A 72,089-nucleotide genomic window follows, 5' to 3' on the forward strand; every position below is an offset into this window, starting at 1 on the left:
GATATTTCCCAATCTCTGCAGCTGTGCATCGGGACAATGTCTCTCAGCCTGTGATTAGCACAGCGCAGTGCCGACTTCCTGGCGGGCTTTGCGAACACGCCAGAGCTCATCCTTATTCCTGGCCGTCTCTTGGGGGTGTGCCCTGCCGCCCCTGGCCTTCCCATGCGAAGCGTCTGGGTCATCTCTTGTGTATCAGGACATCTGCTTGTAGTACCCACATTTTAAGGGGGACCAGCCTGCTGTGTAAAAGGAACTGCTTATGTATTCAATTGACATCAAACATGCAGTTGAAAGAGAAGCTGTACCCGGAAGGATCAACGGGTTGAAAGAATGAATACGATTTGATAAAGAAAAGCTAACTTGCAACAAGTGCATGATAAGGAAACTTGCATATTTTTAGATACACTTTACTTCTGAAGCATCCATTGTGATATGCATGCAGGGGCCAGCTTTCATGGTTGCCACTTCTGATTTGTATATCAGTGATGTGTAAGTACCTGGTGGTGCCTTATTTACAATGAAATGGCAGTTTTTAGTACATGTGGTAGCACACAGGTCCACTTCCATTAATTATTGATAATTGTGATATGTGATGTCTACATACATGAAACGGTTTTGCTTTAAAATGAGTCCCATGACCAATGGAATATCGACCCCTAAATTATATTTCTCTTCCCAGATCAAAGTTTACGCTGTGCAAAATCAACCTATTCAGCTCTTCCCGATGACTACAACTGGTATGTAATTTAATTGTACAGGCTGCCTAACTATCCTTTGACTGTATGTAAGCCCTAAGGCTGCATTCACATTGTAACGCCGCGCACGCGGCGTATTTTGTCGCAAATTGTTTACTTTTTTTTTCTTTTTTTTTTTTTTTTTTTTTTTTTTTAAAACAAATCATTTCCATTGATGTCTATGCCCGAACGCCAATGCCGCCTGGGGAAAATAAGGGTCCGGGACTTGTTTTTCAGGCGGCAGGCGTTCGGCGTGAGATGTGAACCATCTCATAGACATGGAAATTCGCCCCTCCAGCGGCACGAGCATCGCGCTTCAGGCGTTTTGTCGCCTAGGTGTGAATGCAGCCTAAGGGCACTTTCACACAGGGGCTTCGGCGTTGAAGCATTTTAGCGGCGCTTTACAGTTGTTTTAGCGGCGCTTTTCTGCTGCTAGCAAAGTGCTTTAAACCCCCCGCTAGTGGCCAAATAAAGGTTTAAAAGTGTCGCTGCCTATTTGATTTTAATGGGCAGAGGCGCTTTAGGAGTGGTGTTTACACCACTCCTAAAGCGCCTCAAAGATGCTGCTTGCAGGACTCCTCCAGTGTGAACACCCTTGGGTGTTCACACTGGAATGACAGGAGAGGCGCTATTTTTAGCGTTATATCGCCTGTAAAGCACCTCAATGTGAAAGTAGCCTTACAGTAAACTTTTGGTTTGCTAAATGTACTATGTATTGTAAATGTGTTTTTAAAATTGTTTTGTTATATCCGTTTGAAAAAACAAACAAAAAACATATCGGTTGAAAAACAAACAAACAAAATATACCGGTAAGGGTCCTTACACACTAGCGGACCGTTCGTCCGTTCATTACAAGTCCGTTTACGGACTTGTAATGAATCCCTATGGGAGCGCGTCCGTTAGCGGATGGAGCATCCGCTAATGTCCGCGTCCGTCGGGATCCGTTTTTGCAAATGGAAGAAACCCTATTTTTTCTTTCGTTCGGCGGAACGGATCGGATGCAGACGGACAGACTGAATTCCTGTTGGAGAGTAGCCACCCTCTTTCTTGCTCCTGAGATGGACTAGGGACTATGGTATTTGTAGTGTGCACAGCTTGTTCCAGACAAATGGTAAGTAAGAGGAAAGAAGAGATTCAGGAGCTCACAAACGATGTTACAGTGAGGCAGAAAAACACATTAAGAAACAATTTCATGAAATTTTCATGAAAAATAGGATACAGGGCAATTAAAGTTGGCTTTACAACCACACAACTTGCACCTACAGGTAAGCCTAGATTAAGGCTTACCTGTAGGCGCAAGAAATATCTCCTAAACCTACACGGGTAAGGAGATATTTTCACAAAAACGGGCACTGATGTCTAAGGCGCATGCGAGCCATAGACAGGCACACTGAGTGTGCTGTTTTTGTGAATAGTAAATTTGGGGGTTAATGCCGAATTTTCGTGCAGTGATCAACCGGTTCCGTGCACATGCGTGGGAGTGACTTCATCGCCACTATGGCAAATCACAGCGCCAGAGCGGGGGGGGGGGGGCGGGGGGCACAGAGAAGAACTACGGAGGCTTCGATCTCAGGTAAGTCGATCATAATGAGCTAGTATGCTATAAATACTAGCTCATTATGACTTTTTCTCTTGCAGGGTTTTAAAAAATAAAAAATTTAAGGGTTTACTTCCTCTTTAAGTGGGGGATGGAGAATAAGGATATTTTTTAGTGTCACTTTAAACATGAACTGAAAGTACTATATGTCCTTGTTTTGTGATTTAACATTTCCATATGTATTTTTTTTTGTTTTTTTCTATTAGTAAAGTGGAATTGGCCATGACTTCTGATGGGAAAACAATTGTCTGCTACCATCCTTCGGTGGATATTCCATATGAACATACCAGAGTAAGACATGACACTGCTGACATACATCATGACCGTTTTAATCTTTTTGTTCTTTTAATGTATACAACGCCTAATTTGTATTGATAATGAACCTCCAGCCTCCCTTATGTGGTAAAAACACGTTTTATACACTTTATCCATCTTTTGCAAACTTATGGTGCAGTTTTTCACACCAGTTATGACCGGGTGAGGGAAAGGTAATGATCATTCATGGGAAGGGGCAGAGCGCCACCTCATTAGGATGTGACATAGAAATGAAGTGTCATTTGGCATTTCTATTTTGCTTAGGAGAGCAGTTCATCTGTAGCGGTCATGTGCCTTTGTCTGCAGTAGTCTGCTCTATTTAACGTCCAGATCCTAAGGCCTCACACGATCATAGGGTACTGCACATAGGGTTAGTTGATGATTTTTTTTTTTTTTTTCCTTGAAATAAAACATAGCTTTGCTCTCACATTGTGCGTTTTAGCAGAGATTTGGTTATTAACCACTTGCCGCCCGCCAATGACAGATTGATGGCGGCAAAGAGGTTGTAGAATCCTGACTGGACGTCATATGACGTCCTCAGGATTCTGAGCCGCTGCGCGCCCCCGGGGGCGCGCATCGCGGCGATCGTTGTTGCAGGGTGTCAGTCTGACACCCCGCAACACCGATCTCGGTAAAGAGTCTCTCACGGAGACTCTTTACCACGTGATCAGCCGTGTCCAACCACGGCTGATCACGATGTAAACGGGAAGAGCCGTTGATGGCTCTTCCTCACTCGCGTCTGACAGACGCGAGGAGAGCCGATCGGCGTATGGAAGTGCCCTGTATGGAAGTGGTTAAGTACTAAACAATATATAGTTAGAAGTCAAAACCCATATGACTTTAATAGTGACTTTCACACCCTGTGATATACAGTATATCATTGTCCATAGTAATTCTCTAACTAGTTTGTGCTGCTGCAGTTACTAGGGCTCTCTGCAAGATTTTTCTTCTTACATTTAGGCTGGGTTCAGAGCGGCTTGCAGCAGGGGACTGGTGCATCCCCATTCACCGTATTGGGTCCTGAAATGGAGCGAAAGACACACAGGACCCTTCTGCCGTGTGCTCCACGGCCTCCCTGGAGATGTGTGAACCGGCTCCATTGAGAGACGGTCACAATCTCCTGTCATGCAAATTGGATGTAGAAAAACCACATCCAATTTCCATTAATGTGAACCCAGCCTCAGACACATTTAGTCTAGATAAGCCATAAACCAGGGTAAGCTGTCTGTGTAAGGAGGTAATTCTGACCACCATGATGGCAGGAAGGGGGACATTCTTCTACAGACCACCAACATTAGAGACATTTTTTTTCTTCATTGACCACCAATGAATTTGTTTTAACAGGGGCTCCCAGGGTCTTATTTTATTGGTTCCTCTGAAGTAAGAAGGTTGAGAGTCTAAACTAGTAAAAAGTATAATTCCTCTGCTACCTCATTTGGTAAATTATTTCCTTAAAGCAACATTTTATTATGTTGCAGCTTACCAGTTCTTAGTTGTGATGGCTGCATTTTGTTTTCTTTTTAGGCTTGCTTTCTTCTATTTTCATCTGGTGATCTAGCCAGTAAGTCTGTTTTTCAAAAGAAGCTGTCTTGCTATGTAGCTGTTACAGAGATGAGACAACCCATGGAACACTGATAGGGGTGCTGTTTTATTAATTTATGAATAACCTTTAAAAAATCTGTTTGCCTTAACTCCCTACAAAGTGTTGGCGTTTTGGCTTCAGTTTGTTTAGTGTATCCAATTCACGCTCGTTCATCCAGACCGGAAGCTTTTTAATACAAGTATGTTACTGGGCAGATCACTAGGTGAAAACGTATGGGAGAAAAGCCTAAAAAAAATAAATCTAATGTAGCCACCACATCTAATGATTGGTAAATTACAATACTTTTTTTGGGGTTAAATACTACAAGTGCTGCTTGTGAAGGCATAAAGTGTGTGTGTGTTTTTTTTTTTTTTTTTTACCTTAATGCATTCTCTGCATTGAGGTAAAAAGAGGAAAAAAAAAAAACTTCCATAATCAGCTCCCCCAAAAATATACTTGAGTCCTGTCATGATCCAGGGCTGTGTCCAAGAGCAGCAGTCTCTCCCTCTAGCTGTGTCTATAGACACACACAGCCCAGCTTGGAATCAAGCACGTAAATGACTTTCTATGGGGGCACTTGGAAGGGAGGAGGAGCCAATTGCGCTGATGGGGAACCCAGAAAATGAGGCAAGGGAACACTCTGTGTAATACCATTGCACAGAGCAGGTAAGTATAACATATTTATTTTAGGGGGGGGAAAAAACGAAGCTTTACAATCGCTGTAAGTTTCAGACAATGTTGTACTAGGATCTCATGCAGACTGAAAAGCTTAGGTAGTAGCTGTTGAAAGTACTTATGAATTGAACTACCCCACTAGCAATTTTTATGTGGAAGCTAAATGTTCTGCCAGTTGGAGGAGAAGATGTTTAACAAATGATTTGCCTTCTGCTTTTGTATCAGACCATTGCTAGAGCTGCAATAGAGTGGTTTTATCTAAGGTAATAAAGCATTCACTATAGAACTGCAAGTATAGTTGCTCCTCGTTTGGCGGAATCAAGCCTTATGACCCGTACACACGATTAGAAAATTGCACGAAAAATACAGATTTTTGAACAGATTGTACGCTAATCTGATCGTTTGTACACAGCTTTTGAAAGCCAATCACAACAGTTATTTGATTATCCGATGAAACAAGCCTGGAATTTTTTTTTTCTCATACAATTTTCTTGTGATCAGAACAGTTGTCCGAAAATACAATACATTACATTACTTCCAATTTTTTTTATTCTTTGTTCACTTTAGTAAACTCTTCATTTTTTATATGAGACTAGAATGCAAAAAACAGAAGATCGTTTGTCCGATAATCTGATTGCGTGTACCAGGCACAAGTCTCTAGTTGCTGACATAAGTACAGAAATGATCATACCAGCATGGAGGTGTTTTTTTGTTTTTTTTCTTAGAATGTTTAATACATAATATACATATTGTTTGTCCAAAATGCCCTTTCTGATGACATTCACAAACATAAAGTAAAGGCTTTCAGTAGCATGGTCGTAATTTTTCTTCTTTAACCACTTCCCGACCGCCGCATGTATATGTACGTCCACAGAATGGCACGTACAGGCAAATGGGCGTACAGGTACGTCCTTGCCTTTCCGCGGGAGGACGCCAATTTTTGTTTGGGAGCCACGTCGCACGAGCGCGCAATTGTCTGTTAAAGCGACGCAGTGCCGAATTGTAAAAACGCCTTTGGGCATTTAGTAGCATATTGGTCCGGGGCTTAAGTGGTTTAAGTAGAACCGTGGCCTCCCATTTAAAAAAACAAAATGGCTTGCAGTTTTCTAGTAATTCCACAAATATCTGTTGATTACCTGTAAAGTCCACTGTTAATAATGCAGATTTTGATGGTGTAGCACTGATGCTGCACAGTTCCTGAGTTCAGAGCAGAGTTGTCCTGCATATAGAAAAGGTTGCAGGAGGGATGGCTATTAGCATTGTTACTTGTACTCACTAGCATTTATCTTGCCATTCAGTACCTGGTCATACCTTGTCTTCCCATTGCCTTCTAGCACAGCCTCTGTTGCTGAATGTCCTTGCCATTGCCTTCTAGCACAGCCTATGTTGCTGAAACTCCTTGCCATTGCCTTCTAGCACAGCCTCTGTTGCTGAATGTCCTTGCCATTGCCTTCTAGCACAGCCTCTGTTGCTGAAACTCCTTGCCATTGCCTTCTAGCACAGCCTCTGTTGCTGAATGTCCTTGCCATTGCCTTCTAGCACAGCCTCTGTTGCTGAAACTCCTCGCCATTGCCTTCTAGCACAGCCTCTGTTGCTGAAACTCCTCGCCATTGCCTTCTAGCACAGCCTCTGTTGCTGAAACTCCTTGCCATTGCCTTCTAACACACTTTCCTTCGCTGAAACTCTCCCGCAATGAGCTGTAGATTATTGGAAGCCGTATGTGAGACACAGATAAAATGTGAAGCACAATTTGGCCCGTTCAGCAGGGACTGCCCGTATTTCAGTCAGTTCAGTATGGGCATATGCTGTACAAAAGTTAATCTACCCTTCGATGCTGATCAGTATATTCTGATAGCAAGAAAGTCTCCCTGCGGTTTAAAATAAAATCGTTTACCGCAGAGGATCTCGCACTTAAATTTTCTTTTCTTTCAACCTGCCTTATTTAGAAAAGGTAAAGGGTGTGTTTTTTTTGTTTGTTTACTTGGAGGCTTGTGTATTAGTAACTGGATTTGGGGCTTGTTTAGACTGCATTTTTAGAAACTCTGATGTCACTGAATTTGTAACTGTTTTGTCCAGCCTCTTCCTAGACGAGACACAATAGAGAACCATGAGGATAATCACGATCAGGTCCTAAAAGCCAGACTGATTGATATAAGTTCCAAGCGGGAACCAACTATCGAAGAACTCAGTAAAATGTTCTATACCACCAAGCACCGATGGTACCCTGTAGGACAGTAAGTTTAAAACCATGGCATTTTCTACTTTTCTGATTTATATGACCAAAAACAAAATATATATACTACTTTTTATAATAATAATATTATTATTATTATTATTATTATTATTATTATTATTATACATGATTTATATAGCGCCAACAGTTTACGCAGCGCTTTAAAATGTAGAGGGAGCGACAGCACAATCACAGTACAGTTCAATACAGAAGGTACAGGAGGGCCCTGCTCATAGAGCTTACATTCTAAAGGGAGGGGGTGGTGGTAGTACAAAAGGTAATGGCTGCAGAGAATGGTTTGATAAGGGTTGGTTCGGTGACAGTTGTTAGGTGGGTGTGGGATAGGCTTCCCTGAAAAAATGAGTTTTCAGGGATCTCCTAAAGGTGGAGAGGTTAGGGGCTGATCGGACATACCAGGGCAGGGAGTTCCAGGGGGATGGGAGAGGCTCTGGAGAAGTCCTAAAGGCGAGAATGGGAGGAGGTAACAAGGGCTTCCAACTTCTCACAAATATCTAATCTAGTATTTTGATGATCACATGAGCTCTTTAACTGGGATTTTGACTTTCACATTGCTCATGGGAAACGCAGGCATTCTTCCCTACAATGTTCTGTCTTTTAGTTAACACATCCACGATTCCCAAATTGTTTGATAATTAGTATATGAGTAATATTCAATTTTTTTTTTTTTTTTTCTTCCCTGCTTTTTGTTTATATGTACGCACATGTGCATACATAATTATTTTTTTTTGCACAGTAGTGTAGCCAATTTTCTTTTGACTTTCTGTTTTTTTTTTTTTTTTTTTAAGACGTAAATAGGACCAAATTTAAATTACTGTAGGTTGGAGTCATATAATTAAAACACTGATCTAAATATTTATTTTGGCACTAGTGCAACCATTTAAAAATGTTATTGTCTGCCTTTTGAAAGGGGTGACCATATTTAGATTCTATATAGTACAATAATGACAGAATCAAAACACTTGTAGTAGCCTTTTAAAACTGGAAACCAAGGAACAAGCAGATTTTTAAAGACATGTCTATAAACACTAAACAATTTAAAAGCACATTTTAGATTAGACTATCCTAACACATATTATATTGTAGCATCCTTACATTTACTTGGTAATTTGTAAAAAAACAAAACAGAAAATGGTTATATTGAATTTCATATTTGATCGTGCCTGTAGAAATGGGACTTTTGTTCACGTCAGGACTATTTATCGCTCTATACAATTTGCAGCTTGAAGGACATCAAATGCACCCATCACTGAGCTGTGAATTATTTCATAAGTATCGCAAGCGGATCTCAAATGCAAATAAAATGCATCTGAAAACAAGCTGCATTTTCACATTACAAAGGCCTATGAGCTGGTTACTCCTCAATATCAAAAATATTTTGTCATTTATTAAAACATTTAACCATTAAAGGGTAAGTTTACCTTTTGTACCTGGGGGGGGGGGGGGGGGGGGGGGGGGGGGGGGGGGGGGGGGGGGGGGGGGGGGGGGGAAGAAAAAGTTAATTTCTTCCTCCCATCCCTACTGCACTTATTTGTATTTGCTTTCAATCATCTGCTGCCACACGGCTACCGCTATACAGATCCATGCACATTTGGAAATGCCATACACTGCCCCAGAAGCTGTGCAGAAGTTTAATCCATGCAGTGTGCAGTCACGTGTTGGCTAATAAGGGTCTTTAACTTTGTCCTGGAAGGAAGAAGATACTCTCCTTGGTCAGTGCTGTCACATGAGTGCGCTTTCCAAAGACCAGGATCCATTGCACAGCTCCTGGGGCTGTGTACAGAGTTTTTAGGGGTACAGACCTGTACGCCAGCACCTGTGGTCAGCAGATGGTTGAAAGCAAATACAGATAAGTGAGACTGTTGGGAAGAAACTATTCCCCCCCCCCCAGTACACAGGGGGAGATGCCCTTTAAAGCAAACATAATAAACAAATCAGTTTAAAGTATTCATTGTGTCATCTTTGCATTCTCTAAAAACATTTTACGATCTACCTTTCAGATATCATAGAAGACGAATGAAGAAGGAACATCCAAAGGACCGATAAGTTTTTGCCTTAAGTTTGTTCAGTCTATGTAATATATTATATATATGGCAAGTCACAATGATTAGTAAAGTAATAAAGTTTGACAATTTTCTTAGGCCTTGTGTATCCAAAACGGTGTTTTACTATTGTTTGTGCATTATTGTCCTACCCAATATTATTGATCTGCATAATGCATTACAACTTGAAAAAGATGCTGAAGCAGAAAAGGCATTTTTAATACTTGTTTGCTTAGTAACTGGATGGATTTCCAAGATTTTTGTCGTATATGATAGAAATCAACTTCCCTGTCTAGTATTTTGGTTTTGTCATGAGTATTGAGATGCTAAACTTTACCAAATAAGAATCCCCTAAGGCAGGGCTCCTCAACCCCCAGGCCATGGAGAGGTGCCCGTCCATGGCCTGTTGGGGCCAGGCCGTGTGGCTGGGGGGTGAGTGGCAGGCGAACTAGCCAGCACAACCTGCACTGCCACCACCATAGAATAAAGAAAAAACAAGCTGCGCTAAATTGAAAAAATTGTTAGTAAAAACTAATAAACATGAATACCCTGTGGGGTACAAATCTGTGAATAAACAAATAAGTAACATAACATTGATCCAAAGAAAGAATGGACACAAATGGAGCATATATGGTGATGCTGTACAGTCTATGATACTCCAACTAGAAGTCCATATGTATGGTGCCAAACAAGTAGTAAACAGCAGTGTCCAGAAAGAAAAATAACCAGGAAGTAGGGTTTCCAAGCTTCAAGTGGTGAAGAAGTATATAACAACCCGGAAAGTGATAACAGGATAAACACCTCCACCTCAAAAAATGCTGGCGTTGACCCCTTGTTACAGGAGGTCAAATAAAGCGTGTATGTTGGTAAAGTGTTGGCTGGCTCCTCAATTTGCCTGCCCGTGTCTTCTGGGTTAGCTGAGCGCGGTGACGTCAGAACGTTGCTTATTATTATTTCACAGGATATGCGCAGTATTTATTTTTACATACACCACCATAGAGCGCCGTCTCTTATTCTAGCACAACTACCCTCTTCCCTCTCCATGGTGACCTTGCCTATGGAGAGGAAGGGGGAGGAGAGCCGGGCTGGCCCAGACGTGACAGGCCACACACACACACCCCCTCTGGAAGTGACAAATTGCACCAACACAGGCCCCCACCTACCAGGTGACAGGCGGTGCTCACACATGTGAGTTAACAGGCTGCACACACCACCCTCTTTAGCCCCCCCCCCCCCCCCCCCCCAGGTTAAAGGCAGAACCAACCCTCCACAGGTCAGTGGAAGGAGTTGTCGTTGCTGAGGCTAGTTCTGGTGCTGGGGACCGCTCCTCAAAGGGGCTGCTTTTTGATTTTCACAAACCTGTTTAAACCTTTGTGGGCCAAATATTAAGTTTGTGTTCTTAAAGAGACCATGTCCCCATTCTATTAATATCAACAATCTTCCCAAAAGGTTTTATGCAGAACTATTTTGTTTGTGCTATTAATCTTGCACAGCAGAGTACTGAATAATGGCAGCAGTGACACCTCCACTCTGCACATCATTTTGATTTGTCTGCCTCCTTTTTATTCCTTTATTTTTTTTTTTTTTTTAGTAAATTTGCATTGTTTTACTATTACACTAGTACAGTTATCCACATCATACAGAACAGTAACACCACCAACGTATATTTGTAACCGCAACATATGGGAGCAGAATTCACACGTTTAGGTGAAGAGATTAGGAACTGTAAACATATAATAAATAGAACTTTATATGACTGAAACAAGAAGGTAAGAATAGTGTGGTCAATGCAATTAGGTTGTAGAATATGTGAAAGAGCACTTGCAAGCATTGAAACATGATACAGAGTCCCATAAATCATGTTAAATGTGGCAGGGGGGCTACCTCTGGCCTCTTATGTTATTCCATAGAGAGGAAGGACTGTGGTCCCTCCCCCCCCCCCCCCCCTCCCATCCATGTATAGATATCCAAGGTCTCCATGGCAATACAGTGTTATATTACATTCTTCCTAGGATAAAATTAAAAGTAGTTTGAGCACTTCAATACCACCCCAATAGGCACCACTTTGAGTTACAAATACTCAAAATTTTGTGGGGGAAAAAAATAAATTATAATTCTGAGATCATAACCATTGGGCAGTTGCTATCATATCTCTTAACGCTTGTCACCTTTCCCCATTTTGTACAGTTCTGCTGGTGTAAAGTGGACCCTAGTCTGTCTCTAGTAACGATCTTTGTGCTAAAACAGAAAGCACAAACCTCATCCCAATCCTGTTCATACATATTTGGGAATGTCTATCCCATTGTTCCTGAAGAAAGGGAGACGTTTTGCCGCTCCAGGTGGGATGTGTCCTTGTAATGATCCTCCTCACAGAAGCCGCAGGTGCAGGCAATGCATATAGCAAGGTAGGAAAAATAAATATTTTTCTGGACAGCCGCACTCCGAACAATCGTTGCCTTTATTGGTAAGATCAAAAACAGCACTACAAGCCACAGGAAACTGGACATCTGATGCGTTTCACACTATTCATAGTGTTTAATCATAGCTTGATTAAACACTAGAAATGGTGTGAAACGCGTCAGCAACGATTGTTCGGAGTGCGGCTGTCCAGAAAAATATTTTTTTTCTACCCATTGTGTCTGGACTCGGAAGTCTAGAGAGCTTTCCCTACAGTAAAGTTCTGTACAATCTTAAAATTCGGCTCCTTTTTTTTTTTTTTTTACTTATGTGCACTAATGACTGCTTAAATTGGCACATCCGATAATAAATGGGGGATCTTGGCTAAAAGCCTAAGTCAGGGGTCTTCAAACTACGGCCCTCCAGTTGTTCAGGAACTACAATTCCCATCATGCCTAGTCATGTCTTTGAATGTCAGTGTGTTACAATGCCTCATGGGATGTGTAGTTCTACAATAGCTGGAGGGCCGTAGTTTGAGGATCCCTAGCCTAAGTTTTACTTACAAGTAGCTGTGCAGGCTTCCTACATAGCAGCAGTGTGAGGAGGCATGAGGCAGCAGCCAGATCCTGCACAGATGGGAATGAACTTTTCCTGGAAGATTTCTACTAAAGGTACATGGGGGGGGGGGGGGAATTATTATGGTTTAAAAAAAAAAAAAAAATCTGTGGGGAAACATGCAAGTGTTTCTTATCCTGTACTGTTGTAAAGTTTTAATTAAAGCCCAACTCCAGAAAAAGTTTTACGTTTGCCAAGATGAAATGCCTTTAGGCCAATTCTTACTAAATTGTTTTTCAGCTTGTTTCCCTGACTAGGCTAAACAAGCAGAATCCTACCCTTTCTAAGTCTTTGTTCACTGTTGTATGCTCAGTCGCGCTACATGAGATAATTATTGCCAGCTTTGCATAGGTTGCAATATGGTTAAAGTAGTATTCAGCGATCAGGAGCTTTATTCAAGTATATACAGTGGAACCTCAGATTGCGAGTATTTATTTAAAGGTACTTATATTACGCAGCACTTTACATATACATTGTACATTCACATCAGTCCCTACCCTCAAGGAGCTTAAAATCTAAGGTAAGTAACGCGGTTAACGAGCGTTTCGCACTACACGCACTGTATTTTGAAAAATCCTGACTCGGTTTGCGAGTGTTGTCTCGCAAAACGAGCAGGATTCAAGCCAAAGCGTTGTGCAGTACCGCGTTTGGCCTGAGGTGGAGGGGCATTGGTGCAGTTTGGAAAACCTCAGAAAAACTCTGTTCTCTAGGTTTTCCAAGTTCAGCCGAGCTGTCCTCTGGCCTTTTCAGGTGTTTCTGAGTCTCTCCGGTGCCCCCCCCCCATCTCTGGCCACATGTGGTATTGCATGCCATTGAAGTCAATGCAAAACTAATTATTTTAGTTTCCATTGACTTCTATGGGGAAACGTACTTTGCATAACGAGCATTCTCCTGGAACCGATTATGCTCGTAATCTGAGGTTCCACTGTAGATGCATACAAAGAGTGCCAGAATATAGAAACGCCATTGGGTGCAAAAGCGCCATGTTCTAGCCTATGCACAGGCAACTCTGGGTTAATTGGTACACCTGCCCTCAAGTGATTTCCTTTTGTATTTAATACTGATTTGCCTTTTTAAAATTTGCAGATTAAAAAAAAAAAAACATATTTGCAACAATGAGTAATAGCTGTTTACATTACCCCATAGTAAGCTGTGTGTAAGGTTGGGCAAAGGCATATTAATCACTTGCCTACTGGGCACTTTTACCCCCTTCCTCCCCAGGCCAATTTTCAGCATTGCACTATGAATAACAATTACACGGTCATTCTACACTACACCATATGAAATGTATCTTCTTCTTTTTTTTTTTTTTTTTTTTACACACACCACTAGAGCTTTTTTTTTTTCAGTGGTATTTAATCACCGTAGGGTTTTTTAATTTTATTTAAAATGGGTAATTGGTCTCTTTCATGTCTGCTGATGAGGCTACACTGATGAGCACTGTTGGGACTGCACTGATAATCAGTGTCCTTATTATCAATGTAGATGTCCCTTTCACACAAGCCTCTGCTCATGTTGTCAGCATGGAGGAAAGGAATACCGAAAACCTGCTTGTGTTTACATTGTGATTGGACACAGCTGATTACGTGGTAAAATACCACTATAGCGCGGTTGGCAAATGGTTAAGCTCCCTAAGCCCCTTCAGTTGAGATCATGTGAGCAATGCATAGTCGAGTGCTTATCCCAGAGCAGCTGTTTCTGCATGATACGTGGGGATTTAATGTTTTTTTTCTATTCTAATTAATTTCAGTCTGACCTCTAAGAATACAGCAAAATAATAGAATTTTTCAACTCGCGGTAAAATTCTTTTCTTGAAGTCCGTTGAAGGATACAGGTGGTCTTTAAACTCCAGGTTATATTGCCACCTTTAGGAGCAATGGACATTGGCACATTGGCAAACAGAAAAAACTGGGTATCAGCCAAGGTTAACTCTACCAGGAGGGGTGATCATGGACTTGCCAGCAGTTGATAAACCGAATGGCAAGGTTCAGTGGTTTTACAGCAAACCTCAGAAAGGGTTAGTATGGGGGACATGCAAGTAAGGCTGGGTTCACGCCTAATGCCAATCCGGCTCCCAGCAGAGGTCCTGTGTGTCCTGGTTCATCGTTTGTTCCGATTTAAGCCCGAATTTTGGGCTGAATTCAGACTTAAAAGGGATCAAAAGACGCACAGGGCTCCTGTGCAAATTCGCACCAGAGCCGCATCAGAGATGTGAACCAGCTCCATAGAGAGACCCGGTCACTATCTCCTGCTATTGTGAATTGGACGCGGGGATCTCGCATCCAATTTGCAATAGTGTGAACCCAGCCTTAGCATTTTGATGTCCATAGAATCTTCCTAATGAAAAAAGGCAAAGACAGATCTGGTGGGCTCCATCTGGAATTTGTGGCCCTACATGTAGACATTTAAAGCTTCGAGGTTAAAGTGGTTATAAAGGCAGAAAGTGTCTTACCGTAATGCATTCTATACTTACCTGTTCTTGATCCAGTGCTGTGCACAAGAGGCTTGATATGGGGGCAGGTGGGGGCGGCCTGGAGCACCGGCAGTGGATTAAAGAAAAGGAAGATCAAAACCATTGCACAGAGCAGGTAAGTATAACATTTGTTATTTAAAAAAGAAATAAAAGTTAAGCTTTTACAATTGCTTAAAGATGATGTTAATAACTCTTATGGATTTTGGGACAGTGGACAGGTTGGAGTCACACCTCTGTAACCGTTCTGCAAGAGGGGCTAATCTACCTTGGGCCAAAAGACCCTAGAGAGCCTGATGACAATTTGGCAGACTGTAGAGATACAGAAAGGTTTAAGAGAAATTGAGAAGCAGTAGAGAACAAAACTTGTGTTTGTAGCCCTGGCACACCACCTCCTGCTCTCACGTGCAACATACAAGGGAAAAGAGAGTGAATGGCTGCCCTACTGTAAGACCGCTTTTTAATGATTAAAATAAAAAATCTGAAGTAGAGGGTTGCACTCACAAACATGGTACTGTAATCACATGTACAGCAAGAATTATGCCTTCTCTCCTGGCATTTGTGGCTCGGTTGGCTCCAGAACCGGATGGGTGAAGATTTTGATCTCAGCCTAGCCTCCATGTCCTGCCAGGTGGTGCATGCAGGTGTGCACGTGCACAGACCAGCTGGCACTGCGTGATGTCACTTGCAGCTGAAGAGTGGAATGATGTGATTGTAGCTGTTGACTTTTAATAAATCGGCACTCGCCTGTCCCACGGTCCAGTGATGCAGGCAAATGAAGCTCTGCTCCTCTCCCCCTCCTTTCTGCGGTGCAGGCATTCTGACTGTGGGCGCCCCAGCTGTGGCTTCACAGCCGGGCGCACACTGCGTGCTGTGATTGGCCTGACAATCTTCTGGGACCTGTGACAAGTCCCAGAAGATTGCACGGAGGGAGGGGGTAGAGGTGAACTTCCTTTTGATGCTGTGGAGCCCCGGGAGGAAGTGGAAGCTGGGTGCCTCTGAAAAGAGGGTATCTGCTGCCCCCCCCCCCAAAAAAATCACATGCCAAATGTGGCATGTCGGGGTCACCTTCACTTAAAGCGGAAGTTCAATTTTTGGGTGGAACTCTGCTTTAAGTATCTTTTGCTGGAGAAAATTTGTGCCACTAGTAAAGTTCTTGATGTCATTTAAAGCTTCTTACTAGTCAGTTGCACAGTCTAGCACTTTAAGCATTGTGCTCCATGCATATATATCAGCAGGAGACTCATGTGAGAAACAAAGCATGAGGCTAGCAGTAAGCCATATCAAGCTGACATTTTCCAAGCACTTCAGAAGCGGAAGGTCAATGGCGGTTGTGGTTGGATAACTTACAGTATCTCACAAAAGTGAGTACACACCTCACATTTTTGTAAATATTTTATTATATCTTTTCATGGGATAACACTGAAGAAATTACACTTTGCTACAAGGTAAAGTAGTGAGTGTACATCTTGTATAACAGTTTTAAGTTTTCTGTTCCCTCAAAATAACTCAACACACAGCCATTAATGTCTAAACCGCTGGCAACAAAAGCGAGTACATCAATAAGTGAAAATGTCCAAATTGGCCCCAAAGTGTCAATATTTTGTGTGGCCACCATTATTTTCCAGCACTGCCTTAACCCTCTTGGGCATGGAGTTCACCAGAGCTTCACAGGCTGCCACTGGAATCCTCTTCCTGACGACGCCATGGAGCTGGTGGATGTTAGAGACCTTGCATTTGAGGATATGCCACAAATGCTCAATAGGGTTAAGGTCTGGGAACATGGTTGGCCAGTCCATCACCTTTACCCTCAGCTTCTTTAACAAGGCAGTGGTCATCTTGAAGGTGTGTTTGGGGTCGTTATCATGTTGGAATACTGCCCTGCGGCTCAGTCTCTGCTTCAGTATGTCACAGTACATATTTTTATTCATGGTTCCCCTAATGAACTGTAGCTCCCCAGTGCTGGCAGCACTCATGCAGCTCAAGACCATGACACTCCCACCACCATGCTTGACTGTAGGCAAGACACACTTGTCTTTGTACTCCTCATCTGGCTGCCGCCACACACGCTTGACACCATCTGAACCAAATACGTTTTTCTTGGTCTCATCAGACCACAGGACATGGTTTCAGTAATCTATGTCCTTAGTCTGCTTGTCTTCAGCAAATTGTTTGCAGGCTTTTTTGTGCATCATCTTTAGAATTAGTTCACAGCGTCTCCCAGCAGGGATGTAGTTGCACGGGAGGGGGCGAGCAAACTGACTAACCCCCAGCCAGAACGACTCAGATGATGGGGGCAAGCTTACTGAGAAGGAACAGGGAGTGAGTAATTCAGACAAAAAAAAAAAAAACATTTAGAAGGGAAATCGAAGGAAAAGGTAAGTGAACCAACAATGCACTAGCTTAAAGGAACCTATTTAGAAAATAAAAAGGAACCTTTATAACCCCTTTAAATCGCCAAAACACAAGCCCAGCAAAGTCTTAGGGGAAGTGAACAATCTATTAGGATGCTTCCAGTCATCATACAGCATCAGTTGAAAAAGCAGATGCAAGGCTAGAAGCAACAGGTTGATACACTAGTTTTATCAATAAGAGTCAAAACTTTCTCTATAGATGTGGACAGTAACTTCTCAGGGGTTAGCTCATCTGACGAAGCAGCTCTGCGTACTCTGCAAACTAAGGTGAAATCTCTTGAATCCAGAGCGGAGGATGCAGAGAACAGGAACCAGAGGAATAACCTCCTTGGCTGTTTGTCTCACAGAGGGGGCTGATCCTGCGGCCTCTACAGAGCGCCTATTCCGTTTGCTACTTCCCCAGGCTCAGTTTGTGGTAGAATGAGCACATAGGACACCTACGATGTGTGGCCCTCCACACACATACTGAGGCTCCTCAACTTTCAGGATGGGGATCTAGTTCTGAGGGAAGCCAGGAAGGTTAACACTCTGAGGTATGAAGCCACTAAGTTGATGATTTTTCCTGACTACTCCGTTGACACTCAGCGACACAGGAGATCATTTGATCATGTTAAACTCACCTGCGAAACAAAAAAATAAAATGCAGCATGCGCTTCCTGGCGAGATTGAGGGTGCAGGATGGTGAAACAGTGCGATTCTTTACATCTCCCGAGGCTCCCTCCAAATGGCTGGATACCCTCTCTAGGTACTGAGGAATTCTTTATTGTTTGACTTGCAGCCGGAGACTTCTACTTGCCAACCTGATTTGTTTGACTCCGCTCATAGGCTTGACTCTTCCTATGTCTACAGACCTGTTGCCTGCTGCATTGGGGCTATGTAGGCCTTGACCCCCCCTCCTGTGGGGGTCCAACCCTCGGATGATGTGATTCAAACCTCCCACCGTCCGAGGACACCAAGATAGGTACACCACCAGTTTACTGCTATAGACCAGTGTTTTTCAACTCCAGTCCTCAAGGCGCACCAACAGGTCATGTTTTCAGGCTTTCCATTATTTTGCACAGGTGATTTGATCAGTTTCACTGCCTTAGTAATCACCACAGCCGTTTCATCTAAAGGAAATCCTGAAAACATGACCTGTTGGGGCGCCTTGAGGACTGGAGTTAAGAAACACTGCTTAATTTCACCGATTACTACTTAAAGTGGAGGTTCACCCGGAAATGTTAATTTTTAAAATTAGATTCATGCTCATTTTGTCTAGGGGAATCGGGTAGTTTTTTTAAAAATGAAGCAGTACTTAGCGTTTTAGAGAGCGATCTTCTCCGCCGCTTCCGGTATGGGCTGTGGGACTGGGCGTTCCTATTTGATTGACAGGCTTCCGACAGGTTTCCGACGGTCGCATCTATCGCGTCACGATTTTACGAAAGTAGCCGAACGTCGGTGCGCAGGCACCGTATAGAGCCGCACCGACGTTCGGCTACTCGTGACGCAATGTATGCGACCGTCGGAAGCCTGTCGGAAGACTGTCAATCAAATAGGAATGCCCAGTCCCGAAGACCATACCCGGAAGCGGCGGAGAAGATCTTTCTCTAAAACGGTAAGTACTGCTTAGTTTTTAAAAAAAACTACCCGATTCCTCTTCACAAAATGAGCATCAATCTAATGTTAAAATAAAAAATTTCGGGTGAACTCCCACTTTAAGGGCTTGCATTACGGTCTATAAGGTGCCTCCCTAGTCTAACCCACCACTGATCTCCCCTTGGTAGGCTGACCCTGTTTCTGTTTGCAACATGTACCGTGCCCTCAGAACGCAGGGTGAATTCACATCTTTAGGAACCGTAAATCCTGCTTTTCTACAGTCAGACTTTCCAATGAATGGACTGAGATAATTTTTTAACCATCACCTCTGGTGCTCCACTGTGCACAATCCCATTTGGCAGTTGCCATGTTTGGTTTTGGGACTGAAGCGCACCCTAGTTTGTTGGGGGGGGGGGGTATTTTGTGGATTTTGTTTTCTTCTTTCTTTTTGTAAAATGTATGTTTAAGGCACATGATGTTTTTATATACTTACCTCTGATAAGAGGTTGAGATGCTTCACTTATCGTATTGGGTAATTATATTAAACTGATAATATGCCGTGTATATACTGTTTTACATGCAACCCAGGTGGAGATCCGGAGATTGCTCATGACTAGTTTAGGTCCAATATGGCTCCTATTTCTGTGATCTGGATCATCAGGGATCTGAATGCCAGGCTTAAACATTCCCTGGTATTCAGTTACCTAAAAAAAAGTACCATCCTCACATCTGTGTTTTGCAGGAAACACACCTGGCAGGTGGCAAGACACTGACACTTTGGGTGAGCTCGTAATATCACTCTGCTTACTCCTCATATTCTAGAGGAGTCAGTGGCCCAGATTCAGGTAGATCCGTGCAATATTTGCGTGGGCACAGGGCAACGAGTTTTGCTCTGCGCCCACGCAAATATTTTGAAATGCCTGCGATTCACGTAGCAGTTGCTACGTAAATTGCGCGGGCGATATGCTAAACAGCCAGGCGTAAGACTGCATAATATAAATGATCCCACCGGGGGCGGGAATCATTTAAATTAGGCGTGCTCCCGCGCCGAGCGAACAGCGCATGCTCCGTCGGGAAACTTTCCCGACGTGCATTGCGGCAAATGACGTCGCAAGGACGTCATTTGCTTCTAAGTGAACGTGAATGGCGTCCAGCGCCATTCACGAATCACTTACGTAAACGACGTGAAATTTAAATTTCACGAGCGGGAAGCGCAGCTATACTTTAGCATAGGTTGCCCCTGCTATAGCAGGAGCAACCTTGCGCTAAAGTCGCCGTACGGAAACTCCGTACCTTGCGTGCGCAGGGCCCGCGCAACTTTTGTGAATCGGTGGTAGTATGCAATTTGCATACTATACGCCGATCACAATGGCCGCGCCCCCTAGCAGCCAACGCAAGAATGCAGCCTGGGATATGAAGGCATAAGGAGGCTTATGTCTGTCATATCCTAGGCTGCAGTCGGTGTAACGAGGTTCCTGAATCAGGAGCACTCGTTACACCGGAGCAAGTAAGCACTTGCGCCGCGCAACCTATGGTTGCGCGGGCGCAAGTGCTTCTTGAATCTGGGCCAGTGTCTTTATCCACAAGTCTATGAAGTTTCGTCTCCTGGATCTCCACCTGGACCCTGAAGGGCGCTATATTGTGTTACACGCGGTCTGCGTTAGGATTGAGCTAGTAATTGTGGGCATATATATTCCCCCATCGGCCAATATGCCGCTTTTATTCAGGGTAGCACAGAAAGTTGCGCAATATCCTACTGCACAGGTCCTCCTGGCTGGTGACTTTAATATGCCCCTGGATTCCAGCTTAGAAAAACTCACTCCTGATCCGAATATAAACTCTCCCCTGTCTCCTTGGGCAGAAACATATGGATTGTGTGATGTTTGGCGTTGGAAGCATCTGGGGGGGCGTCAATTTACGTGTCACTCCAGCTCCCACGCAACAATGTCCCGCATAGATCAGATCTATGTGAGCAACTCCTTGGCATCTCACACTTTGGATGTTTCCATTCTGCCCTGTGGCATTTCTGACCACACCCCTGTGTTTCTGAATTTGAGTACGGACTTTGCCGCTGGTCCCTGTTTATGGCAGTTATCCCATTCTGGATCACTGATGAGCGTATAACCCTCCTGATGGCCTCCGAAATAGGTGACTTCTGGGTGCATATTTGTGGTACGGCGCTTCTGCGGTAGTCTGGGATGCCTCATGTCTGTGGACAGTACCAATCGGTCGTGGGTAGAGTCAGGAAGAAGTCATCCATGGCCCTCGAGGTACAGGAGGCTAGGGAAAAGGAATTAGAAGTCCAATATGTGACTACTAGGGACCAAGACACTTACAGGGATCTGCTCTTGGCTCTTGGCCTGGCTTGCTAAACAATGCTCCATGACCACCAACATTGCCCATATTAGGGACAAGGAGGGTTTGCTGCATTCAGAACCAGTCCAGATAAATGCTCAATTTATGAGGTTTTATGGAGAGCGCTATTCTTCTAGGGCAGACTATACTTCTGATGACCTGATGGTCTTTTTGGACATTATAGACTTCCCAATACTTTGTGACACAGCTTGTCAGAGACTAGATGCTCCTTTCACAATACATGAGGTGCAGGCTGCAGTGGCTACACTCCAGAGAGCTAAAACTCTGGGTCTGGATGGCCTAACGGCTGAATTTTACAAAACCCACGCTGAGATTATAGTCTCTTGTCTGCACAAATTTTTTCGGACGGTGTTAGGCGAAGGCTACTGTATATCCCAAATTCTATGATGGAGGCGGTGATTGTTGTAGTCCCCGAGCTGGGAAAGAACCCTGAGTTGAGTGTATCCTACCTCCCAATCTCACTCCTAAATGTGGATGTTTACAAAAATTCTGGCCAATTAACTCAATTTGGTGATATTATCCCTGGTACATGAGGATCAATCTGAGTTTATGCCTGGCAAGGGTACCGACATCAACATCTGCCGACTCTATACCAACATTGATCATCTTAGAGATGGTGCCTCCTCTGGAATTGTGCCTCTCTTGACGCAGAGAAGACCTTTGACTCAGTTGAGTGGACCGTCCTGTGGCAAGTGTTGGTGAGAGTTGACTTTGACCCCAAATTCATATCATGGATACAGCTGCTTTTTTAGCTCCCCCACGGCCTGGGTTAGAACCAATGGTATTCTATCTCCTGCATTCAGTCTTAACAGAGGTACTATATCCCTGGGGCTGTCTGCACTGGCAATGGAGCCCTTGGCCATCCTAATCCGAGCCTCCCCACGAGTGCCTGATCTCCCTGTGGGCCCCCTCCATGAAAACATTTCCTTATGCTAATGATGCCCTGTTGTACCTACCTGATGCCTTGGACTCACTCAAAGCGGTTCTGGATATTATAGACCGATTTGGGGTTTACTCAGGCATCAGAATTAACTGGAATAAGTCACTCCTGTTTTCTTTGTACTCTAGCTTTTTTCTTATGCAAACCTTCGTACATAAGGTCATGTTTAGACGTGTGCACCTTCTCCTCCTCTATATCTAGAGTCGTATAGATGGCCTTCAATAAGTCATCATCATCCTCTAATGACAACTTATACCTCAAGCCCCTGATGGATCTTCTATCCCTGGGCCCTGTATCTGACTCTGATTCTTCCGGAGAAGAACGTGTAGATCTGGCAGAGTCCTCACTCTCTGCGCTCTGTTGTGGAAGGCTTAGACCGGCTGGAGTCCTATCTGGAGATGGACCTGGATCTTAGCAATCAGTGTTTTGATTGAGCTGAACGTTCACGTTGGCTCATCCCTAACTGAAGTCAGCATTCTCTGGCAGGAAACTACAGGGTCATGCTTGGCTAGGCTGTCTATACAAGTGCGACAAACTGCTTTGCTCCATAAGGAGCTCAATTTGTTTCCGCAAACCGCACATTTCCTTTCTGGTAGCTGCGCTTGGACCTTGTCCTGAGTCTTGGTCTGCAAGAAAAACAAATGACCCACAGTGTAATTTAAGCCACCAATCACTCCATAACACCTTGTGCAGGAGGGAGGAAAATGTGTCCCCTTACACCAAGTCCCACTGGTTGGGGTAGGGGGACAGTCACAGGATGTGCAAGAGGGTGAAAAAAACACTCCAAGCTTACCTGTGAGGTGCTGGGGCCTGCATCCGCTGCCTGTTCTGCAAAGGAATCGATCCTGCGCCTCTGCTGTGTCTTCACCCTTTTAAAACACCAGCGCCAGCATCCCCTGTCCACGCTGTATAGAGACTGGACAGCCTCTTCGTCATATACCCCGGAAGTGACCCCACCAGGTACTTCCTGTCAGCCAGCTTGGAGCGCAGTAGCTCTGCATCCTCAAGCACCGCACCTTCCTTTTTCCCCTGCACATATCAGCCATGCTGTCAGCAGGGAAAGCAAGCCACCACACCGCCTGATGGCCTACCACCTTTGAATCTGATTGTCTTTTGTATAAATGGTGACTGACTCATGGTTTGAGGACAAATAGGATAGCCAGCTGAAAAAACAGAACAAAAGTCTAAGTGAAATAAATAATTGCCCATACATACACATACAAATATGTGCATACATGCATATATACAAATGTTTTTTTTGTGCCAATCCTGAAACAAATAGCAGGGGGCATTGAAGTAAAGCTCACCTGTCCCAGTAAGCAGAGGGAATAACTATCCAGAGCCAGGCAAAGGAGGCTTTGCCTGACCAAACCTACAGGGCTGTTTGAACCCCTCTAATTATCACTGGAGATCTATAGCAGTGGTAATCAACCCTGTCCTCACTGCCCACTACGGGTTTTATGTATTACCTTGGGGGAGATGCAGAATAGAATACTGCACTCACTGAGCAGCAAATTATATTGTATTTCAGTTATCTTGCAAACCTGGCCTGTTAGTGGGCCCTTAGGACAGGGTTGATGACCACTAATCTATAGCTCTACCCTGTGACTTTGACCCTCATTAATAACAAGAGGGCAGCTTTTCCCAAAAGAAAAATGGCGGTTGGTACTCCGGTGTGCATATGCAGACCAGCTCAGCCTGATGATGTCATTAAGAGCGCTTCCAGCATAGAGAAAACATGCAAAAGGGGCAAACATTATCAAAAATGGAGCCAAAGAACTCACAGAAAAGGAAAAGATCAAGGTAAAAAAGGAGAAACATAGGGAGACAGAAAAGAAAAACAAAAAGGGATAGGCAGCCCAGTGAGATACAAGAGACCAAAGGAGTGAAATTAATGAACTAGCTGGCCACCCCAAGCCTCAGCCCGCAGACACTTACTTACTGGCAGATTTTGTTCCTAAAGAGGAAACACTGCAGGACCCCTCCATCAAGACCAACAGAAGGGGTTTCCAGGCTGTTTAGAGCAATTTAGCGGGCCCAAGCTTTGGGACTTCGGACTGGGAGAGGCTCAACCAAGCCGGATGCTGCATTGAGGCAGAGGTGGGGACATAGTACTGCTTATTCTTCACTGGTGCGTGGAGGTATAAAGAAAATAAGAAGAATGGAATGGGGTCTAACTAGGCCTTTAATTTATGCTATTCGCTGGTCCTTAGGGAGTGGAAGAGGCAGAGCTCTATCACTAGTATGCTGCCATGGTGGCATCAGGAAACATTTTTTGCTTTGAAAATGTTTGATCTTTTTTTCTTTATATAGTAAAAAGAAAATAATATAAAAAAACTGAGGTAATCAATTACCAATAAAAATAAGCTCAGTCTGTTTTAACCACTTCCCGCCCGGCCTATAGACAAATGACGGCTGGGCTGGTGGCTTTTTTAGTTATACGACATCCTCTCATCCCTCCTTGGGACACAGTAGATGACTGATCAGTGTACCGGCTCACTGCCAATACCATGTGATCACTGTGATGAATCGCAGCAGGTCACATACCAGCCATGCTGTCAGCAGGGAAAGCACGCCACTATATATATATATATATATATATATGACAAAAAAATTACAACTTCAAAAAGCCTGCCATACCTCTTACTAAATACCGTGGACTGTCTACCTTCCGAAAGGGTAATTTGGGGGATATTTCTACTGTCTTAACATGTTTCGCGCCTCAAGAAATGCGATAGGCTGTCAGTAAATTGGAATGTAACAATTTTCAGATATATACCATACTTTGTAGACTCTATCACTTTTCTACAGAATAAATACTATACACGGATTTGTGTCATTTTCACCAAAGAAATGTACCAGAATACATTTTGGGCTATTTATTTATTTGCAAAATTTTAAAACAGAAATGAAGAAAAACATTTTTTTTTCCCCCAAAATGTTTTTTTTCCATATATTTAGCAAAAAATAAAAAAAATAAACCCAGTGGTGAATAAATACCGCCAAAAGAAAACTCTATTTGTGTGAACAAAATTAAACAAATTGAGTTTGGGTACAGCGTTGCATGACCGCGCCATTGTCATTAAAAGTGTGACAGCGGCAAAAGCAAAAAATTGGCTTGGGCAAGAAGGGGTAAAAGTGCCCGGTACTGAAATGGTTAAAGTGAATGTAAAGGCTTTTTTTTTTAACCTTAAAGCACTTTTTACACAAAAAAAATTGATCCTGTTCCTTTAAAGCAGGAGTCTCAAACTGGCGGCCCTCCAGATGTTGCAAAACTACAAATCCCATGAGGCATTGCAAGGCTGACAGTTAGAAGCATGACTCCCACAGGCAGAGGCATGATGGGACTTGTAGTTTTGCAACAGCTGGAGGGCCGCCAGTTTGAGACCCCTGCTTTAAAGCATTGCTTGTGCCGTTTCATTTGACCCCCTGTATCACCTGCAATACCTGTCTGATCCTGACTTGTTCTGCCCTCCCCCTGTAAACTGACTACGGGTTATCATGGCTGCTGAGCCCTGACACTGTGGTCAGTTTACGTGCCTCTGACATCCACAGCTCTCCTTTCTGCTGTCCTGTGCTCTCCCCCCCCCCCCCACGCCCCACTGCTGAATCCTGTTTGTTTCCTAATGCTGTGTGCACCTGTCTCTGTAAAAAAGCTGTGTATACCTGATTTCAGAGCGCCGCTCACGTGACTGGCCGTCTCTCTCTCTCCTCTCGATTTACGTCAGCGGGGGAATCTAGGCCCCTCCTGCTGCAGCTGTCAGATCAGGAGAGGTGAGAGCCGGCCAATCACGTGAGCGGCGCTCTGAAATTAGGTATACACAGCATTTGTTTATTTTTTTAAACACAGAGGCCCAGGAGTGCCAGTGAGGGACCCCAAAAGAGAAATATTGGGGCTGCTTTTTACAAAACCATTGCACAGAGCAGGTATAACATGTTCGTTATTTTAATTTAAAAAAAGTATCTAGCAGTTATATAGTAGGCGAGGTTGAAGTTCAAACTTTGTGTGTGATTATATGTCAGTATTACATTGTATACAGGGCAGCCATCAGACATTTTGGGGGTCCCTTACACAGCTTTAGGCCTGCCCCCCCCCAGCCTGACCACCAACATTACCCAGAGTTTAAGACCCCTTTCACACCCTTTCCTCAGCCGCCAGCGTGGGCTAAAAGCGACGCTAAAATTAGCAGCGCTTTACTGCTAACGACCCCTCGCCCTAGCAGGGGAGCAGCAGGTGAGGATACATTTCTTGTGCTGCTGCCAGGGCCGTCTTTAATTCTGAGACATACAAAAAAAATAGCAGATAGACTCAAAATCTATTTACTGCAGAAGATCACGCAGCGATTGCAATTGTTTGCCAGAGGTTACAGCCTATCCTTATCCTCACTGGCTGGTTGCTAGAGGTTACAACACATAATTTCTACTTGCGATTGGTTGCTAGAGGTTACTGCACATTATTAGCGCTCACTGATTGGTTGCTATTGGTTAATGCACATCATTACCACTCACTGAGCAGTGGAGCAATCCCAAATAATTGAGCAAGTAAAGCGGCACATTAATACACATACTACAGGAGAGGGTCAGAGAGTACACACATACTGCAGGAGATTACCAGACTGCGGACATACTGCACGAGATTACCAGACTGCAGGAGATTACCAGACTGTGGACATACTGCACAAGATTACCAGACTGCACAAGATTACCAGACTGCAGACATACTGCACGATATTACCAGAGACTGCGGACATACTGCACGCGATTACCAAAGACTGCGGACATACTGTACAAGATTATCAGATACTGCATGAGATTACCAGACTGCGGACATACTGCACGAGATTACCAGAGACTGCGAACATACTGCACGCGATTACCAGAGACTGCGAACATACTGCACGCGATTACCAGAGACTGCGAACATACTGCACGCGATTACCAGAGACTGCGAACATACTGCACGCGATTACCAGAGACTGCGAACATACTGCACGAGATTATCAGAGGCTGCGGACATACTGCATGCGATTACCAGAGACTGCGGACATACTGCACGAGATTATCAGAGACTGCGGACATACTGCATGAGATTACCAGACTGCGGACATACTGCAGAAGATTACCAGACTGCGGACATACTGCATGAGATTACCAGACTGCAGACATACTGCACGAGATTACCAGAGACTACGGACATACTGCACGAGATTATCGGATACTGCATGAGATTACCAGACTGCGTACATACTACACGAGATTACCAAAGTCCGGACATACTGCACGAGATTACCAGAGACTGCGAACATACTGCACGCGATTATCAGAGACTGCGGACATACTGCATGAGATTACCAGAGACTGCGGACATACTGCACGCGATTACCAGAGACTGCGGACATACTGCACAAGATTATCAGAGACTGCAGACATACTGCATGAGATTACCAGACTGCGGACATACTGCACGAGATTACCAGAGTGCGGACATACTGCACGAGATTACCAGAGACTGCGGACATACTGCACACGATTACCAGAGACTGCGGACATACTGCACGAGATTATCAGAGACTGCGGACATACTGCATGAGAGTACCAGAGACTGCTGCGGTCATACTGCATGAGATTACCAGAGACTGCGGACATACTGCACGAGATTACCAGACTGCAGACATACTGCATGAGACAACCAGAGACTGCGGATATACTGCATGAGAGTACCAGAGACTGCTGCGGTCATACTGCATGAGATTAGCAGAGACTGCGGTCATACTGCATGAGATTACCAGAGACTGCTGTGGTCATACTGCATGAGATTACCCGTGAATTGGGGCCCGATGACAGCTTTGCAGAGTGCACAGAGGACACAGGAGGCTGTATTTGCGTGCTAGCCAGCAGAGAGGGGGTGAGGTCGGTAGCTCCACTCGGAACAGAGCGGCTGTAGTGAGAGCCAGTGATCGGAGTGGGCGCGTCAGTGGAGCTCCCGGACTTGTCCCCGGACTTCTGTATTCCCCAGCCAGTATAGAGGGGGCGGGGCCAGGATCTCCACTGACGCGCCCACTCTGATCACTGCTCTAACTACAGCCGCTCGGTTCCGAGCATACAGGCTACATGGGGCGGGGTCAGCACGTCAGTGGAGCTCCCGGTCCCGCCCCCTCACTGCTGGCTAGATTGGGAATACAGCCTCCTGTGTCCTATGTGCTGCTGCCAAAAAAAAGTTGCTGTAGGTGGAGCGGGCCCCTTGGGACGCTCGGGCCCCCTACTTGAGTACTGCCTGTATCCCCCTGATGGTGGCCCTGATTGTATATCCCTGTATGTTGTGGTTGTTCGGGTGCTTCTCTAATAGTTTTTTGAAACTATCAATGACTTGCGCTGAAACCACCGCCTGTGGAAGGGAATTCTACATCCTGGCCGCTCTTAAAGGATCACTATAGAGAATTTTTATTTATTTTTTAAAATAACAAACATGTTATACTTACCTCCACTGTGCAGCTCGTTTTGCACACAGTGGCCCCGAACCTGGTCTTCTGGCGTCCCTCGGAGGCTGTCTTGGCTCCCCCCCCCACAAGAACTTTCCACCTTCATGCAAGCTCTCTTTCCACCTCATGTATGATTCATGGTGGAAAGTTCTTGCGGAGCGCGCTCCTGTGATACAGCCAGGGGCTATAGCCGCTCACTGTATCACTCGGCCCCGCCCCTCGGCGTGCCACGTCATTGGATATGATTGACAGCAGCGCGAGCCAATGGCTGCGCTGCTTTCAATCAACCAATGAATGAGCCGAGAAGCCTACGCATTCATGGCACGGGACTTTCAAAGGGTCAGGTAAGTAAACGGGGCTCAGGGGGGCGCTAATGCTGAGATGTTTTTTCACCTTAATGCATAGAATGCATTAAGGTGATAAAACATGTACCTTTACAACCCCTTTAACCCTCTACTTGTTTAAGGTTAACCTCCTTTTCTTCTCATTTTAACCACATCAATACCAGCCCATTGTCATATGACGTCCACAAAGGACCTCTACCGATCCGGGTGGACGTCATATGACGTCCTGGGCTTTGTGGGGGGATATCTGAATGATGCCTGCAGCTAGAGGCATCATTCAGATATCCTTCTCTTCTGCCAGCGATTCTGCATAACGTAAGAATGATCATAGCGGCGGTCCCGCCGCTAGATCGTTCTTACAGGCGGCGGGAGGGGACATCCCCCCCCCCTCCCGCCGCCATCCGGTGCTTCTCCGGGCTCTCCCGTGCCATCGGGGGCCCGGAGAACGAATCGTCCGGCGCTGGCAGGAAGCATAGAGATGACTGGTGACCAGATGGTCACCAGTCATCTCTATGACCGTTGGAGGACCCGGGCGCGATGTGATGACATCACGCCCGGGTCCCCGTAAGTAAACAAAGCCGCAATTGCGGCTGCTAAGCAACAGTTATCATGAGATTGGTGATGTGGGGTCTTATTGACCCCGCATCTCTCCATAAAGAGTACCTGTCACACACATTCCTATTACAAGGGATGTTTACATTCCTTGTAATAGGAATAAAAGTGATAATAAAAATAAAAAAATAAAAAAAAAGTGTAAAAAAATAAATAAATATATATATATAAAAAAAAAATTTAACGCCCTGTCCCCAGTAGGTCGCGCGCAGAAGTGAACGCACACGCAAGTCCCGCCGACATATGTAAACACAGTTTAAACCACATATGTGAGGTATCGCCGCGTGCGTTAGAGTGCCAGCAACAATTCTAGCACTAGATCTCCTCTGTAAATCTAAACTGGTAACCTGTAAAAAAAATTCAAAGCGTTGCCTATGGAGATTTTTAAGTACCGAAGTTTGGCGCCATTCCATGAGTGTGCGCAATTTTAAAGCGTGACATGTTAGGTATCTATTTACTCGGTGTAACATCATCTTTCATATTTTACAAAAAAAATGGGCTAACTTTACTGTTTTGTTATTTTTTTAATTCATGAAACAATTTTTTTCCAAAAAAAAGGCGTTTGAAAAATTATTGCGCAAATACCGTGCAAGATAAAACGTTTCAATGACCGTCGTTTTATTCCCTAGGGTGTCTACTAAAAAACATATATAATATTTGGGGGTTCTGTCTAATTTTCTAGCAAAAAAATTATGATTTGTACATGTAGGAGAGAAGTGCCAGAATAGGCCTGGTATGGAGGTGTGTATAAAAGCCCTGTATGGAAGTGGTTAATGTGTGGCCACAATTACAAAGCTCTGGCGTTACAATCACTTAAAAAATGATATCCAATTAATTTGGATACAGTGTTGCATGGAAAGCACACATCTTAAGTGTCAGTCAAACTATGACAATGCTGAGAAATGAAAACTAGTCTGCACAGGAAGGGATCCGTGAAACATGTTGCTAGTGATCTGGTTTCTCCTCCAGCCCTGTGTTCTAGGAATGAGCCTGCACTTTCTGGGCCTGGTTACATCATTAGCACGCACTGCAGCAGCTGCCGCCCAGAAACTACTTTTCCCAGCATCCTCCTTGGCCGCCGTCATGACGTTTTCGGAAGCGGACGTCAGGCTCTCACTTGTACGTGACAGGAGGATCCGGCGGCACGCAGAGAGAGTCGAGGCTGCATTCGCTATAAGATAAAATGGCCGGGCTTCCTCGCAGGATCGTCAAGGTAAATGTGTGAATGGGAAGAGGGAGTGGGCTGAGTGCTGGGCTCCCAGTATTGGATGTCTCAGGCGCCATGGCGGGACCGTCCCGGCCAGCGGGTTTCCCTCCAATATGGCAGCCGCCTGGGTGGTGGGGCGGCCTGCTCGCCGCTGCTATGACTGGCTTGTCAGGAGGAAGTGTGGGGACAGTGGGCGCTCCACGTACTGTGGTGACCACGAGGCCGGACAGAACAGAGCCTTGCCCGGGCCTTCTAGTCATTGAATGTATATGGGGGCCACACCCACACCCCCCGCCACAGACATCCCGCCCTCCATACAGCACCCCGGAGCCCCGGCTAGTGCCGCATCTCTTCTATGACAGGAGAGACATGTACACCACACCGCAATGATACAGACCATCACTATTAACCCATTGTTCTCCTTTACACCATTATTTCCTCAATTCCTCCTATCTGCTGGAAGTGTGTATACCATTAATGTGCCTCCCCAAGCTTCTATGCACTGTTTATGGAACTTAAAGTGGAATCTGACTTAAGTGATACCCCCCCCCCCCCCCCCTATTACCGTATGTGCTGATGAGGTAAAAAAATAAATAACGTACTTGCCCCCACACATCCGCCACTGTTATCTTTCAAAAGTGGCCCAATCAGGTGCGGTTACCTTGTTTGTGATGTCATCCAGAGGTAATTTGTCCTAGCTGTCGGCCTCCTGATGACGCTGCATTGCGCATGTGCGGTGGAATTATACATAGTCCCATGACCTCCTGGGATCAATCCAGGATGTGGGTATCCCAGGAGGCTTCAGCCATTCTGGCTTGGGTAAGAAAGATTGAAAATAGGATTCCCAATTACCTTTTTTTTGTGCAATTTGCTGTAGGGGAGGAGATGCCAGTTTAGGGGAACGCAAAGTGATCATAGTTTCACATTTAAGGTGGCCTCCTGTGTCAGGGTTACATGTCCCATGATTCATTGCACCCAGCCTATGATGTGCATACATATCCGTTCTGATAGTACAAGATCAGGATGGCTACACTGGGGTTCCAGTGAGACCCTGCATGGCAGTGTAGCCTTCCTATAGGTCAGTGATGGCATACCTTGGCAGCCCATATGTTTTGGAACTATGTTTCCCATAATGCTCATTTGAGCATCCTGGGAAATGATCACGATGTAGACAGAAGAAGCCATTTATCGATTGGCGGCTCTCCTGACACGGGGGTCTGCACTGATTGTTAATCAGCAAAGCCTCCCTCCCCCCCCACGCGCGGTTGCCCACACTGGACCACCAGGGATGACAATAAAGGACACCCACCAGGTATGCCACCTAGACCACCAGGGATATGGCAATCGATGCCCATTAATGCCAGTGCCATCAGTCATGCCCAGCAGTGCTGCCCACCGGTAATGCGGCATCATGCATGATGTGATGTTTCGGGGTTTCATTAACTCTGCGCAACACATCAGGCATCGTACCGCAGAATGGGTTGAATGAATGTAATTTAATTGTATGCTTGGAACTGTATTGATATGTAGTGTATTTATGCGCTGCGTCGCAGTACAGAGCAGAATGTACCCTGTTGAAAGTATTTGATTTTTGCTTTGCAAAATAAACCTAAATATTGCCTTATCAATGCCCATCAGTGAAGGAGAAAACATATTTCCAAAATGTTATAACAAACAAAAGTGTTTATCCGTTTTAGAAAAAATAAAAACCACAGAGGTGATCAAAAACCAACCAAAGAAAGCTCTATTTGTGGGAACAAAATTATACAAATTTTAGTTTGGGTACAGTGTAGCATGACCGCGCAATTGTCATTTAAATAGTGACAGCTCTGAAAGCTGGAAAGTGGTTAAACAGGAACATAGATGAGGATTATAAAAAGAGACACTGTATACTCAGTAGGTAATTAAACTGTTGAAATTGTTAAACTGAGGCTTTACCAGTTACTGCCCTTAGATCGTACCTGTACGTCCTCGATATTAAGTGGTTAAACCTTCTGCCTCTGCAACTCCCTTAAAGCGGATGTGCCACTAAAAAAACATATTAAAAGCCAGCAGCTACAAATACTGCAGCTGCTGACTTTTAATAGTCCTGGAGTCCAGCGGTGATCGCAGCAGATGACGAGCCGATCGCTCGTCACCCTGCTGCTCCCCCCTCCATCCACGGTGAGGGAACCAGGAAGTGAAGCGCTCCGGCTTCACTGCCCGGTTCCCTACGGCGCATGCGCGAGTCGCGCTGCGCCCGCCGATTGGCTCCCGCTGTGTGCTGGGAGCCGAGTGTTCCCAGCATACAACGGGGGACGGACGGGAAACGAGGAAAAAACACGTCTTTTGCCCGTATCGTAGGGCCGGAAGTGGGTGCAGATACCTGTCTGTAGACAGGTATCTGCACCCCCCTCCCCCCTGAAAGGTGTCAAATGTGACACCGGAGGGGGGGAGGGTGCCGATCAGCGGGACTCCACTTTAGAGTGGAGATCCGCTTTAACTCCGACCGTACGCACATTTGCATTCTCGGCTTTAACCACTTGCTTACTGGGCACATATACCCCCTTCCTGCCCAGGCGAAATTTCAGCTTCCGGCACTGCGTCGTTTTAACTGACAATTGCGCGGTCGTGCGACGTGGCTCCCAAACAAAATTGACGTCCTTTTTTTTCCACACAAATAGAGCTTTCTTTTGGTGGTATTTGATCGCCTGTGCGGTTTTTATTTTTTGTGCTCTAAACAAAAATAGAGCGTAAATTTTGAAAAAAAAAATATTTTTTACTTTTTGCTATAATAAATATACCATTTAAAAAAAAAAAATAAAAAAAAATTCTCAGTTTAGGCCGATACGTATTCTTCTACATATTTTTGGTAAAAAAATAAAATCGCAATAAGTGTATAGTGACTGGTTTGTGCAAAAGTTATAGCGCCTACAAAATACTGGACATAATTATGATTTTTTTTATTTTTTTTTATTTTTTTACTAGGCGGCCATCTGCTTTTTTTTTATTGGGACTGCGACATTATGGCGGACACTTGACACATTTTTGGGACCATTCACATTTATACAGTGGACAGTGCTATAAATATGTACTAATTACTGTATAAATGTGACTGACAGGGAAGGGGTTAACACTAGGGGGCGAGGAAGGGCTTAAATGTGTAGCCTAGTAAGTGTTCTAACTGTAGGGGAAGGGGACTGACTGGGGGAGGTGACCGATCTGTGTCCCTATGTACAAGGGACACCGCATCGGTCTCCTCTCCCTGACAGGATGTGGAGCTCTGTGTTTACACACAGAGCTCCACATCCCTGCTCAGTTACTGGGCAATCGTGGGTGCCCGGCGGCATCGCGTTCCCAGTAAAGTGGCGGGTGCGCGCACTCCCCCTAGCGGCTTTAAAAGACGAGGACGTCATTTGACGTCCTGTCAGAACAACTGAGCTACTATGCCGCCGTCAATTGACTGCGGCTGGTAGACAAGTGGTTAAGGGGTTATACCAGGGTGATTTGATGCCTGCAGGTGCAGGCATCACCCCAGTACCATTTTGTAGAGCGGGCGGTTGGCTCTTTAGTGATAACGATCGATGCGGCTAAAAGACGCTCGGCTGTTATCCTAAAGGAGCGGGAGGGGATGTCCAGGTTTCGCTGCTCTTTCCAGGCCTCCCGTCTCACGGTCCAATGCTTCCACCGGCTAGGCTATGACTGGAAAGAACACGGAAACATCTTTTGTTCCAGTCTCCTATGTAAAAACATGGAAGCAATGTCACTTCCGGTTTACTGGGCTGCCAATGGCGCCGATTTAAAAAAAGACAGTATTTAGAATCGTGAAATTTCCAAGCATGACATGCTGGGTATCTATTTAGCATCAATTGGGGGTAACTTTACAGTTTTTAGCTTTTTTTTTTTTATAATAAATAAAAGTGTCTTTTTTTTTTTCAAAAAATTGCATTTGAAAGACCACTGTGCAAATACTGTGTGACGTAAAATATTGCAACAATTGCCATTTTATTTTCCAGGGTCTCTGCAAATATATATATATTTTCTAGCAAACAAATACTAATTTTATCTTGTAAGCAACAAATGTCAGAAATGGGCTTAGGCATGAAAGGGTTAATTAAAGATGAAGTAAACCCTCGGTTTTTCCATTTTTTTTTTTTAAATACACCTGCTAGAGAAAGTCATAATGAGCTAGTATGCACAGCATACTAGCTCATTATGTGTCACTTACCTGAGATCGAAGCCCGCCTCGGTCCCGTCCACCGCCATGTCCCCTCGTCGTTATTTCCCGTTATCGCCGCTCCGGCACTGTGATTGGCTGGCGCGGCAATGACGTCACTCCCGCGCATGCGCTAAAACATGGCATTAACCCAGTTGATGCCATTCACAAAAACGGCACCGCTCAGTGCACCTGTGCCGTTGTCTACGGCGTCCGTTTTCTGTGAAAATATCTCCTTAACCGTTTAGACCCCCGATCCCTCCATAAAGAGTACCTGTCGACACCTATTACCGTCACAAGGGGTTTTTACATTCCTTGTGACAGCAATAAAAGTGATACATTTTTTTTAAAAAACACAATATAATGTAATGTAATTTTTTTATTTTTTTTTTAAGCGTCCCCACTTGCTCATGCAGCATATGGAAGTCACGCCCGCATATGTAAATGGTGTTGAAATCGCACATGTGAGGTATCGCCGAGATCGTCGGAGCGAGAGAAATAATTCTAGCACTAGACCACATCATTAACTCTAACCTGATAACCATAATTATTTTTTCAATCTTTGCCTATGGAGATTTTTAGGTACCGTAGTTTGTCGCCATTCCACGAGTGCGTGCAATTATAAAGCATGACACGTTTGGTATCTATTCGGCGTAACATCATCTTTCACATTATAAAAATTAAATTGGGCTAACTTTAATTTTTCATTTTTTTTTTTAATTCATGAACTTTTTTCCCAAAAAGTTACATTTAAAACACTGCTGCACAAATACAGAGTGACATAAAATATTGCAACAATCGCCATTTTATTCTCTGCTAAATAAATATATAATATTTGGGGGTTTTAAGTAATTTTCTAGCAAAAAATATGGATTTTAACTTGTAAACACCAAATGTCAGAAATAGGCTTAGTCATGAAAGGGTGAAACGTCACGGCCTACCTGAGTATTGTTGCTGACCATGTCCATTCTTTTATGACTATAGTGTACCCATCTTCTGATGGCTCCTTCCAGCACGATAATGCACCATGTCACAAAGCTCCAATCATCTCACCACTGTTTTTTTTTTTTTGTTGAACATGACAATGAGGTCACTGTACTCCAATGGCCTCCACAATCACCAGATCTTAATCCAATAGAGCACCTTTGGTATGTGGTGGAACAAGAGATTTGTATCATGGATGTGTAGCCGTCAAATCTGCAGCAACTGTGTGATGCTATCATGTCAATGTTAACCAAAACATCTGGGGAATGTTTCCAACACCTTGTTAAATCTATGCCATGAAGAATTAAGGCCGTTCTGAAGGCAAAGGGGTGTCCAACCCGGTACTAGCAGGGTGTACCTAATAAAGTGGTGTGTATGCGCATATAATATAACACATGGTCATCAAGGTTTTAAGTGATACTAAAGTCTTGTGTTTATCTTTTACCTACAGGTAAGCCTATAGTGAAGCTTACCTGTAGGTACTGTAAATGTCTAGTAACTGTGCCTTGTTTAGCAGATATTTTAGAGCAAGCGCTCTAAAGGAACGGCATACCTGTGCCTTTCCTACAGAGCCCTGTGCCGTAAACAGTGACTCCCGTGGCCCATCCATTCAAAGAACCAAAGCCCGCAAACCCAGAAGGAAGGTCTGGTAAAGATGGAATCCCTGTCAGTGGCTACAAAAAAAAACAGTCCCTGCACATCCACAATCTGACAGCTAGTGGGGACCTTCAAACTCCCCCGCACCCAAATAAAGATCACGATTCTTGGCGTAACATAATCTTTCATATAGTACAAAAAAAATGGGCTAACCTTCTTCATATATATATATATGTGTGTGTGTGTGTGTGTGTGTGTGTGTGTGTGTGTGTGTGTGTGTGTGTGTGTGTGTGTGTATGTATGTGTTGGAAGTGTATTTTTTCCCTCAAATTGTGTTTAAAAAAACCTTTGTGCAAATACAGTGTGACATAAAATATTGCAACGACCGCCATTTTATTCTCTAGAGCAGCCTTTCTCAACCTTTTCAACACAGATGAACTCTTGAACTAACTTTCTGGTCTCAGGGAACCCCTGCTAATAATTACTATATCTATAACTTGTGATATATTGGTGTGATTGTTAGTAAGAAGAATGCTCCTTACACTTGTGGTCATTGCAAAGAATTACTCTTTGCAGATAGTTATAGTCATTGGTGTCAGTGGGAACTTTTCTGAGAGGCAGAAATTGATCACTGCTCAAGGAACCCCTAGCAACCTCTGGAGAAAAAAGGGAGTTCTATGAAACCCTGCTCTAGGGTCTCTGCTTAAAAACCGCTTACTACACACGTAGGTTCCCTATCTAACAACTAGGTGCAGCCTTGTGCTGCCCCAGTCCCTATCTCCCTGTTTTACAAGTTTGCCACACAGGCGTTGTCTCACGGGACAGATACCACACTCCCCAGTCTATTCAAACAGAACTGGTTCCAGGTTGGAGCATCTTCCTAACCTGTGTGAAGTTGGCACCCCATGTTTGTAAAATCTGAATAAAAATATACCATTCGTTTGTGCCGCTAAAACAAGCGTTTGTGCCGGTTTGATTTCTGAGATATTAAACATTCAATTTAATGCAAGCCCCGCCCACTTTGTACCCCATGTTGCTGAATTTTAAAAAAAAAAGTGTCATTAGTTTGTGCTGGTTTGTGCCGCAAAAATAAACGATTGTGCCGTTTTTAGTTCCGGAGATATTGCACGTTATATTTTCTGTAACCCCGCCCACTTTGCACCCCATGTTGCTAAATTTTAAAAAAAAACGCGCCTGACTGGAAGAACAGATGGGGGAGGAACAGACGGGGGAGGGGGCGGGCACAGCTGGCTCAGGCTCTAGTGAGGCATAGCTAGCTGTCAATCAGGCGGCAGGGTGGATCTCGACAGTATTGTCGGGATTAGTCCTGGCTGCAGCGTGGCTCTGCGTTGTCAGCATATAGTGGGCAATAGCCCGCCACATGCTGAGTTTTTTTTTTTTTTTTTTTTTTTGTCACAGGAGAACATAAAAAAAAAAAAGCTAAAAAAGGTCGAGCCATAGTTCTCTTTTAACAAAAGTTTAAACCAGGTGCTTACCAAGCAAAACAGCACTCCAGCAAATTCTCTTACATAAGTCACTTCTTTTTTGGTCAGTAAACATTCCTTTTCTAGTGCCATTGGTACGTACAAAAATCTTTATTGTAGTTTATTTTTGTGGCACAAACGAATGGCGCCATTTTTTTTTTTTAAATTCAGCAACATGGGGTGCAAAGTGGGCGGGGTTACAGCAAATATAACGCGCAATATCTCCGGAACCAAAGCGGCACAAACGTTTATTTTTGCGGCACAAACGAATGGCGCGTTTTTTTTTTTTTAATTCAGCAACATGGGGTGCGAAGTGGGCGGGGCTTGCATTAAATTAAATGTTTAATATCTCAGAAACCAAACCGGCACAAACGCGGAACACGAATGTTATATTTTTATTCAGATTTTACAAACATGGGGTGCCAACTTCACACAGGTATCTTCCTAAGCATGCTGTGTTTTTATTTTATTTTTTCATCGTCTTAATGAGCCCACTTAGTTCAGCTGGGCTCATTAACTCCCAGCATTCCCCTCTAGTGGTATAAGTCGGCATAAAGTCTGAATCTTGGACATACGTATTTTCCATCCTGGATTTTTTTTTTATTGTGTGTGTTTTTCTAGCTTTCTATTTTTTTTTTTTTTTTTTTTTAAGGTGGTAGTAAACCCCAAAACAATTTTTTCATTAAGGCTTGTACCTTGAAATAATGAATCAGATCATCACAGAGTGGGACTGGATATGAAAAAATATCCAAATTTTTAAATGCATTACGCCTTCAAAGTCCATTATCTGAATTTAAATAAAACACACACTGACACAATCCACTCCCCCCCCCCCTAAAAAATAGTAAAAAATAAAAATTACAATATGACATAAAAAAAAAAAAGTGTATATCCTTATAAATGACCACTATGGAAGTAATTTAGAAATGAGTGGGATTACATCTACATTAACATGTAAGCAACAAGTGTCAGATAAAGGCTTAGTCTTTAAAAGAGAAATATGGGTTACTTTTTTTATTAATCGGATGCCATACTGTACTTCAAGATATGTACTTTACATGTTTTTTGTTTTTGTTTTTTTTGAGGTGTGAGTGAGGAGGCAAGGTCCATTTGATACACAAAATGGCTTGTAGCAGCTATGTTTTACAGTGCTTTCATAGTTTACAATCCATTGTCAGTACCATAGTTGTACAGGTGTAAACAGTCATGGAAAGGAATTGGAGCACCTGGAAGAATCTCTATCAATATGATGGTCTGGGTGCGAATTGGTCCAATAGCCCAGTGCTACAAGGATACACTGTGCTGCGTAGCCAGTTGGAAGCAGAAGGCAGTTGCGCATTCAACATACACTGCACATTGGCTTTAAATCGATTCAAAGATGAACACAAGGTGCTTGCACTTGAAAATGAGCACAAAGGGAAAAATGCACTATGTATATTGAGTAGATTTTTTATTTTTTTTAAAACTTCTTGGAAGCATTTAAAAATGCCAGCCTAATATGGACTGAGTCCATTATCTTGTGCTTGGAGGTCACCTGTGAAAGCTAGGAGGCCAGCCAGTTTTGTCTTCTGCAGCAAAATATTCCTTGCCACTTGTGGTACTTGAGCGTTTGACGTGCTTCTTTGATAAGTATAAGTGTATTATCGATGATGTGCGTCATTTACGATGCATGATTTGTATGGTGGAGGTCATTGGCCTGAATTTTAAAATGTCAGGTCTGTAATGTTTAGCACATAATCGTTCTAAATTTGTATATTTTCCAGGGTGGATTTGATTTAAATCAAGTCTATTTAAATCATGATTTGAAATCACTAGTATAAAAAGGCTTGATTTAAATCAACTCGATTTAAGCCCAGGTTCACACTGAGGTGCAGGAATGAAGCCGTGCGAGTTCAGCTGAGCTTGGACGATTTTACGCCCGTTCGTCAGTCCCAATTTCGGCAGCGATTTCAGAGACATCTGTTCAAATAGTAGTACAGAAACTATTTGTTAAAATCGGTGCACGGATTAGGACGATGCCATTGCCGGCAAATGCCGCCGATTTGCCATGTCAAATCGTACCAATGTGAACCGGGGCTAAATCATAATTTTTAATGAGCAACTGTCATCTCCATACTGCAGCAGCTCCTCCTCTGACCCGCCGTTAACTCACCTCAACAAAAATATCAGATTAAAAAAAAAAAACATTGCTTTATATCCACCCTGTCAATGGGCTGCAGTTATTCAGCAAACACTACAGCTTTGCTAAAGTCTGTTTACTCGATATACCTCATACATGTCACAGGATGACTGTGAGTACACTTCCCAGTGTCTCTACTGTGCAGCTGACTCTCCCACTGCTTCCTGTGTCCTATTAAAAAATTCCAAGCCAAGTATGAGTTTCATTGGTAGCTGTGAATACTTCTTCTAATTACTGCTATTTTTGAATATTGGCCTTTTTGCATATGCGAAAGCAGCAAGATGTGTGTGTGTGTGTGTGTGTGTGTGTGTGTGTGTGTGTGTGTGTGTGGCCCTCAGATGCAGCCTCGCGTGTACCAGTCATGTAGCCTGCCAATTCTCTCCCTCCTTGCAGTGATCTCTGTGTGTCACAGAGCTTAACTACACAGGCCGCAGTAACAATGCACTGCGTCCTGGGATTACGTCACACTGATTCAATGTGCCACCATTGGATCAGTGTAGGGGAAAAGGGAATAGCCGCTCCTAGGTGGGAACCCAGATCAATATCCTCCGTTGCAGACAACTCAGGTGCAGGCAATGCACTTAGCAAAGCAGGAACAAAGATATTGTTTCTGGACAGCCGCACTCTGAACAAATTGTAGCCTTTTATTAACCACTTCCTTACTGGGCACGTATACCCCTTCCTGACCAGGTGAAATTTCAGCTTCTGGCACTGCGTCGCTTTAACTGAAAATTGCGCGGTCGTGCGACGTGGCTCCCAAACAAAATTGGCGTCCTTTTTTTCCCCACAAATAGAGCTTTCTTTTGGTGGTATTTGATCACCTCTGCGGTTTTTATTTTTTGCGCCATAAACAAAAAAAGAGCGACAATTTAAAAAAAAAATCAATATTTTTTACTTGTTACTATAATAAATATCCCATTTTTTAAAAAAAAAAGTTTAGGCCGATACGAATTCTTCTACATATTTTTGGTAAAAAAAAAAAAAAATCGCAATAAGCGACTGGTTTGCGCAAAAGTTATAGCGCTTACAAAATAGGGGACAGAATTATTATTCATTTTTATTATACATTTTTTTTTACTAGTAATGGCGGCGATCTGCGATTTTTATTGGGACTGCGACGTTATGGCGGACACATCGGACACTTTTGACACATTTTTGGCGCCATTCACATTTATACTGCGATCAGTGCTATAAACATGCACCGATTACTGTATAAATGTGACTGGCAGTGAAGGGGTTAACACTAGGGGGGCATGGAAGGGGTTAAATGTATTCCCTGGGTGTGTTCTAACTGTGGGGGGAGGGGGGTGACTGGGGGAGGTGACCGATGCTGTGTCCCTCTGTACAAGAGACACAGATCGGTCTCCTCTCTCCCTGACAGGACGTGGAGCTCTGTGTTTACACACAGAGCTCCACGTCTTGTCCCTGTAGCCGCCGATCGCGAGTGCCTGGCGGACATCGCGGCCGCCAGGCACGCGCATCGGCATCTCAGAGGCATCTCTGTTAGAGATTTAGAACCACCCTGCGGCCGCACATATTCGTACGGCCGTCGGGAAGTGGTTAAAAGGACAGCACTAAAAGTCACAGCAAAATAAAATAAAACCTGACTACTGACGCGTTTCGCACTGAAACTAGTGCTTAGTCATAGCAGGATCAGTGTACCATCTGTCACAGGAGGCGGGACATTGGCGCTGCTCTGTTTTGTTCTTTAACCACTTAAGGACCTTGGCTGTTTTTCAGATTTGGTGTTTACAAGATTAAAATTGTTTTTTTTTGCTAGAAAATTACTTAAAACCCCCAAACATATGTATGTGTGTGTGTGTGTGTGTGTGTGTGATTTATTTATATATATATATATATATATATATATATATATATATATATATATATATATATATATATATATATATATATATATATAATATATATACACATACACCCTAGAGAATAAAATGGCGGTCATTGCAATACTTTTTGTCACACCGTATTTGCACAGCGGTCTTACAAGCGCACTTTTTTTTGGGGAAAAATCATTTTTTTATTAAAAAAATAAGACCACAGTAAAGTTAGCCCAATTTTTTTTTTATATTGTGAAAGATACTGTTACGCCGAGTAAAATGATACCCAACATGTCACGCTTCAAAATTGCGCCCGCTCGTGGAATGGCGTCAAACTTTTAACCTTAAAAATCTCCATAGGCGACGTTAAAAAAATTCTATAGGTTGAATCTTTTGAGTTACAGAGGAGGTCTAGGCTAGAATTATTGCTCTCGCTGTAACGAGCGCGGTGATACCTCACTTGTGTGGTTTGAACACTGTTTTCATATGCGGGTGCTACTCACGTATGCGTTCGATTCTGCACGCGAGCTTGTCAGGACGGGGCGCTTTAAAAATATATATTTTTTTTTTTGTTATATATTTTTTTTTTTACACGAAAAAAAAAAAAAATTGGTCACTTTTATTCCTATTACAAGGAATGTAAACATCCCTTGTAATAGAAAAAAACATGACAGGTCCTCTTAAATATGAGCTCTGGGGTCAAAAAGACTTTAGATCCCATATTTAGACTTGAATGCAAAAAAAAAAAAAATTTGTCATTTTGAAAAAATTACAACAAGAAAATATTGCTTTAAGAAGCATGGGTGGAAGTGACGTTTTGACGTCACTTCCGCCCTGCTATGGGGACGGGTGGGGGCCATCTTGCCCTCACTTGTATCCCAGCCGAGGAGAGTAAAGGACCCGATTGGAGGGGGGCCTTTCTCCTGCCGCCCATAATGGTAATCTTGTGGCGAATCCGCCGCAGAGACCACCGCTATCGTTTACTGGACCGCTCAAAGAAAAGATGGATATCTTGGTTGTGGCTGCTGCTGCCGTTACGAGATATCAATCTTTAAAGTACCGACGTATATGTACATGAGCGGGTCCTTAAGTGGTTAAGTAACAATCTAAGTGTAGCATAAAAATAAGGAATTTATTCGCAAGTGTTTAAAAAAACTCACTAGAAAGTAATGGTTTTCAGGCACATCGTTAAAATGGGCAGCGTTGTCCAAAAACACAGGAGTCCAGGATAGTTCCATATGGCACGGTCCTATGGAACTGATGAAGGAGCATGCATGCTTCGAACGCGTGCGTTATCACCCAGTGCCCACCAGCAGCGACCTTTCACACCATTGATGTCCAGCGCCCTCTACAAACTTTCCCTGCGCCCTCCACAGGCGCCGCTGAGCTCCATAGGACCGCGCCATATGGAACCATTCTGGACTCCTGTGTAATTGGACAACGCTGCCCATTTTAATGATGTGCCTGAAAACCACTACTTTCTAATGAGTTTTTTTTAAACACTTGTGAATAAATTCCTTATTTTTATGCTACACTTAGTTTGGCGCTGCTCTGTTTGTTCTATGTCTCCTATACCAGAGTAACGTCTGCTCTTCAGCTAGCTGCCTTTTCAAGTGTGATCTCCAGATTATCATCTTCACTATTCCTGAGGTATCCACCCAGGATATGTGGACTTTTCCTATCTGGACTATTGTATAGTTTTTTGTTTTATTACAAACCCCTTAATCATTAATCTCCCAATCCTTACCTTGGTTTGAATGATTCCTACTTAACTTTAATGCTCAACCAGGATTATATCATCCCCCCCCCCCTATCCACTTGTTTAATCCTTATTGATATGGTCCTAGGATGATGATTATTATTACCATTATCTTTATCAGTAGCAACACCACTGCCCTTTTTGAAGTGCCTTGGCCATTGTTGGGACATTGTTACTGCGGCCTGTGTAGTTAAGCTCCGTGACATACGGAGATCGCCGCGAGGAGGAAAGGACTGCGGCGAGGCACGCCAGAAAGACCCCCCCCCCCCTAATGGGCAGCACCAGGGGTGAGGCCCGCCCCATTTTCGGCTCAATTATCGGCAATAATTGTCTTTCAGCAAAATGCTGAAAAGGCCATTTTCAGAAATTTCGGTGCATCCCTAGTATGTATATGCGTTAACAAAAAAAACAAAAAAAAGATATAATATATTGCCCCCTGTCGCATATGGGAAAGTTAAGTCATCAATCGGCCCTCCTGCAAGTAAAAATTTGGAGCTTACACGGTGTTGTCTCTCTAACTCCCAGTAGCTGGACAGTGCATTGGGAAAGCAAATGGAGCAATCTTTGAACTAAACTAGTAGGGTCGGGTTCACACTATTGCGATTTGGATGCAGATTTCCCTGTATCCAATTCGCATGTCAGGAGATTGTGACTGGGTCTCTATGGAGCCGGTTCACACATCTCTGGAGCGGCTCTAATGCTATTTGAGACCATATAAGACCCAATTTTAAAGGAGGAAAATCTAGAAAAAAAGATTCTGAACCAAATACTGTAGTAAAATATTTGCCCCCCACTCGTCATCACCATCACACCACCCCCCACATTAGTAATAGCCAGTAACATTGCCCCCACATTAGTAATAGCCAGTAACATTGCCCCCACATTAGTAATAATAGCCAGTAACATTGCCCCCACATAGTAATAATAGCCAGTAACATTGCCCCCACATAGTAATAATAGCCAGTAACATTGCCCCCACATAGTAATAATAGCCAGTAACATTGCCCCCACATAGTAATAATAGCCAGTAACATTGCCCCCACATTAGTAATAATAGCCAGTAACATTGCCCCCACATAGTAATAATAGCCAGTAACATTGCCCCCACATAGTAATAATAGCCAGTAACATTGCCCCCACATAGTAATAATAGCCAGTAACATTGCCCCCACATAGTAATAATAGCCAGTAACATTGCCCCCACATTAGTAATAGCAGCCAGTAACATTGCCCCCACATAGTTGTTGCAGATGCATGGCAAGATCGCGGCGCGCGATCTCTTCTAGGAATAAACAGATCCACGAGCAGAGCAGTGATGACGTCAGCGCACCGGGTGTACTAAGATGGCCAACCGCTCCGGAGCTAGGCCAAAGCCGCGGTCTTTCCTAAGGCCGCGGCGGCGCTGCATTCCGCGGAACGCGGATCGGTTAGGCGAAACCGTGTATTCGCCGTATAAGACGCACCAACTTTTTCCCCCCAGTTTTGGGTAAGAAAAAGTGCGTCTTATACGGCGAAAAATACGGTACTTTTTCATACAGGCACATTTCAGGAAAATGTAAATTTAAATGCTGGGGTAGCAAACACTTTAAGTACTGGATGCCTGAAAATGCTAATTACCTGGCTGTTCGATTTCAGTACTTCTAAGTATAATTGAAGACCCCTGATTCTTTGATATGAAGGTTTCTAGTCCTTTGGTTTCCTTTGCCGGTAAACACATAAAATAGTTCCCCCATGTTATACAAGTTTCTCCTTGTTTTACAGGAAACCCAGCGCTTAATGGCAGAACCCGTTCCTGGAATAAAAGCTGAACCAGATGATGGCAACGCACGGTATTTCCATGTTCTAATTGCAGGTCCACAGGATTCACCATTTGAAGGAGGAACATTTAAACTTGAACTATTCCTTCCTGAAGAGTACCCAATGGCAGCTCCTAAAGTACGTTTCATGACCAAAATCTATCATCCGAATGTAGACAAGTTGGGAAGAATATGTTTAGATATATTGAAAGGTAAGGCTCCATTTATTTACTGTAATGCTCCAATTGATTGCTATTTTCTTTTTATATACAGCTGCATTATCAAAAATAAAACCTCAACCAAGGGTGGTGCATAATTTCCTTTTAGTTCCTTTGTTATATTCAGTAATGTTTATTTTGTAGTATTATCAGGCAGATAACCTTGTACTGTCCAGGGACTGTATAAAAAGGCATGACTGGGGGGGGATAGATTGTATACCTTTTTTATTTATAGTAAGCATTCAAATTCATGGTTTTATTTAAAAGAATAAACCCTTTTTGACTGCTATGGTTAGTGGCTTAATTTTCCCCTCCCCATTTTTGAATTGTCTGCATTAGTGGGTCTTGTTTATAAAGCAGCAAATGTGATTTTCACAACCATTTGCCGGTGGGAAATCAATCGCTTCCATTTAAAAATCAAAATGGATAGTTCTTAACCAGAGAATGTTTGTTTGTTTGTGAAATCATAGTCTCTGTTTTATAATATGTTGTTCTACTCTGTTTCATCAATGGTTCCCTATATGCAACAGTCTATCCAGTTGTTTTATCCACCCAGAATTTTAGGATTTACATTTGATTTTATTGGATACATTTTATAACAGAGTAGATACTTTCCTTTATTGCAAAAAAAAACAAACAACCTGTGATAATCAAATACCACCAAACTCTATTTGGGCTGAAGTGGGGGAAAAAGAGCTTTTGCCCTACTTCTCCTTAAACCACTTCAGCCCAGTAAGATTTCCCCCCTCAATGACCAACCAATTTTTTTGTAATGCGGTACGGTGTTGCTTTAACTGACAGCTGCGCTGTTGTGCGACGCTATATCCAAACAATGTCCCTGGCAGGGAAGGGGTTAACACTAAGGAGGGGGGGGATTAACTGTGTTCCCTATTGTGTTCTAACTGTGGGGGGGATGGGACTAACTATGAAAGATGACAGATCGTGGTTTCTATTTTGTAGAAACACACAATCTGTCTTCTCTCCTCTGACAGCATGGGTATGTGTGTGTTTACACACACACAAACCCCCGTGCTGCCACTTGTGCACCCGTGACCGGCTCCCCGCTGTGCAGTGGGCATGCGCGCCCTATGGTGGCTCTCCTGGGTGAAGACGTATATGTACAGGATTTCGCCCAGGAGAGCCATTCTGCCACAGTAAATGTGCGTGAGCCGGTCAGGAACCAGTTAATGCATGCCAATATTCTGATTGCTTTGTTAGGCTCAGCCATGGCATGCAATGCCAAGCTACTGCTATCATCTACTCTGACCCCCAGGTCCTTTTCCATCCTAGATTCCCCTAGAGGTTCTATATTTTTGCCACCCAATGCATTATTTAAAAAAAATCTACATTAAACCTAATTTGCCGATGTAGTTGCCCACCCCATTAATTTGTTCAGATCTTTTTTGCAAGGTCTCCACTTCCTGCAGAGAAGTTGCTGCCCTGCTTAGCTTAGTATTGTCTGCAAATACAGAGATTGAACTGTTTACCCCATCCCCCATGTCGTTTATGAACAAATTAAATGGGATAAGTCCCAGCACAGAACCCTGGGGGGACCCCATTACACACCCCTGACCATTCCGAGTACTCTCCGTTTATCACCACCTTCTGAACTCGTCCTTGTAGCCTGTTTTCAATCCATGTACTCACCCTATGGTCCATGCCAACGGACCTTGTTTTTATACACAATGGCTACGGCCTTCCTTTATCTAGATGGCAACTCACCTCCTCATAAAAGGTTATTAGATTGATTTGGCAAGAACGATCCTTCACGAATATATGCAGATTACTGCCAATGATACCGTTCTCACTTTTGCTCTCCTCCGCAATGCGTCTTTTGTGTTTTATCATAGCTGCCCTAATTGCACCCTTTGCATTCTTTATAAAGTCTGAATGCTGATGGATGACCCCCCTCAACCTTGTATTTTTTGAAGGCCTTCTACTTTACTTAAATATGCATTTTTACATTGTTAAGCCGTCCAGGACTTTTGTTCGCTCTTAAAGTGGAGGTTCACCCAAAAAATATTTTTTTAACATTAGATTTAGGTTAATTATGAGAAGCAGAATCGGGTGTTTATTTTAAAATAAATTCAGTACTTACCGTTTTAGAGATCGATGTTCTCCCGCCGCTTCCGGGTATGGGCTGCGGGACTGGGCGTTCCTACTTGATTGACAGCCTTCCGACGGTCGCATACAGCGCGTCATGAGTTCCCGAAAGTAGCCGAACGTCGGTGCGCAGGCGCCGTATAGAGCCGCACCGACGTTCGGCTTCTTTCGGCAACTGGTGACGTGCTGTATGCGACCGCCGGAAGGCTGTCAATCAAGTAGGAACGCCCATTCCCGAAGATCATACCCGGAAGCCACGGAGAACATCTATCTCTAAAACGGTAAGTACTGAATTTATTTTAAAATAAACACCCGATTCTGCTTCGCATAATTAGACTAAATCTAATGTTACATTTTTTTTTTTTTTTTCTGGGTGAACCGCTTTAAATTTATTACTCAATGGGATGCATTGGCTAATGCACTTATTTAATATGCTCTTAAAAAAAAAAAACATTCTCTCCTCCGTGTTCTTTGTCCCTAAGATTTTATCCCAATTTATGCCTTCTAGCAAGGTTCGTAATTTAGGAAATCTGCCTCTTTTGAACTTCAGTGTCTTTGTATTCCCCTTATGTTTCCTATTTGTGTGATGTATACTGAAGCCAATTGACCTGTGGTCACGGTTTCCTAAATTGCCCCGTATTTCCACATCTGTGATCAGGTCTGTATTGATGGTAATCAGTAGATCTAGTTGGTGAGTCTACAATCTGACCCATGAAATTGTCCTGCAAGACATTTAGGAACTGGCGAGCCTTAGACGAATGCGTGGTTCTCTCCGCACAGTCTGTGGATAATTAAAATCCCCCATTATAACACTTCCCATCCTTGCTGCTAATCCAAATTGTGATAGGAGATCCGTCTTCCCCCTCCTCCTTCAGGTTAGGGGGCCTATAGCATACTCCCAGTATTATTTTCTCCTTGCCTTCATCCATTTTGGAGCTCTACACATAATTAACATGTCACATTCTCTATTGCAAACGTTGATAAACTTCTTTAATTGTCATCTGCAAGTCTGTATTCTACTAGTAATTGTATGTGTAGCACTACCCCCGAAGGAGCTGCTGGTTTGTTTTGGGTGGCATGTTACCTCTATTTCCTTGCCGTCTAGGGCAGTGGTCATCAACCCTGTCCTACAGGGCCCACTAACAGGCCAGGTTTTATGTATTACCTTGGGGGAGATGCAGACTAGAATACTGCAATCACTGAGGAGCAAATGATATCAGCTGTGATGTATTTCAGTTATCTTGCAAACCTGGCCTGTTAGTGGGCCCTGCAGGAGAAGGTTGATGACCACTGGTCTAGGGTATCGGATGAGAGTTGAGAACACACTTTAGACTTATTTTTCTTTGATTTATTTGCTGAACTTGGTAAAAGAATAAAAGTAGTTGAAGAGATAGAAGGGTAATAGATATTCGGTTCAGGTGCACAACTTCTGCCTGGAAACACTCCTGCTTCCAGCAACACAGCTTTCGTCGCCACTCTAGCCAGAGTGGGTATTACGCACCCGGATAGGCCTTTCTCACTAGCCTAGCAGCCAGGATAGCGCATGGAAATTGGTTACGTTTCTGCCACAGACCTTCCCTCAGATGGAGATATGCTCGGTCCAAAATCCTCTCACACAGGATTCATTACCCGGATCTCTCCCAAATTTAACTTCTTACAAACTTAGAACTGACAGGCGACCATCATTCAGCCTTTCAGTAATGGTGCATCCTTCAATGAAGTTGAAGGCCTCTCCTGAGATACCAGCCTCGTGCTTGGTGCTCTCCAAGATAGGTTCTTCATTGAGTGGCTTCCTCCCTCCAGGACGCACAGCACATGACCACTCTGCAAACGTAGACCCAGTCTGACTACCGGGCCTACTTGGTAGATCACAACCCCGGACCAACGTGGTCCCGGAGCTAGGAAAACATGAACACGCACCCCCAACCCGGAGGGCCACTCACAGGGGGTGGTGGGACGACAGACCCGCGATCAACCCCTGGCCAATGGCGTCTGTCCCTTAAATACTCCTCACCAGCATGCACAGCAGGACGATCAACCCCTTCGGCAGCCAATCAGTGAGGGGGGGGGGGGGGGGTTGGAACACCCAAAACACCTTGATCTGACTGCTGCCACCCTTGGCCTGGGATGGTAACGACACCACAGACAACAATGGTGGTCACTCACAGTACAGCATGGCTGGAACAGAGGCCCAAAATTTGGAAAAAATCATAAGGTTTGAGTCAACTAACTCTGACTACCCTCTAAATTTAAAGCAGCGCCGGCTAAAAAGTAACAGGCCGCTACATATGTAATTGGTGCTCGCTCCCGCAGCGGCCCGCCCGGCTTACACAGTGTGCCTAAAATGTGCATCAGAAAGCGGCAACCCATCACACATAATGTGTGGAACGCATTGCGCATGCGTAGTAGGCCGGTGGAGCGGCTATCTGATTGATTGAACACTGGCCATATGTGGATCGAAATGTGGTTGGTTTAGCAGGAACTGGCCATTTTTTGACACTTGTATGGGTGGAAGTTGATCAGCCGAATGAGTTCTGTACAACTGCCCTGTTGGATGCTTGGCTTTTCGATTAGCACCTCAGGCAATAGTATGCACCACTGATCAGTGTTTTCTGATGGCGGGGAAGTTCAATATGTCGGTTGAATGAAAAATAACTGACTTCTATAGGCTGCCTAACTGGCAAAAATTGATATCCTGTAGTAAAGTGACTGTTACTTTTTGCAGAGAGCATTTGAATTTGAATCATAAAGCTGGCCATTGACATTGGAGTGTGTGGGCAAGATCAGGCAGACAAGAGGTTTCTCACCTCTGATCTCTACCTCCTTGGATCATCTCTGTCCAGGAACTCCCAATGGCGATCCGTAGTTATTAGAACTGCTAGTTGCCTTCTTCTTTTACTCTTGTTTTGTTCTTGGTCAGTGGCTCAAAAGATTCAAAACATAGGATGGTGAGCATGACATCTAGGAACCTAGCATTCAGTTATGGCAGCCTACATAATTCTGAGCTAATTTTTCTTTAGAAATGTTCAAAATAATTAGCAGGAGAACCTGCTTTGTGTGTTTTTCTGTGAGAAGAATGAACTTGTAGGCATAATTTGTGGATTTTCCTGCTGTCTACAAATGTACCATTAAAAATGTCCCGCCTGCATTAGTTGTTGAAATGTGAACTGCTGGTTCCTGTCATCAGCTGAAAATGCTAAGAGATCTGTCCGCTAGAAGGTATAATTGAACTGGAGCAGTAAGGAGACCTTTCCAGAATAAAAACAAGTCCTATATATTTATTCATGCTACACCAATTCAAAGTATATCTAAAGCCAGAACTTTTTATTTTGAATAGAGTAGGAAATGGTGAAACCCCCATCAGTATTTTTAGTCATCTGTGTTCCATTGGAGAGGGTTCCCTGTACTTTCTTCATGTTTCTCACCACCCTTTCTGCTCAGGTTTCTGAGTTAAGATAACACTACATTATTGTTAAAGTGGTTATAAAGCCATATTTTTTATTACAATAAAAATATTCTTTACATAACTGTTCTGTGTGGTGCTATTGTACATAACTGCCCCTTGCCTCCTTTTTTAAATTCCCCCTGCTCCTACTTTCTAGCATGTGTTCCCATAGAAAGTTGCTCACTGTGGGAGCATGTGTGGCCGAGCTCCTAAACTGTGCTGCATTAAAGCAGGGGTTCACCCTAAAAACAAAAAATTTTTTTTTTTTTGTCTACCATGCCATCCAGCATACTAGCGTCAGCTACAGTATGCCTTTATTTTAATTTTTTTGCTGTACTCAGTTTAATCCATTAGTTAAGTTTCAGACTTCCGCTGGGAGTAGGCGTTCCTATGAAGAGGGGAACATGATTGACGGCCGGCTATGGCACGTCACGCTTCCCAAAAAAAGCCGAAATAGGACTTGGCTCTTCACGGTGCCTGCGCAGTCAGCTCCTAGTCTGTGCGCAGGCGCCGTGAAGAGCCGAGTCCTACTCCGGCTATTTTCGGGAAGCGTGACGCGCCATAGCCAGCCGTCAATCGTGTTCCCCTCTTCATAGGAACGCCTACTCCCCGCGGAAGTCTGAAACTTAACTAATGGATTAAACTGAGTACAGCAAAAAAATAAAAATAAAGGCATACTGTAGCTGACGCTAGTATGCTGGATGGCATGGTAGAAAGTTGTTTTTTAGGGTGAACCTCCGCTTTAAGGTATAAAAATAAAAAAAACTTGGACTTTAGAACCACTTTAAGTTGTTAGGACTATTTTAAACGTTTTTTTTTTTTTGTAGAAAATGTATTTACGTTGGTTTGAAGAATGCAGTGGTTGACTGTTTGTGTATGAAGGCCATGTTTATTTTTCTCTCTGACTGTGCATTGAATATCTTTTTTTTCATCTGTCTGTAGATAAATGGTCTCCAGCTCTGCAGATCCGTACAGTGCTTCTATCAATTCAGGCTTTGTTAAGCGCACCCAATCCAGACGATCCATTAGCAAACGATGTAGCTGAGCAGTGGAAGACAAATGAAGCCCAAGCTATAGAGACAGGTATATTTACACAAGGGCATAATTTTCAGTTTCGGAGCCACAGATTGGCTATATAGTCTTGCTTTGTCTGTAATGGTGACACTGCAATAAGACTGACGTCATTCTGCCACTTCCAATAAATCTTCCTTTGACATAGCGCCACTCCCTCTACCTATAGAAGCTGGTTGACAGAACAGTACTCCCCTTCCTAGGCTGTATAATTTAAAGTATGAAGCACGGTCATGCGACCTGATCGTTGATGTGGTACTTTTTACAATTGAAGAAATCTTGTTCACGTACTGAGGGTTTTCCTGCTAAAGTGTATCTAGTTTAATAGTAGATGACCAGAGAGATGCTGTAGGCCTGACCGAGCAATGCATAGGACCAGAACCTGAAAACTGGATAATATATTTTTACAATCTTAATCCTAATACATGTGATTTAATGTATGGTTCTATTGTATTATTGACTCTAATGCATTTTTCCTTTCTTCCTTGCAGCCAAAGCATGGACTAGGCTATACGCCAACAATAACGCTTAAACTCCTCTTGCTCTTCAAGTGTGCATCACTTCTTCTGTTCTGCCAAGATTTCTTCCTTATATTTTTTCTTTTGCGTTCAATGGACACAGTCTTAAAAAGAAAAAAATTAAATAAAAATACAGATAAAAAAAGCCCAGACATGGTCAGTCTTTGGTGATTAAGTGCACAATAGCAGATCTCATGTATTGTCCTGATTCACTGTTTGTAGCGCATGAGCAGAGGCAGTAGATTATCATCAGCATGTTCCTTTAACATTTAAGAGGTGGCAAGACCTCTGTAACTTTCCATTTTAGCATCATAATTTCAGTGTGAGCACTGTGAATGGAAATAGTCTAGGGTTGTTGCAGTATCCTACTTTTTTTTTTTTTTTTTTTTTTTCCTTTTAACAAATGGATACCTCCTTTTTATTAATTTTTGTTTGAAAAAGGCTAACCTTTCTGTAGTATGTTGGCCTCCTAGCTCGGTTCTGTAGACAGACAAGCTTGCCCGAAGACACAAAAAAAAGTTGTGAATCCAGTGTGACCCCCTATTAAATTATAACTAACTTCTCTTTTTGAGTGTTAAACCATCCAGAGCTTGTGACCATTTTGTATGGCTTGTCTTGGAAATCCTGTAAATCTTATGTTTTAGTAAAATATTTTTTTTGTTATTCTATTTTTGCCTTTGTACAGTTTTTTTTCCTTATTTTTCTTTAATGCATGCAAACGTGAAAAATATTATATTAAGTTTGAAAGGAATGCTCAGCAAAACAGACCTGTATTTTGTTGCTGAGCTGGGAATATTGTTAGGTTTGTTGGAATTCTAATTACCTTGGCATAACAGCAAAATGATTTGCTGAATAGTCCTCCAATCAGGGTGCTATGTTCAAATGTGAATTTTACATCAGAATGCCACCTATTATAGGGCATTGGAGATCTCTTCCTCATTATATGTATTGAGCTTCAGTTTACTTCCTGTCTTTTCTAAAGGGACTCTGACACAAAGCAAAACGCGTATGAGAGATTTGTGTGGAATCTGCCTTTCTGAGAATCGCACATCAAATTTGAGTTCATGGTGTAGGGAGGTCTAGTGTCCGCTTCCCAGGAACTAGTGTCTGGCCCAGAATCAGAGACTGGCTCCTCTTACGTAAAATTTCAACATGGAATGCCTGTAAAAAATGTATTTTATGGTATTAACTGTAATAATTAAATGTAACTTTAAATTTACTCTATACAAGAGTTTTCACATATTATTATTTTTTTCTTTGTATTTATACAAGGTCTTTCAAAGCACCTCTGATTGCTAACTTCAGATCAGATGACATGTCATTACAGCCTGAAGTGTACTTCTCACTTTCAGAACATAAATTAGCATAACCTAGCTTGGCTTCCAATCAGTGATCTATCAAAGATAGGTGTGGATATGATCAAATCAGCATAGGTAAGACATGATTTAATTTCTGATAGTGTAGCATGCTGCAGAGACTTTCTACTGTAACACCTGTATGCTGTAAAGGTTATTTCAGGGTTACAATATGGAATCTGCCATCTCATTTTACAGCCCGCAAGTTAGAATGTCCAATGTGCACCTTTTTGTTCAGGGTTAGTGACTCACTAGTTAGGGAAGCAAGGATGAGGTTGACCTCTTTAAAAGAATATCAACAATATTGGCTAATATAATGCTATCCAGATAAGTTTCCTTTAGTCTACATTCACACCCAAGTGTCATGTTTTTGAAAAGAGAGCAGAGAGCTGCTGTTTGAGAAGGAAAACACGTGACAAAATGCTTAAAGGTGTTGTAAAGGTTCGCTTTTTATTTTCTAAATAGGTTACTTTAAAGCGGGGGTTCACCCCAAAAAATTTTTTTTAACATTGCATCTAGCAGAGCCAGCATAGTAAGGGCATTTACTTTCGGCAGGTAATTTTTTTTTTTTTTTTTTTTTTCTCCGTACATACCTTTTTATATTCTGTTGTTGTCCAGGGGTTCCGATGACTGCGGGACTGGGCGTTCCTATCCTTCGGTTCGATGATTGACGGCTTGTGAAACAGGTGACCTGTCGCACAACGCGTGTCACTAGATGTCAGGAAATAGCCGAACTGCGAGTTGGCACTATGCGGCGCCTGCGCAGTCAGCTCTACACGGCAGGCGCAGGCGCCGTATAGTGCCGACTCGCAGCTCGGCTATTTCCGGAAATCTGGTGACACGCGTTGTGCGACAGGTCACCTGTTTCACAAGCCGTCAATCATCGAACCGAAGGATAGGAACGCCCAGTCCTGCAGTCTTCGGAACCCTGAGGCAGGGATAGGAACGCCCAGTCCCGGAGTCATCAGAACGCGGAAGCCCTGGACCAAATCAGAATATAAAGGTATGTACGGATAAAAAAATAAAAAAAAGACCTGCCGAAAGTAAATGCCCTTACTATGCTTGGTCTAATGTTAAAAATGTGTTTTTAGGGTGAACCTCCACTTTAAGCTAGTGCATTGTTGGTTCACTTACCTTTTCCTTCAATTTCCCTTTCTGTTTCTCCTCAGTAAGGTGTTCAGTAAGCTGTTCTAAATGACTTTCCACCGTTCAGATGATGGTGGAAAGCTTACTGAGGAGAAACGGGAAGTAAGAAATTCAGACAAAGAAAAAAAAACATTTAGGGAAATTGAAGGAAAAGGTAAGTGAACCAACAATACACTAGCTTAAAGAACCTATTTAGAAATTAAAAGACGAACCTTTACAACCCCTTTTAAATGCTCATGTCCTCTTTTTAGGCATTTCCATTGAAGACTATGCGGACAGAAACGCTCAATTCGGCCTGAAAAGTAGCTTGTACTTTGACGACAGGCGTTTTGCAGATGTGAACAATTGCTATTGAAAACGGTATATTTCTGTTTGAGCATTTTTGAGCTTCAAGTTACAAAATGGGAACGAGGCCTGAGGCTTTGTTCACACACAGGTGTTTTAAAAGGAATTACCTTTGGGCAACAACTGTGGCAGAATTGCACCTGAACATGCTGATGTGCGATTTGACATTTTAACAGCGCATTTCAAATTTGATTTAAAATGCCTATGTATGAATGGAGGCTTTAGAACGTGTACATTATATGAGAACATGAGCAGGTGGCAGGCTAATTGTAACCATTTATGTTTTTGTTTGGCACATGGTACATTTCAAGAATTCACTATCCATTAAAGGGGTTGTAAAGGTAGGTGTTTTTTCCCCCTAATGCATTCTATGCATTAAGGGGAAAAAACATCCGCATTAGCAGCCCCCCTTTACGTACCTGACCCCTCGAAAGTCCTGTGGTGGGAACGTGCAGGTTTCTGGGTCGGCTTCTCGGCTCATTTATTGGTTGATTGAAAGCAGAGCAGCCATTGGCTGGCGCTGCTGTCAATAATATCAAATGATGCGCCGGGGCAGGGCCGAGTGATACAGCCAGCGGCCATAGCCGCTCACTGTATCACAAGAGCGTGCCCGCAAGGACATTTGACCGTGCTCGCTCGCTCGCATAAGGGTGGAAAGTTCTTGCGGGGGGGGTGTCGAGGGACCCCAGAAGACCAGGTTCGGGGCCACTGTGTGCAAAACAAGCTGCAAAGTGGAGGTAATTATAACATGTTTGTTATAAAAAAAACATAAAATTCCTTTTAGTGACCCTCTAATTAGAAGCTCCATATAAACCTATTGCTGGGATGGGATAAAGGTGTTAATATTGTCCTCTTATTCCTCCCATTTTTTTTTTTTTTTTTTACTTTTCTGCCATTGGCTACTTATGGCATAGGACTGAGATGTATTTCCTCACATGTAGAAATCTCTGTCCAATATGTTTGGGTGAAATTTACTTCAAAGCAATTTGCAGCACTCTTGACATTTTGAGCCAAGAAAGAAAAACCGCTCAGGTGTTAATCTTCAGAATAAATGCTTCCCCCCCCCCCCCCCCCAGGACCACAGGTGCAGGCAATGCATATGAGATTGCAAAAGAAAGGATTCTTCTGGACAGCCGCACTCCGAACAAAACAGCACTACATGTCACAGCATACCGGCAGAGCTGACGCGTTTCACACTGTATTTAGTGTTTAATCATAGCTAGTGAACACACAAAAACATTTCCAATATATACCACTCATAATGAGTCAGGTGAAACGTGTCAGCTCTGCCGGTATGCTGTGACATGTAGTGCTGTTTTTCTATCTTGGATTTTTACAATAAAGGCAAATTTTGTTCAGAGTGCGGCTGTCCAGAAGAATCCTTTTTTTTGTTTTGCACTCTTGACGTTTTGTTATTGCATTTGCAAACATGTTATTAGAAAGATGAGGGCTGCATTGCTGACTTTCTTCAGAAAATGTAGTTGCTTCACTTTCACGCTGCGCTAGTGGCTTTAATACTTGGCCTGGAACAATGTATAGGAGGTCGAAACCTCTGACAAAGGTAAATTCCCTTATTTGTATTTGAAGCTGGAGATTCAGCAAGACAGCCAGGCGAGTCAAATTTTGTTAGGGAGGCATCGCAACCTTAATTTTCTCAAGGCCAATTTTCTTTAAAATTGGAAATATAGACTTCAATTCATACACTGCATTAACAGGGGCTCTGGAATAAATGGAAAACCTTTTATCTTCTGCAGTTTACTTGCCAAGCCTCTGCCCTTATGGAGCATTGTGAGTGTAAAATATTACTTTTTTTCCCAGTTTTGGTTTTAGGACATTTTTCGTAGGGTTATAGTAAGCTCTGCCTTGCAAACTGTTCTCTTTTATCAATTGAACCTGCCTCATTGCCTTTAAGCACCCTCACTTTTTTTATATGGCCTCTTTAAATGATCTGTTGGTGAGAGTTTAGTGCTATTGATTATGTCCTAATGACAATTTCACAGGGAACCTTAGGATAAAAACATGTTTTTTAGGGCTGCGGAAATTAACGATTAATTGGTCGATTAATCGTTAATTTCTTTGGTCGATTAAAATTATTTTGATCGATTGACGATCCGCGGAGTGAGCTCCGCGGTCTCGCCCATAGGAAAGGCCGCGGCTTCGGCCTAGCTCCGGAGCCGCGGCGCGCTGACGTCATCATCACCTGCCCGCCTGCTTGTATCTTCTTCCCTTGCGCACGTGTGTCCATCAGCTACTCTGCAGATGGGTCTGCCTGCCTGATAGTCGGGTAAGAAAGGACAACCATCTGTGTGTGGTAACATTATGGGGCAGATGTATATATTCCTGGAGTATGGGGACAGATGTGTATATTAAAGGGTCACTAAAGGAATTTTTTTTTTTAGCTAAATAGCTTCCTTTACCTTGCTGCAGTCCTGGTTTCATGTCCTCATTGTTCGTTTTTGCTTTCATGTTGCTGTAAATCCTCTCTGTTCTGGACACTTCCTGGTTGCCTGTTTCCTGATAACCACAGTGCTGGGAGATTTCTCACGGTGGTCACTAATGTGATTATTGTGTGTAAAACGAAACTGGATTGGTGCTGAGGAGTTTTAGACAAAGTATCACTGATCTCTATTGGCTGACTGCCCTCTAGTGGCTCTCTGTACATCAGAGAACCAGGAAACAACAGCAAAAACGAAACTACACTGCAGGCACATTATATGATTGTTTTTTTATCAATTTTTAATCATTTTTAAAAGGAATCAGTTAACTATTATGTCTCTATGCCCTGTAAACAGTCATTTCAGCAAAAAAAAAATTTCCTTTAGTGACCCTTTAAAGCATGGGGGCAGATGCTGTAATGTACACATCTGCCCCCATGCTGTAATGTACACATCTGCCCCCATGCTGTAATGTACACATCTGCCCCCATGCTGTAATGTACACATCTGCCCCCATGCTGTAATGTAAACATCTGCCCCCATGCTGTAATATACACATCTGCCCCCATACTGCAAGAATATACACATCTGCCCCCATGCTGTAATGTACACATGGGGGCAGATGTGTATATTCTTGCAGTATGGGAGGCAGATGTGTATATTAAAGCATGGGGGCAGATGTGTATATTACAGCATGGAGGCAGATGCTGTAATGTACACATCTGCCCCCATGCTGTAATGTACACATCTGCCCCCATGCTGTAATGTACACATCTGCCCCCATGCTGTAATGTACACATCTGCCCCCATGCTGTAATGTACACATCTGCCCCCATGCTGTAATGTACACATCTGCCCCCATGCTGTAATGTACACATCTGCCCCCATGCTGTAATGTACACATCTGCCCCCATGCTGTAATGTACACATCTGCCCCCATGCTGTAATGTACACATCTGCCCCCATGCTGTAATGTACACATCTGCCCCCATGCTGTAATGTACACATCTGCCCCCATGCTGTAATGTACACATCTGCCCCCATGCTGTAATGTACACATCTGCCCCCATGCTGTAATGTACACATCTGCCCCCATGCTGTAATGTACACATCTGCCCCCATGCTGTAATGTACACATCTGCCCCCATGCTGGAATGTACACATCTGCCCCCATGCTGTAATGTACACATCTGCCCCCATGCTGGAATGTACACATCTGACCCCATGCTGGAATGTACACATCTGACCCCATGCTGGAATATACACATATGCCCCCATACTGCAAGAAAATATACACATATGCCCCCATACTGCAAGAAAATATACACATATGCCCCCATACTGCAAGAAAATATACACATATGCCCCCATACTGCAAGAAAATATACACATCTGCCCCCATGCTGTAATGTACACATGGGGGCAGATGTGTATATTCTTGCAGTATGGGGGCAGATGTGTATATTACAGCATGGGGGCAGATGTGTATATTACAGCATGGGGGCAGATGCTGTAATATACACATCTGCCCCATACTGCAAGAATATACACATCTGCCCCCATACTGCCCCCACCACATTTACCAGTGGCTAATGCAGAGTTGCAATGCAAGGAGATCAGCTAAAAGTAGTTGTATCTGTATGTGCCTTAATTAATCGAAATTAGTCGATTAATCGATTAAAAAAAAAAACGATTAATCGAACACAAAAATTTTAATCAGTCACAGCCCTAATGTTTTTAAATATAGTGGTTCCCAAAAAACACAAACGTGCAACAATGGAAAAACAAAAATAGTTACCCTTACCTTCATCCTTAGGAATAATTTTGCCACTCACCAGGAAATTCTAGTGTATTTTAAGTGGGCACATATTTATCATTCGGCTCACCATGCAGAGTTTGTTTTTGGTAGTATGGCAGATCCATAGACTTAATTTGTGTGGAGTTGTAAAGCACAACCAGTTGTGTAGCACAGAAAAACAAAAGGCAGATGTCTCTGCTTCTATGTACATGTATAATTGCTAGCTGTATATGTAAAAAAAAAAAAACTTTCATAACAGTAAGATGATTACATTCACGTATATATCTAAAATTCTATACCTTCCCTTTAAGTTTAGGTGTACTGTATGCCCTATTTGCTGGGTGAGCATGTGTAATGTACTAGGAAATGAAAGGTGTTCACTAGAAACATGTGGCTGGCAGTATGAAGTCTTGTGATAATGCATTCCGTTGTCGGTGAAAGTTCATGATGAACAAGCTACAGTCATGGATTGACATGAGCCATAAATACAGAAGAGTACTAATAATACCTGTTAGATGAGGAAGAGGCTGTACCTGTTGAGCTCTTTAGGTGGTGCTAGTTGCTCGGCTGTCAAGCCACCCTTATTCCTCGGTTCTTTGAATCTTTCCAAGTACAAGATTGTAAGGACTAATGAATTCGGACTCCCTGACCTGCATATGTGTCCTGAGTCAGTGACTTAAAGTATTGAAACCGGTAGGCAGAATAACAATTGAAAAGCATTCAGCAATGGCAGGCCCTATATTTTTCCCATCACAGATGAAACTGAAGCTGAGCTGTTTTGGCAGGGGCCATTTTATCAGATTTTTTCTTTAGACTGAAGAGCATCTTTGGGTATAGCAATCGGGTACTCTAGTGAGATTTCCCATCTCGTGTTCTCAATTAAAGGTAGTCAATTTTATAAAGATCAGATGCTCTGGCCTTAAAGTGGTTGTAAACCTCAGACATGAAATCTGAACAGAGCATATCCCTCTATAGCAGGGGTGTCCAAACTTTTCAAAGAGGGCCAGATTTGATGAAGTGAACATGCGTAAGGGCCGACCATTTTGCCTGGCATTCTGTGAACCATTAAAATTCGGTCTAAGTGTGTTCGTTCGAGCACTAATACACGGCCCAACAATATTGTATCGTGTTATTTTGATATACCATATAACACGCACCTTCACTTTAAAAAAATCTTACATTTTAAATAAAGAACTGTGAATCAAAATAAGGGTCACTGCCCATTAATACAGCCTCACAAGTGCCATAAATGCAGCACCCCCGTTGCCCTGAATGCAGCACCCCCCTTGCAGCGTGATTCATTCATCTGCAGCATTGGAGGGGGCGGGACAAGCGCCGACAGACATACAGGAGAATTTCCTGTTTTATCTGCGGCCTCTTTAATTGTAAGTCCTGCCTCCTGTGATGGACAGAACAGTCCTCCAATGGCAGCACAGGAGACTGGACTTCATTTTACACAGGTCGCCGTGTAAACAGGAAGAACTCCTGTATGCACAGCGCTCGTCCCGCCTCCTCCAAGGCAGCTATTTCTTTTGTGGCCCCTGGTGCTCAGGGATTCATTGGGGGATACATGTCAAAATGACCAGGCGGGCCTTTGAACGCGGGCCGCACTTTGGACATGCCTGCTCTATAGTGTGTACTTTGTCTCAATCAAGAGCACTACGTTTCATTTCTGTCTGCTGCTTCATTCTTCTGCTATCAGCATGAATCACTTCTGATGAGTTTCCTGATGCCAAGAGAAAGGGAGGGACCTTCAGCTGACTGACAGCCTCAGCTTTGTTCCTGTGTGAAAGTAGGTGTGTCCCTTCCCTCCAATCCGCTCTGAGTTCTCACTGGGGTAACCATCTCCCCTCCCTTTGCTTTTCAGGGCTGAGAGAATCTTTGTAAATTCTGCACTTTGAATGTGTAGGGGAAAGGTGGCTGTAGGTAACCAGGTACAACCAATGTTGGAGGATTTGTTTCATCTCTGTGTATCGTCTGAGGCCAGTCACTTCACTGGGTGTGTATATAAGGGTTTACAACCACTTTAACATAACCATGAGCGGATAATATAGATTATCAGCCTGGGTTCTTTGTAGGGGTGCAATCCCATTGACACTTGCCTTAGTGGGAACAATTAAAGGGTGGCCATGTTTACGCATATGTTCCTGGGCTGTAAATTGAAACTAGCTAGTATCATGACTACCTAAAACGTTTATTAAGTTGCACTATATTTAGATCTTCTATCTGTTAGAGGCAAAATCCTGACATGTGTAAGCAGCTTAACGAAACTGATTGTTACTCGAAGGAAATGTTGAAAGCCATGATTTTTAATTTTGTTTTGATGAGAGTTCAATCTATTAGTATTTATAGTAAAGAAATGGTATAGTCTAATGACCATAATATTTTGTACTAAATGGTATGCCATAAATAATAATGAAACATGGAGAGAGGTGTTTCTTTATTTTATTTCACCTACCAGTTTACAGTCACAGAATGCGCTGGTTGGGTAATGCGTAGGTCTGACGTTATAGAGTGCGCCCCCGAAAGGTGCAATTCGTCATGGTGTAGTTCATCATGGTGTTATTGATAGTTTTTGTTTTGTTTTTTGGAAAATCTTTATGAAAAACACGGCAATACATCAAGTTCCATTCGCTAGAGATAAAAACATAAAGTAGTGCACCAGTCCTTCCTATTTTGTAATTCCATGAAAGAAAAGGACATACAAATGTATATGACAACAGTCACAAGAGGAAAACGGTTAAATCAGCCAAAGGCTTAGGGAATGTAATAATCGGGCAACTGGGGCGGTGTCAAGGCCTACACCGACACAACGAGTGGGCCGAGCCTCGACCGCCGAGTTGCGGGATGTAGGACAAAATTATCCTAAGAGGAGTTGTTGGGCGTGCGATCTGGCCGACCGGCTCCCTGGACCATCGACAAGTACAGTGTATCGTTTAAGTTAAGGGGTGGGCCGAGCAGGCGGACCCGAGGGGAGGGGGGCAAATATCCGCCTCCAACTGACCTCCCCTCGTAGCACACCCCCCCAAGATCAAGGCTTTCGCCCCACGGTGGCACAAAGGTGCCGATCCCCAGAACAATTCAGGGAATCTCGCGGTGGCAGACTAAGTCTCTCAAGCCAGCCAGCCCTCTCGCACCTTGCCCGTTCACCTAGTGCTGAACAGGTGTTCCAACTGTAGACAGGCGGCCTTGGCAGTTTAAAACCAAAATAAAAGGGGGTGAAAAAAGAGAGAGACTGGGACATACCCGGAATCTCGCGTCCGCCTTCGCCCCGGCAGCATATCGGTACACATTCAGTAGCTATAAGAAATAAACTGCTTGTCTCGGCTCCGCTATACCACCTTGTGATATTTTAGGACGTGTCGGCCCTCTGCACCCGCTTGAGAACCCTGAGGCTGCCCCTTGAGGGATGGCTCTGCAAGCTCCAACAGGGCCACGTCTAAACTGGAGGAACATAGCCTGGGTCCGAGACATGTGCGTCCCAAGTCAACCAAGTTGCAGAGAAGCAGACTCGGGTATCCCTACAGGTGACAATCCAGTCCTCCGCCTCCCTGATGTCACTCACCTTAGGACGCCATTCCTCCCTATCTGAGGTTTGCTTGCGCTTCCAATATGTAGGGAGCAGCCGTTTAGCTGCGCTCAACAAATGAGGCAGCACATTTTTCTTGTACTGGCTCACTGGCATGGGAGGAATGTGTAGCAGGAAGTGGACCGGGGAGAGAGGGACGTCTTTACCCGTAATCGCCTTGATCTGGGACCTGACGTCTTCCCATGATACTTACTTTTAACTAAACCAGCACTTCATATGGTCAACAAGAAATTGCTTTAAATGTTCTGTAAAGTACTTGAATGTGTACAGGAATGGATAAGTGACCCTGGATGCAGTTTGCGCCGAGGGCCGCTTATCTGTACCAGTACTTATGCAAATGCCGGATGTGGGGTGACATGCATACAGCTACAGCCAGTCCTAGGTGTTGATTTGGTTGAGAGTAAAAAATCTGGTGCTGCTGTGCATGTTAGAAGCTGATTGGCTGGCTAACTTTAGCTTAAAAATGGAAGTTGATAGGTTTCTATGCAGAGCTGCACCAGATTTTGCACTCTCCGTTATTGGCGAATCAACCCCATAGAGTCGTACAGGTAGCTGTAGGCAAATATCTGTCATTCCTGGCTGTATAAACGCCTTTCAAACGCTATGGTTTTCTGCTTTGGTGTAAGGGGTTCATGTACACTGGCAGCTCCTAGACTTGAGACTAGAAGCTCTTTTTTTTTTTTTGCCGAAGCTCCTAAACTCAACGCCACAAAAGCCTGTGTCCATGTACGCATAGGCTTTTAGCAGAGTTTAGGAGCTGCCTTGTTTAGGTGAGGTTAAACCTACCTCTCCTGAACACGGAAGAGTCGCGTTTAGGATAAAAACGTTTTGACCGCCCACCGCGGAAAATGCAAAAACGCGGTTCGTGTTTTTGCCACTGTCCAGGAAGGCTAGTGTACATGGATCCCTAATGAGACCTTATAGGTTGGTGAAGGAACCGTTTAATATAATTTAAGTAGGCACTCCAGCTTGGTGTTTGGCGGAGCATCTGCTACCTAAAATGCATGAAAACATCTGATGTTTGTGAGCCTATTGATGTGTGGCTTAGCACTTTGTTATAGTGGGAATAAAAATGTACAGAAAAACATCTATTTATACAAAACCCCTACATTAGTAAAAAAAAAAAAAAATCAAGTGTACCTACAGTGTGTTTTTTTTTTTTTTTTTTTTCGGAGTAACCATTTAAACGGGTAAAACTTTGTATTCTCAGCATGGTCATTTTATATTTCTTCAGAAATGCAGTGAATATTTGAATTGGGTAACAGGAACCCATCAGTATAAAAATATGCAATTTGCCACTTCTGATTTTTTTTTTTTTTTTCTTCCAAGCTTTTAGACTGTCATCTTTATCCCCATCACTACTTAATTTAGTCATTTGACCATGGACAAAAAGATGCAGCCATTGAGGTATAGGGCACTTGATATGTGCACATGGTTGTCCTAGGACAGAGACTTTCCGTGTAGTGAAGGAAGGACCATAGTGACAACAAACACCTCCTATTACTTCACTGATTTGGATATTTAATTTTCACCTACATAGAGGGTGGCAGTTCAGTTATTTACAGCCCTCAGCTTGCTAACTTGCATAAGAGCCAAGGTCATTGTGAGGCCCTTCTAGTATATCTGCTGTCTTGAGACAAACTAATTGATAGGGGGAAGTGCTGCCACAGATATATCTGTTCAGTTCTATGAACATCTGTGGTATAACCTTCTCTTACAACCAGTCTGTCTCAGCACAACGGATTACAAACCAGGACTTGGAGTTCTTGACAAAACCATTGGCTTTTTTTTTGTTTGTTTTTTGTTTGTGAATAAGTAGAAAAAAGTTTAACTATCTTAACCTATAAACTGTAGCCTGGTGAAACCTGTAGACAGTTAAAATATGGTTCTGCAGTGTTTTATGGGTGAACTTCTTGGTAGCTTTATAGAAATAATTGTTGGTGTAGCTTGGCAAGTAAAATCTGCATTCACTTCTTGTATATAAATCAGTTTTTTGTTGCATTTAAAAATAATCTTTACATATCACATAGAAACTTCTACAGTATAGGCTAACTGCATTTATTACTAGTCCTCTTTGCAAATGTTACTTGTGCAGAACACCTGCAAGGCTGTTTTTCTTATTTGTATGGAGAAAACCTCACACTCCAAATAGTTTGTAAATAGTTCATACAGATTTGTAACCTAAAAAGTAGTTGACCAGTGGGTTGGATGTGTTTTTTTTTTTTTTTTTTTTTTCTGCATGCAAGTCAACAGGTTATCTGAGCGCTGAACGCAATAGATTTTTCTATCTTTTATCCAGTCTGAAACAGTGTTCCAAGAAAGCATTTTTCATACACACAAGTGTCCTGTGATTCTAACTTGTGCAGTTGCTCATGCAGACCTATATATGTTTATAATACTTTAAATTAATGTAACTCTGTGACAGTTCATTATGAATGTTTTAGACCTTCTCTTATAATGGCATGTCTCAATGTAAGATAACATTACAAATAAAAGGAAGAACATGGTTTGAGTCCTGATTTTCTTCCAGGGATTTCAACTTCTCTTTTGTAGAAATGCAATATTCTTTGGTAAATGGTTCTATTTAAGATCCATAATAAACATAGCATGGTTTTTCAGAAGTAGTAGAAAGTAAACAGGATGATGAATATATAATATTTTATTTTCCAGCTGTGGAGACCGAGGAATGCTATTACCCAGGTGCCACTGATAATCAGTGCCCTGATTATTAGTGTAAAAGTCCCCTATCACACTTGCCAATTATTGGCTCTCCTCATGCTTTGACAGTGCATGAGGAAAGGAATGCCAATAACCAGCAAGTTTGTTTACATGTGATCAGCTATGATTAGACACAGCGAATCGCAAGGTAAAAGGCCGCTGTGATTTGGCCCTTTACCTTGATCTGTGATCAGCTGTGTCCGAAGGACAACTGCACTGTAGCTGTCTTTCAGCAATAGCGCGGTCAAGAAAAGTGGTTAAAGGCTTAAGAACACTCCAACTTCTTGTTGCTGAAAAACTGTAGAGATGATCCAAAACCACCAAAACGAAAGCTCCATTTGTGGGAAAGGAAGGACAGTCAGATACAATGAAATGGTATAGATTAAGCCTAGATTCACATATGTGCGATGCATGATTTACAGTGCTGGTTCCCGCAGGCAGTTCACACTGCCTTCTGTGAACTGCTGCGGTTGTCATTACAAAGTTAAAGGAGTGTTCCAGGCATTTTTAATGTTTATTAAAAGTCAGCAGCTACAAAAAGTGTAGCTGCTGGCTTTTAATAAACGTACACTCACCTGCTCCACGTTCCAGCGACGCGCGGGCCGGGGGTTCCGCTCCTTCCCCCCCCCCCCCCCCCCTCTCCAGTCGGCGTCTTCATTCTATTCTGTGGGCACCCGGCTGTGACAGCTTTCGGCTTCGCGGCCGGGCACCCACTGCGCATGCCGCGCCATCTGATTGGACAGGCGATCGCCTGGGACCTGTCACGTGTCCCAGGCAATCGCCTACAGGGAGGGGCTGCCAAAAGGCGATATGACATCGCTGTTTGCAGCCCCTCGGCGGAAGGAGGAAGTGGGACAGGATGCTGCACTCCTCCTGAAGCCCCCACCACCCCCCAAAAAATGACATGCCAAATGTGGCATGTTAGGGGGCGAGGAGTGGATTAAGCGGAAGTTCCACTTTTGGGTGGAACTCCGCTTTAATGACACACCCAGAGAACACCCATGCGATCCGATTCTAATGCAGGGAAAAACAAGTCTCTGCACCTTTTCTGTGCGAACTTAATGCAAGTTCAGCCATACAACTGTATGTCTGAACTCGCACAGCAAAGACATCGCATGTGATTGGCACCTGCGGTGCGGGTGCGAATCGCATGCAATAGTGTGAACCTGGGCTCAAGCATATTCATGTGTTAGAATGGCTTAGTCAAAGTCCAGACCTAAATCCAATTGAGTATAGAGGAAGAACCACCATGGAGAATAAGGAATCTCCAGTTTAGTGATGCCAACATCCCAGTATTTTTGTATATAAGAAACCAAAGGAAAAATGTATTTAAAGATTAAAAATGTAGTGGTGCAAAACATACTACAGGAGAAGTTTTCCTTTCAAAATTCTAACTCTTTAAAGCGGAGGGTCACCCTAAAATATCTATGTACCATTACATGCAGCATACTTGCGTCAGCTACAGTATGCTGGTATTTTTTTTTTTTTTTATTCCTGTACATACCGTTTATATAGTTCATTTTCTTTTCTTCCTCCCGCGGGGAATAGGCGTAGATGATTGATGTGCGGAAAAGGCGCGTCAGGCGTTCTGAAAATAGCCGATCTGAGACTCGGCTATATACGGCGCCTGCGCAGTCAGCTCCTAGTCTGTGTGCAGGCGCCGTATAGCGCCGTGTCCCAGATCGGCTATTTTCGGAACGCGTGACGCGCCTTTTCCGCACGTCAATCATAGGAACGCCTATTCCCCGCGGGAGTAAGAAAAGAAAATGAACTATATAACGGTATGTACAGCGATAAAAAAAAAAAAATACCAGCATACTGTAGCTGATGCAAGTATGCTGCATGTAATGGTACATAGATGTTGTTTTTTTAGGGTGAACCTCTGCTTTAAGAGCGTGGTACTCATGTATATGATGTACTGTATATCATCATGGTGATGTTTTCCACCACTGGTTTTAACCACTTCAGCCCGGAAGGTTTTACCCCCTTCCAGACCAGAACACTTTTTACAATTTGGCACCGCGTTGCTTTAACTGGTAATTGCACAGTCATGCAATGGTGTACCTGACCAAAATTTGCGAAATTTTGGAAAAAAAAACTTTTCCTTTAAATCCAATTGAGAATATGTGGTAAGACTTTAAAATTGCTGTTCACAGGCACTCTCCATCCAATCTGACAGAGCTTGAGCTATTTTCCAAAGAAGAATGGGCAAACATTTCACTCTAGATTTGCAAAGCTTATAGAGACATACCCAAAAAGACTTGCAGCTGTAATTGCAGCAAAAGGTGGTTCTCCAAAGTATTGACTATTGGGGCTTAATACAAATGCATGCCACACTTTTTACATATTTATTTGTAAAACATTTTGAAAACCATTTATCATTTCCCTTCCACTTCACAATTATGTGCCACTTTGTGTTGGTCTATCACATAAAGTTCCAATAAAATGTATTTACATTTTTGACAATGCAAAATGTGGAACATTTCAAGGGGTATAAACACCTTTTCAAGACACTGTACTGTTCCCTGGTGCTGTCATTAAATGTTAGAATTACTAAACTTAAGCTTTAAGGCAAGGGTGTCCAACCAGCGACCCAAAACTATGAATGTGGCCCAGCACAAAATCATACAGTTCCTTAAATTAATTTTAGCAATCGCATGTGGCGGAAGTCCATATTCTTGAACTTTTATAAGTTGTATCTTCCCAGAGAAAAATATCCCACTCTTCATGTTGTCAGTTTTTGGCAGCACCTATATTTGTGAGCAACTATTTTTAAGGATGAAGCACACAGGGCAAAATTGGAACCAAAATAGAGCACATTGAGAATTGCTGCTACGTCCATTGAACCAGATATTGATGCATTCGTTTATCAAAATCTGTTTCCAATATTACACTAGTTTTATGGTTCCCACCTTAAAATTTTGCAATAAACAATACACAAAAAAATGAAATGTATTACTCAGATAGGTATATTAACCATATCTAGTCATTGTCAACTTGTGATCTGCCTGACTTTTTCTACTCATCAGCTATCCTCATTGATAGTGTATTTTATATAGGCCCAGGACAATTCCTCTTACTCTTATCGTCCATGGACGGACACAGCTCCTTAAGTCTTGACAAGTGGGTTATGTTCCCTGTTTACAGGAGAGGACTAGGCAGAAACATGTTAGATCATTAAATACATGTTACATTAACAGAGTTGAACAGCCCCGCCCAGGGGGTGGTCCCTCCAGACATGACCCTCCTCACTGCAGCTGCAGCCTCAGTTTCGTTCTGCCTAGCAAAGGAGAAGGACGTATGGCTCCCTTTGGGCCCCGCGCCTGAGGAGAAATTTTATTTTCTTTTATTTTAACCGGCGACTTGATCGTCCGTTCACACTCTTTCCAGAATTTTCATGGTTGCTGTGAGTGCATCTTCTGATGCTTTCGGCCGCTAGATTTCTGCAGGCGGCTGTTTAAAGTTGCACCTCCTCTTTTGAGGAGCTCTGCTTGTTTTGGGGTGAAGTTAAAATTGGTTTTACTGATATATTTCCCACCCCTCGTTTTGACACTGCTTAGGGAGGTCCCACTTGTCAAGACTTAAGGAGCTGTTTCCGCCAATGGACGATAAGAGAAAATAGGATTTTTTGTACTGACCGTAAAATCCTTTTCTCTGACGTCCATGGATGGACACAGCTCCCACCCCTCCTCTTTAGGTTTGTACTGCTTGTTACGAACTGAGGCTGCAGCTGCAGTGAGGAGGGTTATGTCTGGAGTGGCTGCCCCCTGGGCGGGGCTGTTCAACTCTGTTAATGTAACATGTATTTAATGATCTAACATGTTTCTGCCTAGTCCTCTCCTGTAAACAGGGAACATAACCCACTTGTCAAGACTTAAGGAGCTGTGTCCGTCCATGGACGTCAGAGAAAAGGATTTTACTGTGAGTACAAAAAATACTATTTTTTTTTCCAATGTGGCACAGGAAGGTCAAAAGGTTGGACACCCCTACCTTAAGGATTCCACTAGGCTAAAGAGGCTATAAATGGATGGTGGAATATAAATATAAGTACTCTGGGATGGGGGAATGGAGTAAGCTGTGTTGCTGAGAAAACAACTTGCATGACTTCAGTGCTTCTTATAGTCTCTTGTTCACTTTAAATAATAGGGACTTGTATATTTTTTTTATTTATATTTAGAAAGGTCATCTTTAAGATCCGTACACACAAAAATCGGATGTAAAAATTTGTACAACGAAATGTGTGACGATTTTCGGATCGTTCAGTGCTTTCGACAGCCGATTCAGATTTTTCTCCAGACAAAAAATGTGAACTCAACATCCAATTTTCATTTAATTGGTATGGTTTTCGTATGAAAAAAAATCGTAAGAGCAAGACTACACATGCTCAAACAAAAAAATATTCAACACATTGCCTAATTTCTTATTTTTTTATTTCAATTAGTTTTTATTGAAAATTTTTCAAATTACGATTTACTATCAACAGTAAAAAGCAGACAGTAAGAAAGTATACATTCAGTTAGATATGTTGGAGATATAATGTCAAAGTGTTTCTTATTGCCACATCTACTAGCTAGTAATGATTCATACATAGTGGGTTTAAGTGGTTATGAGTACCTCGGATGTGTTTGGTGCTCTGTCCACCTTCCAGTGTCTTGCTAATAGTGTTCTAGCAACCAAGAGAATATGTGTAATCTCTACTCTAAACTCTGGAGGAAAGGTTTCAATACCTATGTTTAAAATTGCTAGACTTGGGTTGGGGTGTGTTATAACTCCAGTAATGCTGGAGATTGAGCGGAAGAACATATGGAGAAGATTTCCAATCAAACCACAATTTCTCCAGCACATCGGGGAGTTGTTTTGTTCAAATTTGGAAATTCTAGGTGTGAGATACCATCTTAGGGCTATTTTTTGGGATAGCTCCCAGTGGTTAATGCACCTGGAGGCCTTGTACAGCGAGCGAAAAGCATCTTTCCACTGTGGATTTTTAAAGGTTGTGCAGAGGTCAGATTCCCACTTCTTATAAGGGTGGGATTTAATGAAATCTAATTTTTGTTGGAATAGGTTATAAAATAGGGAAATATCCTTGCGGGGTGAAGGGTAGGTGGTGTAGAAATGTCATACCTCCTTAGAAATATATGTGATGAGATTCAAGAGATCTAAGGAGGTGGGAAACTTGGTTGTATTTATAGCTGTCAGAAGGCGATAAATCAAATTGTTTCGGAAGTGTAGCAAAGGGTATGAGGGCATCCTTATGGAATAGGTCTGCAATGAGCTTAATTCCCTTGACTTGCCAATCGGTGATGGAAAGATTGGGGATTGCCTGGGCAAGAATGGCTATGGGTATAGGTATGTCCTATTTGGTAATTTGCTGAGGTCTCTTCAGGCTACCATTGAGGCACGAATAGTGGGTGTTAATTTGTGCAAAGGGATTGGTCGCCAAACGTCAAGTAATAAGAGTCTGAAGATTTTTAGTTCGACTTAGGGACTGCTCAATACTGCACCAGTGAATGTCTGGGGTCGGGTTGAGCCAGCTCTTAAGTTGTGTAAGTTGTGTAAGGATGGATGCCCGATAGTAATCATGAATGTCAACTAAACCCATACCTCCTGCTAATCTATGCTTGACCAGGCGGACTTTAGAGCATCTTGGTCTTTTGGAGCTCCAATTGAATTGCCTGAGCAAGGAGTTTAGAGATTTAAGATGGGTGCTGTTAAGTGGGATTGGGAGTGTCCTGAAGATGTATAGAATTTGAGGTAAGAGCAACATTTTGAATGAGGCTAGACTGCCAGACAACAACAGTTAAATTTTAGCCAGTCTCTTAGCTTCTTTAGATAATTTGTCTATCAGAGGTAAATAGTTGGCCTTTGCTAGGTTTTGTAGGTTCGTTGTCAGT

General features: G+C 43.2%; 2 protein-coding genes across 2 annotated transcripts in view; both read left to right on the plus strand.

Annotated features, from left to right (window-relative positions):
• MRPL42 (mitochondrial ribosomal protein L42) overlaps positions 1-9,312 on the plus strand; it is a 10,004-nt gene extending 692 nt beyond the window's left edge. The window contains exons 2-5 of the mRNA XM_040344128.1: positions 680-737; positions 2,538-2,622; positions 6,980-7,137; positions 9,155-9,312. Coding sequence (XP_040200062.1) covers positions 680-737; positions 2,538-2,622; positions 6,980-7,137; positions 9,155-9,200 — 347 coding nt within the window. The 3' untranslated portion in view covers positions 9,201-9,312. The remainder of the gene's footprint in view (positions 1-679; positions 738-2,537; positions 2,623-6,979; positions 7,138-9,154) is intronic.
• Positions 9,313-30,521: 21,209 nt separating this feature from the next.
• Positions 30,522-53,480, plus strand: UBE2N (ubiquitin conjugating enzyme E2 N). Its single transcript, XM_040344129.1, has 4 exons — positions 30,522-30,631; positions 45,423-45,669; positions 52,166-52,306; positions 52,786-53,480. Exons 1-4 carry the CDS (start codon positions 30,602-30,604, stop codon positions 52,824-52,826), a joined length of 459 nt encoding a protein of 152 aa, XP_040200063.1. The 5' UTR covers positions 30,522-30,601; the 3' UTR covers positions 52,827-53,480.
• Positions 53,481-72,089: the final 18,609 nt, after the last annotated feature.

Source organism: Rana temporaria, chromosome 3, assembly GCF_905171775.1.
Source record: "Rana temporaria chromosome 3, aRanTem1.1, whole genome shotgun sequence".
Lineage (NCBI taxonomy): Eukaryota > Metazoa > Chordata > Amphibia > Anura > Ranidae > Rana > Rana temporaria.

Bases quoted from the DNA above. Each gene is read 5' to 3' on its own strand.
- UBE2N (XM_040344129.1), top strand. From the start codon at position 30,602: ATGGCCGGGCTTCCTCGCAGGATCGTCAAG. The intron at 30,632-45,422 runs GTAAATGTGTGA...CTTGTTTTACAG, and splicing joins TTCCTCGCAGGATCGTCAAG to GAAACCCAGCGCTTAATGGC. The intron at 45,670-52,165 runs GTAAGGCTCCAT...ATCTGTCTGTAG, and splicing joins ATGTTTAGATATATTGAAAG to ATAAATGGTCTCCAGCTCTG.